Genomic DNA, 72,089 nt, shown 5'->3' on the forward strand with positions numbered 1-72,089 from the left:
TTCTAGCATCCCACTCAAACGACCACATAGGCCATTTTCACATGGCTTAAAGTTTACAACCCAAAATTTAACAAAACAAAATAGCCCATACATGCCAAATGTTCTCCTAAGTTGACTAAGAAGACAATACCAAAAATTGCTCATGGTGTGATGGCTTCGTTGTGATTCTGAACACCCAAAAGGAGACGAGTCCAAGAAACCTAAAATGGGTGACAAGAAAACACCGAGTGAGTTTATAACTCAGTAAGTCATAAGCATTCCACAACCATCCATTAATACAATTATCATAAAATGAAATAATGAAACAAGGCCAAGTGTTCCAGCCATACCGAACGATACCATAGTTCCTTAGATCTTTCGGATCAATCTCATACCAAGTCATACATTTACATTTCATATACTGTTCAATAGGATATTTGAAGCAATTTCCATACATCATTTCATTTCCGCAACAATCATGCAATCAAATGAACTTTCATCTATTCCACGATACCTTATTTACGGGAATGCAATTGAAATCATCACATAGATTTAAATCTTACCAACTCCACCCCGAGCATGAACATAGCATCTATTAGCCATGAACTCAAGGTACTTACTCTTTCCGCTGTCCATACTCATCTCGATGAAGTCACGCCTCCATATAAATGTTCAATCGGAGATATGTGTAGAGTTCGCACACATAGTGCTTAATACTCAATCACGCACACTTAGTGCCATGTGATTCAAGCCCGCACACATAGTGCCATATAGTCCAAACTCGCACACTTAGTGCCATACATTACAAGCTCGCACACTCAGTGCCAATCTTGTCCCCGTACACATCTATTTCTCGCACACTTAGTGTCGAAGCAAACTTCCTACACATTTCACTATCTCTTTTACGTTCAACAATATCATCTTTTCATACACATACATTTGTATATATTTCATCTCATTAAACACAATTGCATAGATATTACAATCATTTAAGCAATATCAAATATATGCTTAATGACTTACCTTGTGTTGGGTAAAATAGTCCAAGTCGGCTACTCGATGACCTTCGTCTTTCCCTTGCTTGATTCTCCTTCTTTAACTCCTTGAGCTTAATCAATAAATCAACTAGTTTAACCCTCTTGCTAAACATTCATAATTCAATTACACATGCATATGTATGTTTGTATATTCGCAACCATCCTCACTTATTACCCATTTGGTCAACAATCTAAGCCAAGATAAGGCTTCAATATGGTTGCCTCTAACCGAATACATGCACACCAATCTACTTCCTTTGGCGAATATGCATGTCTATGTTGAGGCCAATTTTACACTAATACTACACAAAAAAACAGCATACATTTTCCTAATTAACGCATTACATATTGTAGCTCTATACACATCTCTCATTTATTTCATAACCAAACAACATCACAAGCAAATATACACCTTAAAATAGTATATATGTCATACCAATTCATCATGTGCAAACATATATTCATGTAGGTGCAATGGCGAATTCTCAAGTGGCTTATATCCAAATATATACACATATCCAAAGCTTAAATCTTACTTACCATGCAACATGCATGAATCATACTTATGGATATAACATGGCGAATACCACAACACCATACCGTTTCAATTTGGTCATGGTTAAACAAAGAACTTAGTATCTCATTCAAAAATGCTAAAAGAAAATCTAAGAATCCTCAATCCACCATCACATGTATCATTATCAAGCTTGATATTTAGCATGCAATGGCATTAACACCATATTCACTTTGGCGAATTTCATTCCCATGACATAACAAAGATTTGAACCATGGGCTAACAAGAACATCAAGCTAGCAACTAAAATATACATGAATCTCATGGCAAAACATCAAACTTACCTTAATCTAGGTACAAGTATGGCCAAACCTCCTCCTAAACCTCTTCCAAACCAACATGAAACAAGAATTCGTCCTTCTTCCTTAGAATTTTCAGCCCAAAGGAAATGAAAATGATGAACAAAAATTCTTCTTTCTTTCTCCACACTCATGGCAATGGGCATGCATGAGACCATTTTTTCTCTTTTTTTTTTGTTCCTTTCATTATTAAATTCCCATGCTCACTATTTTATTTTTTTTCTTACATACACCATTGTCCCAACATGTTTTATGACATGTTTTTACCCATAATCTCTTGTCATGGCGGCCACTAGCTATTAGGGGAAATTTGACATGCAAGTCCTCCCTTTGACTACATGCACTATTAGGTCCTTATAGATTAGCCTATCACTTTTCAAAAGTGTCACACAAGTCCTACTAACTGAATTCACATGCTATCGGCTAAATCGAAGCCTGAAATTTTCACACATTCATAATTACATATTCTAGACAATAAATATTACGTTCAAACATTTTGGTGACTCGGTTTAGCGGTCCCGAAACCACTTCCCGACTAGGGTCAATTTTGGGCTGTCACAGTAATTCAATTGGATCGAAACTCTTCCAAGCAGCAAATTGAGTCGGCCAAACGGTGGGAAAATGGTGGCTACTAATTGGTAGGAAGGATTTGGATGGAATACAAATTAGGTGGTGGCTAAAATTAAGGAGAAAAACATGGAATTTGAACTTGGGAAGGATTTTATGCCGAAATAGGACTCATGGTAGTACCAATTCGGCTATAGGCAATTAAATACCAAGAAAGCTCTTAAAATTTTGGCTTGTATGGGTTGTTTTTCTTCTTTGTTTAGTTTTGGGTATTTTTAAGTGTTAGTCGATTTAGGTTGGGGCCATTCACATCTATTATTATTTTTGAGACCGACCTTCATTCTTTTTGTTCATCTTTTCTTCACCAAGCTTAATCTTCTACTCCTACTCATAAGTCCTTTCTCTTTAATTCTCTTCTCATTATTGCCGAATATAGAGACTTTTCTCCGTGCCAAAAAGTCGAACCTCACAACTCTCTTATCCTTCTACTGACATCTCCCTTCTACTTCACAAACTTTTATTCTCCATCTCGTTTCTTCAAAAGCAGAATCACCTAGATCTATTCTCTATTCGTATTTTGGGTTAGATCTACAACAAATCGGGAATAGGAAGGTGCTTGGGAACATTTTTGGCAAGTAAATCTTTGGTAAGTGCTCGGAATCCCTTCTCTATCCATTATTTGGTGATTTAAAGAAAAGTCGAAAACCCCTATATGTAAAGGGTGCCTGTCGACTAAACTAAAAGGGTTTAGTGGTGTTATTTGATTTGTTTTGCTCTAGTGTGGATTAAAGGCTACTGATCGAGGGCTTGGATAATTGGAACGACTAGATTTAGATCTAGTCCATATTCTGGTAAAGGTAAGAAGTTTAGTGCCTAAGATGTTAATGGTCGATTATTGGTAAGGGGATTTGTATATAAGTTGTTATGGATTCATAGTTTAACGTGTTAGTAACTGATTGCAGGCAACTCGTGTGTGGAACTCGTCAGCATTTTTTCGTAAAATAGGTGTGTAAATGACACCCACTAGTAGACTAGATCGGCAAAAGTCGAAAAGCCAAAATGTAGAAAAGCTGGCATTTCGAGAACTTACGAGCGTGTGAGCGCTCGTGGGATTGTTTGTATTGATAATTTTGGTAACTTCAATGGTAAGATTGCAAAGTGCGTAATTTCGTGCACCTCGGTGAATTTGGGTTTGATGGGCCAAAATTGGGTAATGGGCTAACGAGCCCATTTCGATAAAAACATCCGGTAAGTATTCTGAAGACACGTTAATAATTGTAATGAGTATGAAACCTTAAAAAATTGATAAAATTACTGAAATACCTCTGTAAGGTAGAATTACCGTAATACCCCTAAAGGGGTAAGTTTACGATTACGTCCCTCGAAGGTAAATAACTATTCTTACGCTATAATTTGACTGTCTTTCTGAAGCATGCCTTGTTAATTATATATATTCTGCATACATGTCATACTGCATGGGGTTGGGTTTTGTTATGAAGGAAGAACCCGTTCTGGTGGCTGTGCCACATATTTTGATATAAGTAGCTTTGCTGTGGATTATAGTTAATGCCGCTACCGGTTCTAACACTGTAAGTGTAGGGATGGCGTGGGTGATTTATTGCCCACAAGAAGTGTAGGGATGGACGGAGGCAAGTGCAGGGTTGGATGGGGTTATCATGCATTAATCATATGAGTCTATTTTGTTATGGGCCAACTGTATTGAAATGGGCCCAACTGTGTTAATATGGGAAGGCCCAATATATCTCGACTTGTAATAGGGCTACGGCCCAGATTGATACTGATATGGGCTAGGCCCAGTATACTCTGATACTGTAAGGGGCTATGGCCCAGATTAATATTGATATGGGCTAAGGCCCAATTAACTCTGATTTCTGAATAGGGCTAAGGCCCAGTTAATACTATTTCTGGATAGGGCTTAGGCCCAGTAAAGCTTGAACCGATTTAGGCTCTAGTTGGGTTTATTTTACACATTGAGTTTTCCAAACTCACCCCATTTTTCCCATCTTTGCAGGTGAGCCTTAGATCGGTGGGCTTGGAGCTGAAGGGATTCAGAGTGCCCATGTGGACGGTTTAAAATAAGTGTTATACTTTCACTTTTATTTTAGATTATTTCATTTATGTTTTCGGGTTTTTAATTTGTAACAAGGCTGCTTTAATTATTTTTAGTATGTTTTGTTAGCTTAGATATGATATTGTTTTAATTGTTTAAAATTGAATAGCTCTAGGGCGTGTTTTAAAAAGGTTACTTAATAATTTCAAAATATCGCGATAACAAAGCAAAGCTTCCGCAACGAAAACGTTTTCAAAATTAATAACCTTTTCAAATGGTTTTAAACGAATTGGTTTTCCATGAACAATCACTCAGTTAAAGTGTGGCAATGGTTGTGTGCATGTCTAGGATTGGATCCGTGGAGAGCTGGGTACTTAAGCAGTCTAATTGACTCACCTCCTCTTTTCTGGCATCCTACCTGGTGCACAGCTTCCATTCACTTTAATCTATAATGAAGATATTCTTTAAACACTAAGAAAGACTTTAGATAAAACATAACTTTTCTAGTAACGCTTTAATGTGACACGCCAGATTCGATCGTAACGTCTGGGCCGAATTTGGGGTGTTACATTTAGTAGTATCAGAGCCAAGTTACAACAGCTCAGCTGTGGATCAGGTCTAAAAAGTTTTCTATGATTTTAAATAAAGGTCCAAAAAGGTGTTTTGAAGAAAACAGTTTTGAAGATTTCTCAAGAAAAACCCGTTCAAATTAATGTCTTTCAGATATTGGTAATTTTCCAAAAGTTAAGGTTTTCTTCTGGGAATAAAAAAAAATTGTTTTTGCGAAAATTTGGTTTTCTAAAATCTGGTCTCTGAAGTGTGGTACACCGAATCCCCAGCACCAAGTCTGTAAGTATTTTTATACTGTACTGTACTATACTAAAATACTGTTATACTACTGTAGATAGTACTGAGACCCTACTAGGATTCTGTATTTAGGGTAACACTGAAACTGTAGAAACTGAGACAGTAGGGAAAACTGAAAACTTCAAAAGACTGAGACTGTAGCTAGGATACGATACTGAGAAAATAAGAACTTTGAAATACTCTTTATGCATAGAAAATCTATATAAATACTGAAATTTTTGAATCGAGATCTTGGTAGTTATTGTTATGCATGCTGATAATGTAGAGTGTTGATATAGATTCTGAGGGTAAGCAAAGTCTACCAACTTCGGGTTGTGGTAACTCAGAGCTTGGGACTGAGGCACTGGCCGAGTTAGTAAGGAAAGTGGTAGAAGAAGTATTGGAGACCAAGGTTAAGGAAATTAGGGAAACGCTTCAAGCAGGGTGTTTGGAGTATAATAAGAGGAAGGATTCTAGTTCTCAGAAGACCGAGCCTCGTTCTGTGAAATATGTTAAGACACGACCAACCTTTCCAACCTCCAAGAACTACAACGGGCGTCATCTGGGTGAATGCCATAGGAAGACAGGAGCATACTTTAGATGTGGGTCCAAGGAGCATCAAGCTCAGGATTGCCAAGCTTATTCTATTTAAGTGTGTGTTACGAGTTGTATGCGTGCTTGATAAATGTTTCTTTACTTTGGTAATTAGATGTTCTGGGTCATACTAAGAATTATTTTTAATCAGAGTGCACAGCGGTAGCATAGTGCAATAGTCGGTATTAGACAACTGATAGCTGGATGGAAAATTTCTAGGACGAATTTTTTTTAAGGGGGTAGAGTTGTAAAGCCCCAAAAATTGGGTCTAGAAATATTGGGTTTGGAGTCCAAGCTCGGGTAGAAGATGGCCGAGATAGAATTATTGATTTTTTAACTTTTTACGAGAAATTATTACCAATATTGTTATTAATTATTTAGTGTAGGATCTAAGTGAATTACGATGGATTTATAGTGTGAGGAAAGGCTTGGGTTCGATTCCAGACTCTAGCAAATTTTTTTTTTTTAAATTTTATGCTACCTTAGGGAATCTGGGCAGTAGGCCTTATTAATAATTTGGGCTGAGTTTTAACACAAACAAGCACCTGGCCCAGTGGCTAAGCACGCTAAGAGGGCGTGGGAGGTACCTGGGTTCAAGGCACGGCGCGCGCAAATGGTTGTTTTTTTTAGTATTCAGGTTGCAGTTAAAATAGTGGTTAAGAGGAGTTACGAGCATAATCCAGCACAAGGAGTGCTCGTGGCGCAGTGGCAGTAGCGTGCTAGGCACGCGAAGAGGGCGTAGGTTCGAGTCCTTACGCGGGCGAATTCTGTTTTATTTTTTAAAGCGGGCCAGAATTGAAGCAGGTAAGGGTTATAAATTATTGTGGCAGTATTATATCGAAAACAATGTTGTGTCCCGATGGCGCCAGTGGGGTATGCTGAAGGGCGTGGGTTGGAGCTGTCATGCGCAAGAATGGGCTACTTTTTGGCTGCATGCGTGGGGGAGTAATTCAATTGGACCGAAACTCTTCCAAGCAGCAAATTGAGTAGGCCAAGCAGTGGGAAAATGGTGGCTGCTAATCGATAGGAAGGATTTGGATGGAATTCAAATTAGGTGGTGGCTAAAATTAAGGAGAAAAACATGGAATTTGAACTTGGGAAGGATTTTATACCGAAATAGGACTCATGGTAGTACCAATTCGGCTATAGGCAATTAAATGTCGAGAAAGCTCTTAAAATTTTGGCTTGTATGGGTTGTTTTTCTTCTTTGTTTAGTTTTGGGTATTTTTAAGTGTTAGTCGATTTAGGTTGGGGTCATTCACATCTATTATTATTTCTGAGATCGACCTTCATTCTTTTTGTTCATCTTTTCTTCACCAAGCTTAATCTTCTACTACTACTCATAAGTCATTTCTCTTTGATTCTCTTCTCATTATTGCTAAATATAGAGACTTTTCTCCGTGCCAAAAAGCTGAACCTCACAACTCTCTTATCCTTCTGCTGACATCTCCCCTCTACTTCACAAACTTCTATTCTCTATCTCGTTTCTTCAAAAGCTGAATCACCTAGATCTATTCTCTATTCGTATTTTGGGTTAGATCTACAACCAATCAGGAATAAGAAGGTGCTTGGGAACGTTTTTGACAAGTAAATCTTTGGTAAGTGCTCAGAATCCCTTCTCCATTCATTATTTGGTGATTTAAAGAAAAGCCGAAAACCCCTATATGCAAAGGGTGCCTGTCGACTAAACTAAAAGGGTTTAGTGGTGTTATTTGATTTGTTTTGCTCTAGTGTGGATTAAAGGCTACTGATCGAGGGCTTGGATAATTGGAACGACTAGATTTAGATCTAGTCCATATTCCGGCAAAGGTAAGAACTTTAGTTCCTAAGGTGTTAATGGTCGATTATTGGTAAGGGGATTTGTATATAAGTTGTTATGGATTCATAGTTTAACGTGTTAGTAATTGATTGTAGGCAACTCGTGTGTGGAACTCGTCATCGTTTTGTCGTAAAACAGGAGTGTAAACGACACCCACTAGTAGACTACATCGGTAAAAGTCGAAAAGCCAAAATGTCGAAAAGCCGGCATTTTAAGAACTTGCGAGCGTGCGAGCGCTCGTGGGATTATTTGTATTGATAATTTTGGTAACTTCAATGGTAAGATTGCAAAGTGTGCAATTTCGTGCACCTCGGTGAATTTGGGCTTCGATGGGCCGAAATTGGGTAATGGGCTAACGGGCCCATTTCGGTAACAACGTCCGGTAAGTATTCTGAAGACACGTTAATAACTATAATGAGTATGAAACCCTAAAAGACTGATAAAATTACTGAAATACCTCTGTAAGGTAGAATTACCGTAATACCCCTAAAGAGGTAAGTTTACGATTACACCCCTCGAGGGTAAGTAACTATTCTTACGCTATAATCTGACTGTCTTTCTGAAGCATGCCTTGTTAATTATATACATGTCATACTGCATGGGGTTGGGTTTTGTTATGGAAGAAGAACCCGTTCTGGTGGCTATGCCACATATTCTGATATAAAAAACTTTACTGTGGATTATAGTTAGTACCGCAACCGGTGCTAACACTGTAAGTGTAGAGATGGTGTGGGTGATTTATTGCCCACAGGAAGTGTAGGAATGGACGGAGGCAAGTGCAGGGTTGGATGGGGTTATCATGCATTAATCATATGAGTCTGTTTTGTTATGGGCCAACTGTATTGAAATGGGCCTAACTATGTTAATATGGGTAAGGCCCAATATATCTCGACTTGTAATAGGGCTACAACCCAGATTGATATTGATAAGGGCTAGGCCCAATATACTCTGATACTGTAAGGGGCTATGGCCCAGATTAATATTGATATGGGCTAAGGCCCAGTTAACTTTGATTTCTGAATAGGGCTAAGGCCCAGTTAATACTATGACTGGATACGGCTTAGGCCCAATAAAGCTTGAACCGATTTAGGCTCTAGTTGGGTTTATTTTACACACTGAGTTTTCCAAACTCACCTCCTTTTTCCCATCTTTGCAGGTGAGCCTTAGATCGGTGGGCTTGGAGCTGAAGGGATTCAGAGTGGCCATGTGGATGGTTTAAAATAAGTGTTATGCCTTCACTTTTATTTTAGATTATTTCCTTTATGTTTTCGGGTTTTTAATTTGTAACAAGGCTGCTTTAATTGTTTTTAGTATGTTTTGTTAGCTTAGATATGATATTGTTTTAATTATTTAAAATTGAATAGCTCTAGGGTGTGTTTTAAAAAGGTTACTTAATTTCAAAATATTGCGATAACAAAGCAAAGCTTCTACAATGAAAACATTTTGAAAATTAATAACCTTTTCAAATGGTTTTAAACGAATTGGTTTTCCATGAACAATCACTCAGTTAAAGTGTGGCAATGGTTGTGTGAATGTCTAGGATTGGATCCGTGGAGAGCTGGGTACTTAAGCAGTCTAATTGACTCACCTCCTCTTTTCTAGCATCCTACCTGGTGCACAGCTTCCATTCACTTTAATCTATAACGAAGATATTCTTTAAACACTAAGAAAGACTTTAGATAAAACATGACTTTTCTAGTAACGCTTCAATGTGACACGCCAGATTCGATCGTAACGTCTGGGCCGAGTTTGGAGTGTTACATAAAACATCAATTTCATGCCCATCTTGTCCACTAATAATAATAATGGTATAATTATCATATAAATCCCCTTACTTTAAAATTTCATAGCTAATTGATACCTTTAACTTATAGAATTCTACTTTTGCACCTTTTACGATTTAATCTTTTTCACTTAATTAAACATGCAAACGTCAAAATTTCTTAATGAGGTTTTAATACGACCTTACTAACATTCCATAGACATTAAAATAATAATAAAATAATAATTTTCTCTTCGAATTTATGGTCCCAGAACCACTGTTCTAATTTCATTGAAAGAGGGTTGTTACAACATTCATTTTTGATGTGACCTTTTTTTTTTTACAATAGCCACATTCCTTGTCGCGGTTCCTTGACTTAGATTTTGTTCTTAATCTTCTTTGACCCAAATCCTTAGATTGTTGCCTTTATCTAACAACCAAAATCGAGACCTGCCTATTTGACTTGTTCTTTGAGCCTAACTCATTGTCGAGTTTATCTTTACTCAAAAGATTTTCCTTCGTGTCATTCAACTAGAGTATCTCTCTACTATAAATCAGGGTTTCCTTGAAAATTTTGCATGAAAAGGGAAAAGAACAAAGCAATACGATAGTTTGATATTCGTCTTCTATGTTGGGCTCAACATTCTTTAGGTTAGTAAGTAGAGTGACAAATTCACTGATGTGAGCCCTAATAGACTGACCTTCTATCATTTGAAATGTGTATAATCATTGTTTTAGCACTAAGATATTTGCAAGAAACATTGTTGTAAAAGCACCTTTTGTAATACATTTTTAGTGAGGCACAACTGAATAATTGACAATGCCTTCTCATCAAGTTCCTCTCACTCTGTCTGATTCGCATCTGCGGGCTTTTTCCCTGTAATGACCTTTTTCAGACTGTTCTGAACTAGAATTGTTATCATCCGAACTTGCCACAAGTGCAAACAATGTTTGGACTTAGAAATTGGCAGACTCTTTATCATCAAGTCTACTGGATTGTTCTCTGTGGCAATTTTGTAAACATGAACATCTCATTGAGCAATCATGTCTCAAAAAAAGAAGTGTCGAATATCTATATGCTTTGTTATTTCATGATGCATTTAATCTTTCATGAGATGTATGGCACTTTGGCTAACGCAATAAAAGAAAAATGTCGTTTTTATCAACCAACTCCTTGAATAGACCTATTAACCAAATGGCCTCTTTCAATGACTCTATGATGGCCATATATTCAACCTTTGTGAAGGTTGGCTTTCCAACTGATAGTGTTATTTTCGAAGGTGAACATATAACCTGTGAGAGATCTTCTTTTGTTTAGGTATCTGACATAATCTGAATCTACATAGATGTCAAGACCTTCTAAACATCTTCTGATTTCCAAACAAGTACTGGAAGTCTCTATTAAATATCTTAGAATCCACTTCACAGCTTACTAGTGTAATTTACCAAGTATGATCATATATTTACTTATTACACTAACAACATGTGAAATATTGGGATGAGTACAAATCATTGCATACATTAGGCTTCCAACTGCACTAGAAAAGGGAACTGAGGACATGTACCTTTCTTCATCTTCAGTTTGTGGTGAATCTGAAGTTGAAAGTTTGAAGTAGGTAGCTAAGGGAGTACTAATTGGTTTAGAATCTTGCATTCCAAATCGTTCAAGAATCCTTTCGATTATTTTTGCTGTGATAGAAATAACTTTCTAGAGTGTCAATCTCTCAAAATTTTCATCCTTAAAAATTTTCTTAGTTGCACCAAGATCCTTCATCTCAACTTTGAGTTAAGTATGGTTTTAAGTCGTTCAATTTTAGATGGATCCCTAACTGTAATTAACATATAATCAACATAAAACAGCAAATAAATAAATGGTCCATCATCTAAATGTTGTAAATAAACACATCTATTATTTCTATTTTGAACGAAACCAATATCTAACATGAAGGAATCTAACTTCTTATACCACTACCAAGAAAACTACTTTAGGCCATGTAACGCCCTCAACTCGATCTGGAGTGTTACAAAACAATTACAGACTTAAGCTATAATCCCCTTACTTTACAATTTCATAGCTAATTGATACCTTTAACTTATAGAACTCTACTTTTGCACCTTTTACGATTTAGTTTTTTTTCACTCAATTAAACATGCAAACGTCAAAATTTCTTAATAATATTTTAATACGACCCTACTAACATTCCATAGACATTAAAATAATGATAAAATAATAATTTTCGTTTCATATTTGTGGTCCTAGAACCACTGTTTTGATTTTATCGAAAGAGGGCTGTTACGACATTTATTTTTAATGTGACCCTTTTTTTTTGCAATAGCCACATTCCTTGTCTCGGTTCCTTAACTTAGATCTTGCTCTTGATCTTCTTTGACCCAAATCCTTAGATTGTTGCCTTTATCTAACAACCAAAATCAAGACTTGCCCATCTAACTTGTTCTTTGAGTCTAACTCATTGTCGAGTTTATCTTTACTCAAAAGATTTTCATTTGCATCCTTAAACGAGAGTATCTCTCTATTATAAATCAGTGTTTCCTTAAAAAATTTGTATGAAAAGGGCAAGGAACAAAGTAATAGCATACTTTGATATTCGTCTTCTATGTTGGGCTCAACATTCTTTAGGTCATTAAGGAGAGTGACAAATTCACTGATGTGAACCCTAATAGACTCACCTTCTATCACTCGAAATGTGTATAATCATTGTTTTAACACTAAGATATTTGTGAGAGACTTTGTTATATAAAGGGCTTCCAATTTCCTCCACAGGGTTATCATCATCTTCTTTAAAAGTACCTCATACAATACATTTTTAGTGAGGCACAACTAAATAGTTGACAGTGCCTTCTCATCAAGTTCCTCTCATTCTGTCTGATTTGCATCCACGGGTTTTTTCCTTGTAATAATTTTTTTCGAACTGTTCTAAACTAGAATTGTTATCATCCTAACTTGCCAAAAGCTTATATTTTTAATCCCATCGAACTTCTCGGTATCGTACCTCATTGCAATATTTGAACGAGATGAATTCGGAAAATGAACCAAAATTTCATACCAGTTTGTTGGGTTGAAGCCGAAATATGCAACGAACACAAACAAAAATCGAGAAAATTAGATATAAATATTTATGTGAAAAAATCCCTTCAAAGAGGATTAAAAAACTAAGAGAAAAAAAACTTTACTAAAACTACAAAAACCGAAAAGGGGGAGTACAAGATGGAGAAACAAATAAACCTTAAACCCGAAATACAACGATTCCCTAAAATTCCCAAAAACTCTCTCTGAATTTTGTGTTGTTATTCTAAACTATCTAGGGTTGCTAAGAGGCTTATTTATAGGTTGAATTTTATGTACAAATATTATTAAAACATCCATTGAATAATTAGAACTAGATTGGGAAAATATAATTGAGTTTAACTAAAAGAAGAAATTCGATTGAGTGGGGAACATGTCGCCACGTCCTAACGCCGAGACATCCATCATTGCATCATTAGGACATGGCATTGCTTTTCGTCAGGACTTGGTGTTACTTCTCTTCGGGACGTTGTAGTTGTGTCGTCGAGACAACGGCTCTTCCTCGTCATGACGTCAACTTTATTTTGTCTAAAATGTGAGGCACACTCTACATCTAGGTTTTCCCTATAAAAACTCTATAATTCCTTATAAAACCCTAAGTTTTCCCCTTTTATTGGTAAACAAACTAAAATTAATTCTTAGAAAAAAGAAAAATAATAAAATAAATTAAAAAGACAAATAAGTGACCAAAAGGAAAACTTATTAAAATTGGGTGACTAAAATGAGTGTAAAATAACATTGTTGTTGGCCAAATTAATGACGAGTGACTAAAACATGAAAATAAACTAACGATGAGTGACTAAAACAAATAAAACTATCTAACGACGATGTTATAATTGAAAATTTTCACTTTTAATAACCAAAATGAAAATTTACGAAAATTAAGTGACTAATTGCATAGTTTACCTTAAAATATATTTATAAAAGATTTATTCGATAATTTAATCGTAAGTAGAGCGACAAAGTATTTATGTTTAGACATTCATCAAATTCGTGTTCAATCCTAAGCTTTTTTTTCTCGGTATGATCTAGTTTTCAGTCACATGTTCATACTGCTTTCTTGATGTGTAATTCTTTAGTTTTTATTTCCAATGTACTTGAGTGTTGTGCTCATGTAACCTCCCCAACCCAACCTAGGCGTTATGACCGAATTATAGAGGTCACACTAGCCATTGGAATGACCCAGTGAAACATTCAATTTTCGAAAAAAGTCAAAAACCCCTTTAATAAAAGAATTTGAGTTTTGTAAAGGGTATCAATACTAATTAGAAAAGTATTAATACTTATTTAAGTTAAGTATTAAAATAATTTAGGCATTTTTCCAATTTTGAAATTTATAAAATATTATGGCATTTTGTTTATTTTGGAAACCGTTTATTTGATCAAGTATTGATACTAATGTTAGGGTATCTATACTTTTCACTAGAGTTGGTAAAATTCACTTTTTTAAAAGCTTTTATTTCATGCTTAAACATAACGTCAAATGTCCCATTAGTTTGTTCAGTGTCAAAAACCCATATCTATTTAATCTTGTTTATGAAAACATCGATTTGTGTTAGTTATTCTTTTATTCAATTTTAAATCTAATGTTATTATAAAAATCTCATTTGCAAATATTTTAAAGTAATTTGACAATCTTGAAGTTCTAAGCCAAGTTCAGGTTTAATGTCCAAAAATGAGTAATGCAATATCCCAAAATTCTTATGAGTAACTGAGTCCATGCCACCATTCGTTTAACAAAAAAAACAACAACAATGTTTGTAAAATAGTTTAAAAATATGTTTATTCAAAACCGTTGACAGTGCTCCGAATGCCAAGTCTAAGTCCTAACCTCACGAGTTATCTAAAAAAGAGGGAAAATTAAGGGGTGAACTATGAAGTTTAGTGTGGTCTTAACATATGAATAACATTCATAATAAAATAAATAAATGATAGCATACAATAAGCAGTACATAATACAATTCAAAATCACATTGATCACAAATTCTTAGTATCTAATAACAAGTTCATGCACAATAGTGCAATCCACTACCTAATCCAGCCCTACACACCATAGTAAGAGCTCGTCAAAACTCGTCCATCCTTACTGTAACACCCCGAACCCGTGACCGTCGCCGGTGTCGGACACGAGGGGTTAATGGGCCAAATCTTCTCAAGGTACCAACCAATTTGGCATTTCCAGACAGGCTGGAAAACTGCGTCACTGTCGCCATAAAAATCATATCTCGAGTTTCGAAACTCGGAAACTGATTCCGTAAATTTTCCCTGAATTTATACTCATATATTTATCCATGGATTTATTTATAGAATTTTTGGTTGGGCCAATTGGTACAGTTTATTAGTTAAAGTCACCAATGTTACAGAAGTCGACTACACTGACCTTTGCGCGTTAAAACTTGAATATCTCTCTGTACAGGGCTTTAATACTGGTGCCGTTTGTTTCTAATGAAACTAGACTCAAAATGGAATCTGCACATATAAGGCATGACTTCTAATTATTTCTGGATAATTTATAGTAAATTTTCAAAGTCACGACAGGGGACCCAGAAACCGTTCTGGCCCTGTCTCACGATAACTTTAATATCTCTCAATATACTGCTCATATGGTCGTTTCGTTCCATCCATATTAAACTAGATTCATCAAGGTTCAATTGCATAATTTATTCACTATTTAATTATACTTCTACTATTTTTAGTGATTTTTCAATCTCACCTCACTGCTGCTGTCCGTAACAGTTACTGCAGTAGACTATGCCAATTTCATGAATCTTTCCTTGGCCTTAATCATCCATCAAACATGACACAAATTATGGCCACCTTATTAAAATTAAAGTTTCTAAGACTCGTGGCTATAGGTTCTAGCATCCCACTTGACGACCACATAGGCCATTTTCACATGGCTTAAAGTTTACAACCCACAGTTCAACAAAATATAATAGCCTATACATGCCAAATGTTCTTCAACAACGAAGACAATACCAAAATATTTCAGCCGGTGTGATGACTTCAATGACGGTTCCGAGCACGCAACAATACGAGTCCAAGAGACCTAAAATGGGTGACAAGAAAACACCGAGTGAGTTTATAACTCAGTAAGTCATAAGCACTTTACAATTATCCATTAGCTAAATTCATCACAAAGTGAAACAATGAAACAAGGCTAGGTACTTCATCCATATCGAACTATACCATAATTCCTCGGACCTTTCGGTTCAATCTCATACCAAGCCATACATCCACATTTCATATTTATACGATAAGATATTTGAGGCATTTTCACACACTAACTCATTTTCACCACAATCACACAATTGCAATCATCACATAGATTTAAATCTTACCAAGCTCAACCCCGAGCATGAACATATTGCCTATTCGTCATGAGCTCAAGGTACTTACCCGATTCGCTGTCCGGGATTAACTCGATAATGTCGCACACTCAGTGCCAATTGTAATACAAGAGCATATAGTGAATCCGCACACTTAGTGCTGTATATTTTCAGCTCGCACACTTAGTGCTATAGAATCAAACTCGCACACTTAGTGCTGTACAATTTTAAACCCGCACACTTAGTGCCAATCTTGTCACCGTGTCCATTTATACCCGCACACTTAGTGCCGTGACCAATACCTTATGCATTTTGCTGCCTTTATACATTCAACAATGGCATCATTCCATACACATACATTTTCATTTACACATCAATTCATTAAACACAATTGCATATATATTATGATCATTTAAATCAATACCAAATATATGCTTAATGACTTACCTCGGATGTTGTCGCACGTTTTCAATGGCTATTCAATTACTTTGTCTTTCCCTTGTCCAACTTTGATCCTTTGAGTTCTTGAGCTAGTTCACACAAATTTAACTTATTAAAACCTCATTATGCTAGCTTATGGCGAATATGACAAGGAGTTTAAATGGTCATATGGCCACCCTTTTGCTTGGATACACATTGGTCATGCACATTTTATATTACATCAAGCAATTCAATACAATTCATTCAAGCATCAAGGAAAAGCTAAGGCCCTCAATAGGCTACCTAAGGCCGAATATACACATCAACATATGTATTCGTTCATGTGGCCGAACATACACATTCATGTTAAGGCCGATTTCCACACTTGATACATTCAACAAGTAAGGTCGCTTGTATCGACTTAACACCAATTTGATTCAAGTTCACAACTAGGCTAGTATGCATATATACACTAGTAAATCAAACACTAACATTTGTACTTCACCTTACTAGCACTTCTCATTCAAATGACATGAACAACGAACATAGTTTCCTTTTATTTCCTACCATGGCCAAATGCCATACAACACCATACCATGCATCATTACAAGCTTTACCTTTAGCATGCAAATAACATCCACAAATCCACCTTAGTTGAACCTTAACTCATCTTCATGCCTCACCACCACAACATCAAACATCAAACATCAATGATACCAAGAAGACAACACCCATGGCGAATATCATCCCCATTTCATGGTAAAGGTTTAGACCATGGGTTAGGTGGAACTCAAACTATCAACTAAAACATGCATAAATCTCATGGATAACATCAACATACCTTAGTCTAGCAAACTCCCATGGCTGATTTTCTCAAGCTTCCCCCTTTCTTCTTAGTACATTCGGCCAAGCAAGGAGAAAATGAGAGAATGAACATTTTTTTTCTTTCTTTCTTTGTTTTGTTTCTCTCATGTACGGCAAGGGGGGAAAGCATCCACACTCTTTTTTTTTGTTATCATCATTTTCTTTTTCCATTTCTTTAATGCTAACTTTCTTAATTTATTGTTTCCTACATGCATCACTAGTCTAACATGTTGGAGACATGTTTCCACCCATAGTATGGCCGGCCATCATGCTTCATTTTGGCTAATTTGACATGCAAGGACAACACTTTCCCACATGTATTAATAGGCCACCTTACATTTGCCTAGCACATTTCTAAATTTTCTCACATAAGTCCTATTTGATAAAAATTCACTTACAATTAACAAAATCCAAACATGAAATTTTCACACATGCATATATACATATAATGAGCATCAATTATGATGGTTAATTATTATTATGACTCGGTTTAGTGGTCCCGAAACCACTTTTCGACTAGGGTCAATTTAGGGATGTCACACTTACACACTAAAACAATATTTGTGGATGAACCACAAGTAGATTGAGCAATGAACTGATCTGACATTATATGCCTGAACTTCCTCCTTCAATAACCCAACATTATGCAACTATATCATGCCATTAATGATCAGTGAAAATATAGCATACAGTGACAGCATCAACATGTTATCAACATGAAAATAGTGATAGTTTAACTTGTATGTAGTAAAAATGGGGCATGCGTTTATAGTATGTGCAGAACATTACTGAAACAACATCACACATACCCAACAATACAGTTTCAAAAATTGATAGCATAGTATTATAGATTGTAGTTGTAAACCAACTAAAAATTCGACAAAGGCAAGTGCACCTATCAATTAATAGTATAGCTACGGTAAGTAAAGATATCATTCCCACGAGGACTAAAAATACAAGTAATCATTGCCTTTCTATTATTTAATCGATAAATTGGAGTGATTGATATAAAACTAAAATTAACTAATTAAATTAACTATGAACACAACAAAGAACAACTCAAGAAAGCAAATGATTAACAACCAATAAGCGAAACAATACCCAAGAAAGAATCCACCTAGATTTCATCTGTCATTATCAATCTAAATTAAACAATTTCTTCACTTAGTATCTTGATCCGTAGAAATCCCTAAATTATGCTAATATCTCTTTCGAGAGTAAGAGCAACTAACTCTAGGTTGATTAATTGAAATTTCTTTCTAACAAAAACCCCTATTGTCGCATTAACGCGATCTATAGATCCCTCTATTAGATTTGACTCTAATTTGGTAGATTTATGTCGTCCTATTTCTACGATTGCATGCAACTCCACTCAATTATGCCAGATTTACTCTTAAACAGGGTTTATTTCTCCTCTAATTCAAGCACATCAAAGATGGATTAATAATCCAGAAATATTAAACCAAGAATTAAGCACACAATTGAGAACAATATCCAAGTATTTATTGCGTCAAAATAGAAATCAAATAACATAATCCATCATAGGGTTCATCTCTCTAGGTATTTAGAAAATTAGTTCATAATTACAAATAAAGACATATCAAAGACAGTATAACCACAAGAAATAAAGAAACTCATAATAAACTTTAAAGAAATCAAAAGGAGATCTTTAATCTTGATGGAAATCTGCTCCAGATTCGGCTTCAATGATATTTTCCAAGTTATTTTCTTGAGTATTCTATGACGACTTACTTCAATTCTCCTTATTTTTGTCATATATAGATCTTAAAATGCCAAAAATCCTCAAAATTGTGTTTTTCTGCATGTTTGGAGTGCAATTCACGAAATCCACACGATCTGGCACATGACCGTGTGTGTAGGCCGTGTGGAATGGTTTAGCCCGTGTGGCTCCTTGACCGCGATTTTCCTGACAGATAAGTTTTAAATATTTATAATTAATCGTTCTTGAAACTAACTATTATCGCGATGTAGGCAAGTTTACCTATCGAACAGTAGTATAGTTTTAGTAAGACCGGATTGTCGAACCCAAAGGAACTAAAAGTACTAGTAATGACTGACTTTTTATTATCTAGCCTAAAAATAATGGGGTTTGTTTTAACTAACTCATTAACTAAACTAAGAAATCACAGAAAATAGAATTGGGGAATGACTTTTAGAAAACTCGATTGATTGAGACAATACCTAAGGAAAAATCTACTTAGACTTCACTTGTTATTCTGACTCCGAATTGGACGATTTATTCATTTAACATGTTCCGTAGAGATCCCTAAGTTATGTTGTTATCCCTATTCAAGACTAATAACGTCTAATCCCTAAATTGAATAATTCAGACTTTTCTCTAATTAACACCCTAGGGTTACATTAACTCGATCTATGGATCCCCTTATTAAGTTTTACCCTAATTCGACAAAATCTTGTCACCCTATCTCTTGGCACGCAATCAACTCCGCTCAATTATGATAACTGTACTCTTAGACAGGGTCTATTCCTCCTCTGAATAAGAGCTTATCTTGAATCAGTATCCTGGGATATAAAAAAAAAGAATTAAGAACACATAATTAAGAACAAGTTAAATATTTATCATACAATTCAGAAATTAATAACAAGATTCGTCTTAGGTTTCATACCCTTAGGTATTTAGGGGATTTAGTTCATAACTAAAAAGGAAAACATCTCAGAAGAATAATGAGTACAAAACATAAAGAAAACCCAAAACTCCTGAAGGGAAATTGAAGGGAGATATTCAATCTTGATAATGAATCCAGCTTCTAAGATGGATCAATCGGCTTCCTGCAGGTAATTCCTTCCTTCCTTCCTCTGTTCCCCCTTACTTTCCTCCTCTAGGGTGTATTTATAGGCTTTAGAATGCCTAGAAGCCCTCAAAATTGGCCTTTTCCAAATTGGACTCAACTTGGGCTCGGCAGGGACAAGCCCGTGTGACACGTCCGTGTGAGTCGTGCTTCGAATCTGCCAAATTGACACGGCCGTGTGGTCTACCGTGTGAAGAGGTCTAGGCCGTGTTGAATTCATACTTTGGCCCATTTTTCTCTGTTTTTGGCCCGTTTCTCGTTCCTTTCGCTCTCCTAAGTATAAAACATGAAATTAAAGCATTAAGAGCATCAAATTCACCAATTCTAATGGAAAATCATCCATAAAATACGTTAAGCATGGGGTAAAAATATGTATAAATTACGGTTTATCAAATACCCCCACACTTAAGCATTTGCTTGTCCACAAGCAAAATTCTCAACTCATAATCAAAATATATTCTTCTCAACTTATAATTTCTATCGATAATATCTCAAAATAATCCATAGGTAATCATACATTGAGAATTCAACTAAAAGAACATCAAAGTTTCAATTATTCCAAGTTGAGTATTTTATTCTAAAAACATAGGTGTCTCCCCTCGTCTAAGTAATTACCTTGTATTAAAAATGTCACAGAGTTTTACACCCTCACTAAAGATTCACTCAAATCACTCGAGGTGTTTAAGGACAATAAATGAAGCACTTAATAGTCAATAATGAAAAGTCATTACCATAGGCTTGCACGAAAATCAAATTTCCACCACTATAATTTGAGATGATACATCAATCAAAAGGTCTTTAGAGGGTTGTAATGAGGCTTGGTTAGGGGGTGTGGTCACAAGCTGAAAGAAAAGGTTAGAATCGGGATTGACTTGAAAAATTGCCTAACTAGAAAAATAGCTAGTCATCAATTGCATACAACAGAGCTTTTCTCAGAATATGGAATTTAACTTCTTTAGCTCAGAAGATTACTACTATTAAGATGTATACATTTTTTTAAGAGAAATTTAAATACAAAGCAGGATAAAACTTAGCTAAGCAACTATTTCAATTCCAATCTTGATAAAAAATGGGGATCAATTTAATTTAGGGGATTTCAACAATAATGGGTAGGATTAAAATTAAGGGTAATACAAGAAATGGCTTGTTAGCTCAACGGGGTTCACTAAGTGTTAATCGTGGAGGTAGGCTTTTCATGGCATGAGTGTTTTAATCCTAAGTGTCTTTCTCATTTTGACATATCAAATCAAATATTGTGGTCTTGACATGCATAATCAAACAAGTTCTAGAATAACCATTCAATACTGATGCACTCAAAGCAATAATAAAAGTAAGCATGAAAGAATTAATAGATGCTCAAAAGGCTCAAAAATCTTACAAAAATTATGGCTTTTTGATGCTTAAAACTTGTGAATTCCAACTCAAAGTAATACCTAAACTTTGGGGAAACAACCTAAAATTTTAAGTTCTTAAAAATCAACTTATCATGCTTGATTCTCTAATGTCTTAAGGTTTAAACAATCAATGCATAAATGCCTATGTTTTAATTCAAGATATATCAATCAAAATCATAAATCAATCAAAATTTATCCTAAATACGATATGAGAGCTTTTCAAGAGAACAAGGCAGTCATTCAGGGATTTTTTTGATAATGAAATGAACACCCCCCAAACTTAAGACGTTCATTGACCTAAATGTACAAAGATATATATAAAAAGATAAATTTGTAATCATAAGATAGGGGGAGAAGTGAAACTTCCTGTATGATGAATTCCTCGAACTGTAGTTTTGGAGAGTAATCGGTGAGAGAGTGAAGGAGGATACTCCGGCGGTGGTAGAGGTTCATTAGTCCATAAGTCCTGCGCCAAAAGAATATTATATCTAGTGGTAGCTATGGTCGTGGTCGATCAGGACATGGTAGTCGTGGAGAACTATTCCCAGTGGAGTTTTTAGTTCCTATGCGATGATGATCTTAGGAGCTCTATATAACTGTGATAAAATAAGGAAATTTTTAGGGGATATTAGGAAGAATAATTACTCATAAAGAAATAACCGAAATTGATGATTAAAAAAAAATTTCTAAAGTCTAATAAAAAATAAATAGTAGTTTTAATAAAAATTAAAAACATAAAATAATAAATAAATGTTTTTAAACATCTTCATCGCTGAATGGTTTGCGAGGTGGGACTGGCGATGAGATGTAGAGGTGCTGACAAATCTGCTATAGAGTAGTATCAATGTTGTCAAATCATTGAAAACACTGCTGCTCGAATCGAGTGAGGTGCTCAGAGATGTCAGCATATGAAGCCGCCGCATGAACTGGACGAGAGGGTGGTGGTGGCTGAGTCGGTGGGTCCTCGTGCTGTGGAAGGACAACATTAGGAATGTCCTCGTAGGCCTCCTCATCGGTAGATTGGGCGAGACGATATTGAGGAGGGTAGGTTCCTCGGTGCTTTTCGATCATCCTTATGCTAAGCATGCTCGAGATGCCTTGTGGAGACATCTGACCAATGAGAGTTAAAGATGATTCTTGGTCTGCGGTGTTGAGGAGCCCGAAGTGTCGAGCCAACCGAGTAACATAAGGGCCAATAGAGATGACCCTCTTCCTATGCCGCTTCATCTGGTGCTGAATCGCGAGGGCGATGGAATAGGCAAGGTCGATGACGCTAGTGCTCTCTTGCCTTCCTATAATCGTGTAAGCCAAAATGGCGTGTAGGTACCTCAGAGATGGAGGGAGAGCCGATGCCTTGGAGCGGCTAGGATTGTAGGTGGCCTCACCTGGTACTAGTGCGTCCTAGCACCATGGAGGAGAACGATGGATGTGGTGGTTGAGAGCATGTAAGTCATTCTCCTCCTTGAATTCCTCTATATATAAACCCAGAGCAGTATTGAATTTTGGGACGCTGAGCTGGCGGATTAATCCGCCTAGGCGAAATTGCATCGTGTCGAGATCATCTTAGTTCGTCATCACGGTCTGAAGATGAAATGTGGAGCATAATTCCATCGTAAGCTCGAGATACGTCGGCTCGATGATCCCAAAGAAAATCTCCTAAAGGTCGGTGGTTAGGAGGGCCCGAATCACATCAGCCAATTGAACTTGTTCTATTACAGCCCGGTCGATGCAACAGCCCGCAATTAAAGGTCAGGCCCGGAGTATTTGGAAGAGTTCTTCTTGGGGCCCGATGGGGAACATCAGGAAAAGGTGACGAACTTCCGCAGTGGGACCCGAGGAAGATGACGCTCCCTTCCTTTACTTTGAAGCAAGGACAACGGGCTTTTTACCACTTGAAGACGACATTGTATATGCTAAAGGAAAGAGATTGGGCGTCGAGAATGAAGTTGGAAGTGGGGCACGGGCGTGGCAGGGAGGGCGTGTGGACTTGCAGCGGCTAGGGTTAGGGTTTTTTGGGTGAAGAAGACAATGAATAGTATAGCCTATTTATAGATTTTAGGGCACACGGCCAAGGAACACGCCCGTGTTCCCCAATTTTAGCCCGTGTGATTCGTGAATTTTGAATTTGGGCGCGTCTGACAATTTCCCCATGCCCGTGTACCTTGGGCTTGGGCTTGTTGGTTCACATGGTCGTGTCGCACGGTCGTGTCTGGCATTGTTCGCTTCTCTCACGCCCGTGTATGTAGGCCCATGCTCGTGTTAATTTAATAGGCTTGACCACGGGTGCTAGACACCGGCATGCCGAACGCCTGTGTTAATTTGATAGGTTCGGCCACAGTTTCAAGGCACGGGCGTGCCGCACGCCAATGTTATTTTGGCAAGTTCTCCCACGGCCATGTCACACAGCCGTGGCGATTTATCGTAGCCCGTGTTGGGGAAATCTTTGCTCTGTTTTCACACGACCCTTAGCACGCCCGTGTACTTTGCCGTGTCTATGTGGTAAACCTGTATTCAAGAGCTCCGTTAGTAAGTTAGGTGTTAAACACTAAAATTTAAAGAAGTTAATATAGTTAGTGCTCGGGTTGCCTCCCAAGAAGTGCTTATTTTTAGTCTAAGCTCGACTTACCTCTTCATTGAGTGGTTATAGGGGTTCGAGGAGTTTATACTCCTCATTTCTGCTATCATTCTCATCAAAATAAGGTTTTAGAATGGTATTGTTTACCTTAAAAGTGCCGAACTTGAGATGACTTACCTTGACTATACCGAATGGGAAAATGCTAAGTACCGTAAGAGGAATTTCTTCATTCAGTGTGGTAGTGACAATGTGAGGATCTGCGGCATCTAATAAGACTTTATCTCCAACCTAAGTTTATGTGGGAAGGTGTTGAGCTCATTTTGGTGTAGTTCTTGTTTATCGTGTGTTCTTGGTTTATGCGTCCGCCATTCATCTAGCTCCTCGATTTGTAGCCTTCGATCTCCATGAACAAGTCCTCTGCTACTGCTTGAGAATGACTCATGTGCTTCCTTCAGACTCATTTCCTGTAAAGTAGGTTGTACCATATTGTCAGTTTTAGTAGAATGGGTTAAACGATCACCTTCAATTTTCGATGTGTTGCCAGAATTGCGAGCTTGAAGGGTCATTGTTTTGTCTCCCACGCGGAGTGTGAGTTCACCTGTGCCAACATCAATAATCGTTTTAGCAGTTGCTAAAAAAGGCCTTCCTAAAATCAAAGGAGTGTTGCTATCTTCTTCTATGTATAAAACAATGAAGTCAACAGGAAATATAAATTTATCGATTTTAACTAGCATGTCTTCAATAATACCCCTAGGAAATCTTATAGTTTTGTCTGCTAATTGAATGCTCATCCTAGTCTGTTTGGGTTTCCTGAGACCTAATTGTTTGAACATTTTGTAGGGCATGGCTTTAATACTAGGCTCCAAATTAGCTAATGCATTATTAACATCTAAACTAATCGTAAAACTCCCTGGATCTTTTAGTTTGTTGGGTAGTTTATTTTAGAGAATAGTTAAGCAAACTACGTTTAGCTCCACATGCAACACCTCATCTAACTTTCGCTTATTTGCTAAAAGCTCCTTTAAAAAATTCATTGCGTTTGGCATCTGGGATAGAGCTTCAATAAACGGTAAGTTAATATGTAAATTTTTAAGAGTTTAAGAAATTTAGCAAATTGGTCATCTGAGCGGTCTTCCCTTGTCGCGTTGGGGTACGGCACACGAGGTTTATATTCGACATTCACTTATTTGTTTTTATTATGACCTACCTCACCTTGACCTCTGCTTACCACAGTTTCTTGCCTCAGTTTTGGCTTAGGCTCAACGAATCCTTCTTCATCTTGAACATTAATCGTGTTGAGCTATTCCCTTAGGTTGGGTTCAATATTACTTGGCAAGCTACCTTGTGGTCGTTTGGAGATTAGTCTAGAAAGCTAGCCTATCTGAGTTTCGAGCCCTTGGATTGGCGCTTGTTGATTTTTAAGTGTTGTTTCGGTGTTCTAAAAATGGGTTTCTGACACTGAGATAAACTTTGTGAGCATCTCTTCAAGGTTTGGTTTCTTTTCCTGTTGATAGGGTGGCTGTTGAAAACCTAAAGGATGTTGTGGTCTTTGATTTCCTTGACCGCCCCACCAGAAATTTGGGTGGCCATAAGGTTGTTTTATGATCGAGGATTATTACCCATGTAATTTAACTGTTCGTTATCCATGTTGTGGCCATAAGGTTGGTATTCCAAATGGTTTGTTCCACCTCCACCTGCTTTGCACTGCATTACTGGGTGAACCTGTGAAGAACTAAGAAAACCATCAATCTTTTTATTTAGAAGTTCTACCTGGTTTGACAGCATAGTAACCGAATCAACGTTATAAACACCTGCTGTTTTAGTTGGCTTAGTCCTCATGACTTGCCACTGGTAGTTATTCGGTGACATCTTCTCTATAAACTCATAAGCCTCTTCAGGTGTTTTATTATTGATGGTTCTGCCAGCAGCTGCGTCAACCATTTGTCAATTTGAAGGATTCAGGCCATTATGGAATGTTTGAACCTAAAGCCAAAGCGGTAACCCATGCTGAGGGCACCTTCTCAAAAGGTCCTTGTATCTCTTCCATACATCGTAGAGTGTTTCTAAGTTTATCTGCACAAATGAAGAGATATCATTACGTAATTTCACCGTTTTAGCCGGCGGAAAATATTTTAATAGAAATTTTTCGGTCATTCGCTCCCAAGTAGTAATTGACCCTCGTGGTAACGAGTTCAACCACTGTTTAGCTTTGTTCCTCAATGAAAAAGGGAATAACCAAAGTCGAATGGCATCATCAGAAACACCATTAATTTTAAATGTATCGCATAGTTCCAAAAAGTTTGCTAAGTGAGCGTTGGATCAATCCAACTTCTGAGATGGATCAATCAGCTTCCTTCAAGTAATTCCTTCCTTCCTCCCTCTGTGCCCCCTTACTTTCCTCCTCTAGGGTGTATTTATAGGTTTTAGAATGCCTAGAAGCCCTAAAAATTGGCATTTTCTGAATTGGACTCAAGTTGGGCTCGGCAGGGACACGCCCGTGTGAGTTGTGCTTCGAATCTGCCAAATTGACATGGCCATGTGGTCTGCCAGTGTGAGGAGGTCCAAGCCATGTTGAATTCGTACTTTGGCCCATTTTTATCTGTTTTTGGCCCATTTCTCGTTTCTTTCGCTCTCCTATGCTCTTCTAAGTATAAAACATGAAATTGAAGCATTAGGAGCATTGAATTCACCAATTCTAATGGAAAATCTTCCATAAAATACGTTAAGCATGGGTAAAAATATGTATAAATTACGATTTATCACTCCTGAAACTTGCTCCGATTTTCTTTCATTTTTTGCTCATTTTGCTTTCAAAGGCTCTCATGAGTATAGAAACATGAATTAAAGGATTAGGAGCAAAAAATTCACCATTTTAAATCGAATAATAATCCAAAAACGCATTAAGAATGAGGCTAAAACATGTTACTTTTGGCATTTATCAATTATCATACTTAAAACGCACGGTTGAGTTTTTAACCAAACAATACTCACAATTTTTTAGCGACTTAATAGAGGATGTAACATTTTCAGATATGATGCTACTTGTCACAACTGAAACCATTAGGATATTGTACTAACATTAATAGATAAAATTAACAACCAATATGCACAAATAAACCCCTATATATTTGGCCTAACCCATGCACACACGGTTATACATTGTTAAGACATATACACGGAACAAAAAGTCAAGATACACACCTTCAGCTACACGCTCGTGCGACACCCTCACTTCTCTGGTGTACTTATATAGTTCATATTCGATCCGTTCTCGTCTAGATCAGATCATTTTTTTGACACACAAAACATTACACATTAGGAATCAACATAAAGGTTTCAACAAGGTCTAGTAGAAATCGATTGAACAAAATGAAAGAGGGTTAACCACAACCTGAGTCCAATCAATATAGGGAGTTTCACTTACCAACCTACTACAATTGGGAACGGGAAATGATTATTGATAGTTCTAAACACTAACGAGGTTTGCACGAACAAAAGGTGATATGACAAGAGGAGTGAAATTAGCGATTCAAAGGTGGTGGGGGTGCGATGATAACTAGGGTATGATCACCAGGAAAAAGAGAGGAGAAGAAAATGCTAGTGTTAAGGGCAGCAATAGAAACAAAAGAAAGTGAAAAAAATGGACTGACCAATGAGAAAATGTGTTTAAATGTAACGCCCTAATCTTTTTATTTATGTTTTTGTAAGTACTTGACACAAAGATCTGTCTCCTTCAGTGATTAAGTGTTCTGGGCGTGTGTGTGAGGTCCCAAGTTTAAGCCTTAGTTTTAGTAAATTTTGGTCATTTTTGGAATTTAGCCCTATCTCTATTCAGTGGGCTTTTATTAGATTGCCTGTAGATTCATATCAAAATGAGCTTGCTGGTTTGAGTGGTAAGGGTGTGGATATGTTGGAGGTCCTGTGTTTGACTCCCTACGCCAGCGAGAGAGATTATTTTTGCTCGTTTGACTGAAAGAGTTTCGATTGTATTAAAAGACTAAGAGTGGGGGTCAGTGGAAGAAAAATATGGGATTTGAGGGTTATCAAAAAGGGGTATCTTTTCTTTTTGCAAAAAATTTCTCCCTTCTCCTAAGGAAATTGACGCTGGTACCCTATTCCTTTGTCGTTTCCCTCTTCTTTTTCTCCCTTTTGGTTTCGATTCCTGTTTTTCGATTGTCACACTTCTGTCTTCGTTATTACTATTTTTGTTGCACGTTCCGGTAAGTGGAGTTTTGCTTTTTGGTAACTTGTGTTTTTCTAATGATTAATTGGGGTTATTGTTGTTTTGGGCGACAACGAATCAAGAAGTTCGTGATTCTACTCCTGTAGGTTAGTAGCTAATCGACCGGAGTGTTGGGCTAAGCGGTAATGCTTGATTTGAGTTATAATTGGTTTTGGGTTTCGATTTAACCATGTATTAAGACTGATTCTGAGTGTCAGTATACCGATTTTTAGGTTCTAGAGTGTTTGTGTTTGCAGTAGCATCAAAACCGTACCAAGTGTGTACCTGAAAAATAGAAATCAAAGTTTCAGCAAAAGCCATAAAATAGTTCTGTGGAAGCCACACGGGCGTGTGGTCACCTGTGTGGTAGGTCGTGTGGGAGGACAAGGGTGTGTGAGCCCACACTGGCATGACTCACAAGCATGTAAATTCTTGGGCTAGTTTGTGTAGGCCATACGGGTAAGGCCAATCTGGGCGTGTCAGCCCATACGGACAATCCACACCGGTATGTGGGTCTATGTTTCTAAAATTTCTCCTAGGGTCGCACGGGTCGTCTCAATCGACTGTGGGCCTACTGTATGGTTGGTAAGGGCTAACTAAACCCTAAAATTATGTGACCTGATAGCCTGAAACACTGTTTTGAGTATGAATATACATGTTCGATTACTATGTTAATTGTATAATTGATATCTGTATATATAAGCATGTTTTAATCTGTCAATTATGTATATGTATTCTGTATCTATTCTGTTTATGATTGTGGGTGGGTTTTGTATTGATGGAGGAAGTGTTCTGTACGGCGATCATCGCCTAGTATCTGACAGCTTGGTTGCACTATATCTGATACGTGTCGTATTGGCACAACATGGTGCGTAGGGATGGGTGGGTGTTTTCAGCCCCACATGGTGTGTTGGGATGGTCGGAGATGGTGTGTAGAGGATGGGGTTAGGATTCTGATTATCTAATTCTGTTTATTATATCTATATCTATCTGTGTCTATATCAGACTGAGTATTTGATTCTGTTTGCATTGCATGTCTATTTCTGTTGAGTTACACACTGAGTTTACGTAAAGTCACATCTGTTTGTCTGTACTGTCAGGTAATCCACAGTTTTAGGCAGATCGATGCAGTAGGGACTCGGCAGTGACCACTCTTTCGAAAAATTGTTTAGATTTATTAATTTATGGTTTATTTAAAGATTTGGGATATAATTCAGAAAGTTTGTAATTTTTTTTAAACTCTTTGGACTGTTTTGGTTTTTGACTTGATTTGGTTTGATATGTTCGATTTGTTGCATGCTTGATAAAATATTTTATGGAAACAGATTTTACGCCAAAAAAGAAGTTTTCTAAAAATACGCAACTTCTTTCAAAATGTTTTGGTTCGGTTTAATTTTCACTGTAATAAGAGTTTTGGCAAATGAACTGTTAGAATAATGTCTTCTGTAATAAATGTGAAGGAATGTAAGTTTTATTAGTGATTAGTTTATGGAATCAACTTGTTTTCAAAACCAATTCTTTGTGACATCTTCAGATTCGACCATAACGTCTAGGCCGGGTTTGGGGTATTACATTTAGTAGTATCAAAGCCAGGATGTAAAACTTGTCTATGAATTTTGGGTTCCGAAATTTTGTTTATGAAAGTATGGGATTTAAAATGATTTGAATAATTGAGAAAGTATGTGGTTGTAACAGCCCAGTTTTAGCTAAATCAGAACAATAGTTTTGGGACCACAAATTTGAAGTCAAAAAATTATTTTAATATTATTTTGATATTTATGGCATGAAATGAGATGTGTGTGAAAATTTTGTGAGCTAATTTTATCGTTTAATAGCTCAATTTAAAAAAAGGATTAAATCGCGTAAAGTGCAAAAGTTGCGTTCTATATGATAAAGATGTCTAATTGCTATGGCTTATTAAATGAAATGTCCTTATTATGTAATTAGACCATTGATAGTGGGAATGGTCATAAATGGACATATATTATGGTGATTTTAAATGGTTTACTAAAGGATAAAAAGGTAAATTGTGAATTAATTAGTAAATAAACAAAATAAAGCCAACTATCATCTTTTTCTCTTCATTTTTCAACCGAATACTTAAAGGAGGAAATCATTTTTATGCATTTAGGGTTAGGCACTTACAAGGCTTGATTGATCAAGAAAGAAAGAATTTGAATTTAGATCAGGGAAAATCGAAGGTTATTGAGTAGTCGATCCAATTCGTCAATTCTGAGTACGAGGTAAGTTTGTACATGATAAACATTGTTACAATTATGTTTTTAATGCTTTAATATTGCATAAATTGTATATATGCGACTACGGTTGCCTACGACGATAAATCGACTATGTTTGACACTTAGTGTGGGTTTCGAGATAGCTTCAGCTATATATATAGCACTTAGTCTGCGAATTGGAATAGCTTCAGCTATATGTGACACTAAGTGTGCGATACTGAGATAGCTTTGGTTTAATGTGATGGGACTAAGTGTGCGATATCATTATAACTTCGACTAATCATTTGTGCACTAAATGTGAAGTTCCTTAAGTATTGAAAGAATTCCAGATGGAGTAACATATTGAACAAAGAGGTGAAAATGTAATAAATAAATACGGGAGAGTACAGGTATGTACGATACCTATGTGGTAGTGATACTATGTGTATGAAGCTTGATGGATTTGTATATATATGAAAAATGGTCATGGGTTAGAATTGAGTGATAATATGAGACTTATTAAGTGTTTATTAATTGATGATTTGAATATTATGAACTTTCGATTTTATTTAGTACGCACTTACTAAGCTATTAAGCTTACTGTGTGTCATTTGTCTATATTTTATGGAGAATCAAAGCTAGCTTGGACTCGGGGATCGTGGGGAACATCATCGCACTATCAAACACCTAAGTTGGTGCTTTTGAGATATGTATATATGATATATGGCATGTATAGGCTAGTTATGGTACTTTGGTTGTGAATATGTCATAAGATTTGGCTTAATATGTATATGTTTTGATTTTTATAGATAGCCATGCATGATGGTTTGGTTTGGTATGTTTTGGTATAAATGTGGCTAAGGTTTCATAGTTGTTCAAATGGTAATGTTTTAAGTTTAGTAAAGGACTTATTGGTATGATTGAAGTTAATGAATTGAAAGGATATATGCTTGTGAATAAATGTTAGATGATATAAGTTTTTGAATAGGTATTTGGTTTGAATTGATGATGGAATTTGATTGAAATGGACATAGTATAAATTGTGCATTTGGTTAATGATTTTGTGATGCCTATTGTATGATGAATTGGTACCTTTTTGGTTGTTTAAGTGAGCATGCGAAAGGGTGGAAAATTGGCTTTGCAAATGACCTATTTTTGTCCACATGGGCAGAGATACGGGCGTGTGTCTCAGCTGTGTGCGACACATGGTCATGATACACGACCGTGTGTCCCCTGGGTTACCTTTTCGATTTAAGTCAGTATACCCTATAGTTTTGACACGGCCTAGACATAAGAGCATGACTACTAGCCGTGTGTGGCACATGGGCGTCTGGTCGGCCATGTGACCCAAGTCAGCAACCTCCCAAGTTTTCCCACAGCCATGGCACACGGGCGTGTGGTGCAAGTCAGTATGTATGCCCTATTTTTACACGGCCTAAGGCACGGTCGTGTCTCGTAGCCGTGTGAGGCACACGACCTGTTCACAAGGGCGTGTGACCCTTAAATGTTGAAAATTTTTCTAAGATACCCAAAGTTTGCAAATATTATCGGTTTAGTACTGAACCACTTCTTAGCATGTTTTAAGGTCCCGTAAGACCTTATAAGGAACAATGTGAATGAGTTGAATAGATTCTGATTATGAATGTATAAATGTATGTGATTAATGTGTATTATCCAGTAATGCCTCGTAACCCTATTCCGGTGGCGGATACGGGTTAGTGGTGTTACAGTGGTACACCAAGTTTCCGGCGCCAATCTTGTAAGTACTTCTGAAACTTAGTTAGAAGAGTTCTAAAACACTGTAGTTAGTACTTTCTGAAACTGAACTGAATAGTTAGAGACTAAAACCTCTGAATATAATACCGAACTTCTGATAATTTATGCATAAAACATATATTAATAAATAACTGGAACTGATGCATAAAACTTTGTAATGTAGACAAAACTCGAATTACACTATGTACTTGTGGAACTCGCTGACGTGGTACTTGTGTTCGTGGAAGGGGTCGTAAGGGACCCGAGCTGAGTCTTCTTTATTGGGTAGTATGCCAAATCTGGATATGAGTGAGACATCAGTTTCGCCTCCTACTAAGACTGGGTCTCAGAGTCGCTCGGCTGGGGACGACGCACTATCCCAAGCCATGTTGAGGATTCTTGAGAGGGTTGCTGGACCCCATTCTGGAGCTGCAGGCCGATGGTTGGTAACTAAACGACTTCATTCCAATGGTGCTGAGTTGTTTAGGGGTGTCACTGGAGTCGCCTCTAGTGTGGCCGAATACTGGTTGGAGGCCATAGAGAGGATTATGAATGCCTTAGATTCCACTCTCGAGTAGAAACTTAAGGGTGCAGTCTCCCTGCTGCACAACGAGGCATATCAGTAGTGGTTAATGGTTGAGGAGGGTACTCAGCCTAATCGTTTGACTTGGGATTTCTTTAAGACCACATTTCAGAGTAAGTATATGGGAGCAAGCTATATGGATGCTCGTAGGCATAAGTTCATGAATCTCACGTAAGGGGATAGATCTATGGCCAAGTATGAGGCCAAATTTCTGAGGTTGAGTCGCTACGCTTGAGGCATGATGGCGTCTGAGTATAAGAGGTGTGTTCGATTTAAGGATGGATTGAGGGATAATCTGAGGGTATTGATTGCTGCACAGAAGGAGCGTGAGTTTGCAGTTCTAGATGGAAGGCAAAGATCGCCGATAAAGTTAAGTACATGAAGTGATAGAATGGAGATCGTAAGAGGGGCAAGAATAACAGGGATTCAGAGCCCTCTAGTTCTATTCCAAGGCCTAAGAAAAGGGCCAGATCTGATAGGCCAGTTAGGGTGGGGGCTCTTGTTGCTCATATTGAGTTGCAGCCATGCAGCGATTGTGGTATGCGCCATTCAGACGAGTGTTGAAGGATGATTGTGGCTTGTTTGAGGTGTGGATCTTTAGAGCATTGTATTAGAGACTGTCCATAATGAGTAGATCAGACGGAAACTCTAGGTTCTGTGCAGCCTCAAAGGGTAGTTTAGCCACCACTTAGGAGCCGTGGACAGAGAGTACCAGGCAGAGGTGCTCATCAGATAGAGGCGAGACAGCCTACAATTGTCTATGTTGCTCGATGCTGAGAGGACAGAGATGATCCAGTTGTTATCACTGATACGTTCTTAATTTCTGATGTGCCTTATACTGCTCTTATAGACATAGGTTCTACACACTCCTATGTAGCTAGCACTGTATCTGAAAACTTGAGGGTTACCGTTGAGAGTACTTCTAGTGAGATCACTGTATTGAGCCCGTTGGGGCAGTCTGTTTAGGTTAGTAAACTCTATAGGGATGTTCCGTTAGAGGAACAAGGGATTGTTTTTGTAGAAGATTGATGGAGCTTCCGTTTGGGGAGTTCAACTTAATTCTGGACAAGGATTGGTTGGTAAAGCACCGAGTTAGTTTGGACTACGCGACTAAGAGGGTCGTTCTGAGGACTGAGGATGATAGGGAAGTGGTCGTGATCGGTGAGCGTCGAGATTATCTGTCCAATGTGATCTCCGCTCTTATGGCTGAGAAACTGGTTCAGAAAAGGTGTGAAGTGTACTTGACTTACGTTAGTGTTTCTGATTCTAGGGACTCTTCTGTTGAGAATATCAAAACTATAAGAGATTTTTCAGATGTTTTCCTTGAGGAGTTACCGCATTTACTTCCGAATCGAGAGGTTGAGTTTGGGATTGAGATTCTTCCGGGTACGGCTCCGGTGTCCATCGCTCCTTACCATATGGCACCGAAAAAGCTTGCAGAGCATAAGGCTCAACTGCAAGAGCTTCTGGATCATGGTTTCATCTGTCCAAGTGTGTCTCTATGGGGAGCACTGGTTCTGTTTGTGAAAAAGAATGATGGGACCATGAAGATGTGTATTGATTATCGGTAGTTAAATAAGCTGACCATGAAGAATAAGTATCCGCTTCTGAGGATCGATGACTTGTTTGATTTGTAACATCCTTCATCCGTATCTATTGCCGGAATAGGGAACGAGGCATTACTGGAGTTTACTGAAAATTTTTAGATAATTCTGAGTCATTTATTATTCATATTTTAAAAATAATCATAACGTCTCTCTATTGGGCCCTCGAAGCCCAAAACATACATTAGAAACCAACTGGAATAAAATCGGAATCATAGAAAAATTGTTGCAAAATCTTATTATATTTTCATCTAAGCACTTATCATTTCAATGCTCCTTATAATTAAACATGTTACCATTCAATCAATAGCTTGGCACTTGTCTAAGCATCAACAATAACACTTGTTAGCATACTTGAACATATTCATATAAATTCAACATAGATAAACTTATTTTCTCATCATATCACACTGAGTTTAATAATAGTCTCATCTTACATAATTTTCTTATATCAATATATCAAAGATAATTATATATGTACATGTCACAAAATATATTATTCTCTTCTTGTTTCTTCATAAGCATATATCATTCATTTTATTATATCAATATTTCATGCACCATCATTTCCTTATATCTTATGTATATTAATTTCAAGTAATAGTTCGTATTAAGCTTAACATAAATTAAATTCCATGTACCTATACTTATTTCATTTATCTATCTTCTTAATTATTTCATATTACTATTTTGTACATATATTTCCATATGACCAATACCTGTAAACATTTCACACAATCATTTTGTATAATTAATTCATATAACCATTTGTCATCTGGTACATATTACTTGAATATTAGTTGTTCAACAGATATTTTGGAGTCTCTCTTCCACGATCTTATTTATCTTCGACATGATGCCATAGTGTCTTTCAACTATGGTCTTACTCATTTTCTGTCATGTTGCCATGGTATCTTTCAACCATGGTCTTATTCATTTTCTGTCATGTTGCCATGGTATCTTTCAACCATGGTCTTATTCATTTCCCCATCACGTTGCCATGGTATCTTTCAACCTTGGTCTTACACATTTCATGTCACGTTGCCATGGTATCTTTCAACCATGGTCTTACACATTTCATATTAGGTTGCCATGGTATCTTTCAACCATGGTCTTACACATTTCATATCAGAAAGCACGCTCCTGCGAACCTTATCCTTACAGTGGGATTACCAGTCCAGGCTAAATCCCCTGTAATATAAACTCATAGAGTATTGTCGGGATTACCACCAAAGCTAAATCCTCGCAACGATAATTACTCTAATGAGCTTGGATCTGAATTACCACCCAAAGCTAAATTCATACCGATTCGGATTACCCGTCCGGCTAAATCCATTTTACACATATTCTTCGGGAGGGCTATATCAGGATAGGATCACCCGTCCAGGCTAGATCCTTTTTACCGTTAATTCCTTTTCAGAGATCCATCGAATTTTTCCTTCATTCAACCAGGATTTCTTCTTCTTTTTATCAAATATATCAATGTTTCATCAATTTTTCTACAATGAACATTCAAATTATATTCACATCAATAACATAAATTTCAAGTATTTAAGAATATAATTCATTTCATGCAATTTGGTCATTTCTGACATTTTTACAAAATTGCCCCATAAAGTTTTACTTTTATTTGATTTAGTCCCTGAGCCTAAAACATGCAAATTAGCTATGCTAGCTGAATATTCATACATATTTTCCTCCTCCTCCTCTCCATTCCACATCCTTAATTTATATAAAATGCTACAAGTAACGTTATTAATAATTTCACTATTTACTTATATGTATATTCAAAGCTGTCCATTTGAGTCATAGTCACTAAATTATTTATATCTTGAGCTACAGAACTCCAAATAAAGATCCGATAATTTTCCCTGAAACTAGACTCATATATATTCTTACCACAAAATTTTTAGAATTTTTTGTTTAGCCAATAAGTACAGTTTATTCTTTAAAATCACCCCTGTTCTGCTGTCTAACAGTTCTGACCCTTCTTCACTAAAAATTAATTATCTCCTTGTACAGAATTCAAATGATATTCCCGTTTATTTCCCTTGAAAAAAAAGACTCATTCAGGATTCTAAACATATAAATTTAAGCCCCTAATTATTTTTATCCAATTTTTGATGATTTTCCAAAATCAGAACAGAGGAGCCCGAATTCATTCTGACCTTGTCTCACAAGATTCATTATATCTAATGATTTACAAATACATTGTTTACACTGTTTCCTCTATGAGAAACTAGACTCAATAAGATTTAATTACATATTTTTTTCACCTTCTAATTCGATTTCTATAATTTATGGTGATTTTTCAAATTTAGTTTACTGCTGCTGTCCAATATTGTTTCAGTGCAAGCTGTTTATTACCATTTTTCCCCTAAGCTTTAATAAATAACAATTTCATCCCTACTCAATTAGCCTCTCAATTGAGCTGATTTTTCTCAATTAACACCTTATTCTATCACTTTAAACTACCTTACAACTTTTGGAAATCATAATTTCAGCACTAGACTTTAATTTCAAACATTTTCACAATTAGGTCCTACAATCAATTTCCATTAATTTTACTTGATAAAATTATCATATATCAAAATTAAAGCTTCAATTCTATGTTTATTCATCATATTCTTCCAGCACTCAACCACAATTAAAAATTAGCCCTTCAACATAAAACTTATGAATTACTTTACAAGTCAATCCTTATTTCATTTCTAACTTGAATTTCTATCAATTTAACCCTTATTTCATCATTTTACTCAACATGAACATTATCTAGAAATCTAATATCTTTCAAAATATCAACTTAATTTTCATCAAAATCTTGTTCCAAAGCTTTTAAGACATCAAAATTAAGTAAAAAGAGCTAAATTGACTTACCTATTAAACTTTCAAGCTTCCCACCTTTGATTTTCCCTTTTCTCCTTTCTTTTCTCTTTTTCTTTCTTTCCTTCCCCTACTTTCTATTTCGTTTGCTTTGTTTCTTTTTCTTTTTTTTCTTTTTTTTCTTTCTTTTCGCTCCTTTTTTTCCTTTTATATATACACACATGTATTTATATTTGAATAATAAGTATTATTTATTTATTCATGTGTATATTATTAGTACATTCGTATCCATTTATAACCATACATTTGTCATTATTTAATATATTTATCATATAAAATCTTATAATATAATTATTTAATTAATAAATATCTTTTATAAAATAATAAATATCTATTTAATATCTAATACATGTATTACAAATGTATGTATTTTTATCCATACACTTGTATATTTTATTTATTGTACATTTGTCTTTATACTAATTTGTTTATCATATAAATATCTTATAATATAATTATAATAAATTAATTTAATATTATTTATTACTAATATATATATTTTATAATTAAAATCTAAGTAAAAATCTTAGATTTTTACTTTATATGTCACTCACTTATGCTAAATGGCATAATTGCCATTTTGGTCCTTTTATTTTCTTTTAATCTATAATTAAACTTTCACACTTTATTCAATTTAATCCTTTTATCCAATTATCATTAATTAAGCTAAATTCACTTTATTTAAACTCTAATTAACCATTCAATTAAATTTTTAAATATTTTTGATAAATATTTACGGATCCATTTTTTTAAGTAACGGAGACTCGAAAATACACTTTTCTGATAACCGTAAAATTAGGGTTTTTACATGATTAGTTCTGAGGGGCTTCAGTGTTCTCCAAGATTGATCTTCGATCTATGTGTCATCAGTTGAGGGTTAAGGAAGTTGATGTTCATAGCTAAGTTATCGGTATGGACATTACGAGTTCCTAGTTATGCCTTTTGTTCTGACGAATGCTCCGACCGCATTCATGAATCTGATGAACCGAATGTTTCAGCCTTATCTAGATTAGTTCATCATGGTTTTCATCGACGATGTTCTGGTTTACTCTAAGTCTGAGGATGAGAATGATGAGCACCTTAGGGTAGTGCTTCAAATTCTCTGAGAAAAGCAGCTCTATGCTAAGTTGAGTAAGTGCGAGTTCTGGTTGCGAGAGGTAACCTTCTTGGGGCATGTGGTGTTTGCTAAGGGGATTCGAGTGGATTCGAGGAAGATAGAGGCTGTGCTAGATTGGAAATAGCCCAGGAACATATCTGAGATCTGTAGCTTTCTAGGTTTGGCGGGATATTGTCGGTGATCTGTTGAAGGGTTCTTCCTGATTACGACTACTTTGACTAAGCTTCTGTGTAAGGGGGTTCTATTTGTCTAGACCTATGCGTAATAATCGAGCTTCGAGAAGCTCAAGTCTATTCTGACTCAGGCTCCTGTTTTGATATAGCCTGAACTTGGTAAGGAGTTTGTGGTGTATAGTGATGCATCACACGTTGGTTTATGATGTATGCTGATGCAAGATGGTAAGATGATGGCTTATACGTTTCAATAGCTTAAGACACATGAGGGAAACTATCCGACGCATGATCTCGAGTTGGCTATTGTAGTCTTTGCATTGAAAATCTGGAAGCACTATCTATATGGTAAGAGGTGTATTATCTACATCGATCACAAGAGCCTCAAGTATCTCATCACTTAGAAAGAGTTGAATTTTAGGCAATGTTGTTGGATTGAACTGCTCAAAGATTATGACTACACGATAAAGTATCATCTTGGTAAGGCCTATGTAGTGGTTGATGCTCTCAGTCGAAGAGGGGTGTTTGATTTGAGGGTGATGTTTGCTCACCTTAGTCTGTTTGATGATGGGAGTCTGTTAGCTGAGTTGCAGGTTATGCCGACTTAGATTGATCAGATTCGAGATAAACAGTTAGTGGATGAGACTCTAGGTATGCAGTTCCGTTAGGTTAAGAGTGCTACTACTTCTGATTTTAGGTTAAATAATGGTTGTGTTATGTTTTCAGAGCGGATTTATGTGCCAAATGATTCTGATTTGAGACTATTGATTCTGAGGGAGGTGCATAGTAGCCCTTCTACTATGCATCCCGGTGGTAATAAGATGTATCAGGATCTCCGTGAACTGTGTAATAACCCAAATTTGATCGGGCCTTGGAATCCAAAACCAAAATTAAAATAAATAAATGTTTGTTTGTTAAACAGTCCCTTTACAGCCCAAAAGTTAAAACCTACACTCGGTAGCCCAAACACCATTTAAACTATCTCTTAACCCATTTACACCCTTGACCCATTACAATTACAACCTTAGCTCAAATATACCCAAGGCCCAGACCTAAACCGGACGTGAATAACAGAGGCCCATAAAACCCAAAATCATCAGCTAGGGTTTTCAACCCTAGCTCTTTCTCGCTACAAGCAATCGTGATGACCCAAAATTGACCCTACTGAAGTGGTTTCGGACCGCTAAACCGAGTCACCAAATGTTTGAACGTAGTATTTATTGTCTAAAATATGTGATTATGAATGTGTGAAAGTTTTAAGTTTCGATTTAGTAAATTTCATGTGAATTTAGTCAATAGGACTTGTGTGACACTTTTGAAATGTGATAGGCTAATCTATAAGGATCTAATAGTGCATGTAATCAAAAGGAGGGCTTACATGTCAAATTTCCTAAATCCAAGCCTAGTGGCCGCCATGACAAAGAATATGGGCAAAACATGTCATAGACATGTTTTGTTGGTGCATCATGGGAGGAAAAAAATAAAATAAGAAAAAGATGAAAAAAAAAGGGATTATGATGAAAACAAAGAAAAAAAAATGTTCATCCTTTTTTCATCTCTTTTGGCCGAAATTCTCTAAGGAAGGAGGAAGGAGTTTTTGCTTCATGTTTGGTTTGGAAGAGGATTAGGAGGAGATTTGGCCATACTTGCATCTAGATTAAGGTATGTTTGAGGTTGTGCCATGAGATTCATGCATGTTCTTAGTTGCTAGCTTGAGTTCTAATTAGTCCATGGTTCAAAACTTTGCTATATCATGGGGATGATATTCGCCAAGGTAGATTTTGTGTTAATGCCATTGCATGCTAAATATGAAGCTTGTTAATGATACATGTGATGGTGGATTGATGACCTGTTGGATTTTCTTTTTAGCATTTTAAGTAAGACATTAAGTTTTGGAATTGATGGAATGGAGAGTATGCTTAAGTTGTGTTATGAACAACTATGTGTTAAATCGAGGGTTGCTAAGCTAGCTATTAAGGTGAAGTGCAATGTTAGTGATTGATTAATAGTGTATATACATGTATGCATATTAGGCCATCAAATTAAGAGCATAGGTGATGATGAGTCTATGCTTAGTACATTCGGCCATATATATATATATATATGCATGTGTGATTGGATTATTGATAGTAGGGCTATAGCATATGGTTATGAGCCGAATAGCTAAGAGCATGAGGTAGCAAGATAAAAATTTTACCATGCCGTTCCGTATGTCATAAAATCATTAAAATGTGAATATCAATATGTGTAGCAAAGCGGTTGAATGAGTTAATTTATTTGTTTAAGCTCAAGATCCTAAAGGAGAGGCGTCCAACAAGGGAAATCAAGGTCATCGAGTAGCCGACTTGGAATTATTTTACACCACACAAGGTAGGTCACTAAGCATATATTTTGTATTGATTTAAATAGATATAATGTCTATGTAATTATGCCGAAAGGAATGATAAATATATATACATGTATGTATGTGGTGATGAAAGTATTGAATGAAAAGAAAAGAGGTGAGATGCATCGAGTTGTTGATTTCGGCACTAAGTGTGCGGGTATAAACATTTGTGATCATGAGAATGGCACTAAGTGTGCGGGTTTAAAATTTGTACAGCACTAAGTGTGCGAGTTTGATCATATAGCACTAAGTGTGCGAGTTGATTATATAGCACTAAGTGTGCGGACTCACTATATGCTTTTGAATCACTATTGACACTGAGTGTGCGACATTATTGAGTTGATCACGCACAGCGGATCGGGTAAGTACCTTGAGTTCATGGCTAATAGGCACTATGTTTATATTTGGAGTTGAGCTTGGTAAGTTTTGAACCTATGTGACAATTCAAATTGAAGTCACGTACATAAGAATTATCGTGGAATAAGTGAAAGGTCATGTAGATGTATGATTGTAACGAAAACAAAATGGTGTATAAAAATGCCTCAAATATCCTATTGATTAGTATATGGAATGTGAATGTGTAACTTGGTATGAGATTGAATCGAAAGGTCTAAGGAACTATGGTATAGTTCGGTTTGAATGGAGTAATTAGCCTCGCTCCATTTTGTTTCCTCTTGTGATAATGTTATTAATGGTTGGTAGTGCATTGCTTATGACTTCTCGAGTTATATACTCATTCGGTGTTTGCTTGTCACCTATTTTAGGTTTCTTGGACTCGACTTTTTGCGTATTCGGGACCGCCATCAAGTCATCACACCGGCTAACAACTTTTGGTATTTTCTTCGTAGTTGGTCTAGGAGTACATTTCGGCATGTATAGGCTATTATGCTTTGTTGAAACTGGTATGTAAACTTTTAGCCATGTGAAAATGGCATAAATGTTAGGTTGGAATTGGTTTTGTGATGTTTGGACACAAGTCATGGTTATAATTTGGGACATGCATGATGAATTATTAGTTAAATCAAGGAAAAGTCATGAAATAGGCATAGTTTGTTTTAGTAATGAGATGCTGACAAGAAGCAGTGGTGTGGATGTGAAAAAAATCACTAAAAATAGCAGGAATGGAATTAAATAGTGAATAAATTATGTAAATGAGCCTTGACGAATCTACTTTCATATGGAAGAAACGAAACGGTCATATGAGTTGTATCCTAAGAGATATTTAGGTATTCGTGAAACAGGGCCAGAACAGTTTCTGTATTCCCTGTTCAGACTTTGGAAATTTATTATAAATTAACCAGAGATAATTAGGAGTCATACCATATATGTATAGATTCCTCTTTGAGTCTAGTTTCTATAGAAAAAAACAGAATCAGTATTGATGCCCTGCACAGGGAGATATTCAAGTTGTAACGCACGAAGGTCAGTGTAGTCGACCCCTGTAACATGGGAGACTTTAACTAATAAACTGTACTAATTAGCTCAACCAAAAATTCTAGAAAAAAATATGTAGATGGACATATGAGTCTAGTTTTTGGGAAAAATTACAAAACTGATTTTTGAGTTTTGAAACTCCAGATATGATTTTTAAGGCGACAGTGACACAGTAACCAGCTTGTCTGGAAATTTTTTTTATGGACTGTGAAAACAATTAAGTGAAGTCTGTGTGCATCTTGTATTCGACTCCGGTAACGGATTCGAGTACGGGGTGTTATACTTTTATTGGTATCAGAGCTATGGTTTAGTCTGTTCTAGGACTACCATAGCACGTATGAGTCTAGCTATGCATGCCTTAATGTTAATGTTTAAATGTGTGATGACTTCTGACGGTTAAAATTTTTGTTTTGATTAGTAAATGGATCCGGTGTAGAGAACCTTGGCGGATGACATTGAAAGTGTAGCGGCTGCTCTGCGCAAGGGACACCGCTGTTGAACCTCGGTCATCTGCGAATAATCAAGGTGAGGGGGCTAAACAAGCCTTCTTTACCATGATGAATGAGTGGGTCGCGCAATATGCCCGAACCAATCCGGCTGTCCAACAATTCCCGAATTTGAATAATCCACCCCAAGAGCCCGTAATGCCATCCATCGATCCCGTGAGGCTGAGTAAGCCACCAGTAGACTTGATTAGGAAGCGGGGGCTGAGGAGTTCAAGGCCATAGTTACCGATGATGCCGAAAGGGCCGAAGTTCGCTTGATAACACCATTCGGGTGTTTGATGAACTGCCATGCACACCCGATGAATGTCTAAAGTGTGCTATATCCTTGTTGCGAGACTCAGCTTACTATTGGTGGAGGACTTTGATTTCCATAGTCCCAAACGAACGAGTTACTTGGGATTTCTTTCAAATAGAATTTCGAAAGAAATATATTAGTCAACGGTTCATCGATCAAAAGTGTAAGGAATTCTTGGAACTCAAGCAAGGCCGTATGACAGTATTTGAATATGAACATGAGTTTGTAAGACTCAGTCGGTATGCCCGGGAGTGTGTGGCTGATGAGGTTGCTATGTGCAAGAGATTTGAAGAAGGAGTGAATGCAGATTTAAAGCTACTAGTAAGTATTTTGGAGATAAAAGAATTCGTAACACTAGTTGAACGAGCCTGCAAGGAGGAGGAACTTGGAAAGGAGAAGAAGAAGGCTGAATTTGAAGCTAGAGACTATCGCAAAAGATCGACGGGTAAAGCTCCGTTCTCAGCTGTAAAGAAGTTCAGGGAGGATACTAATAAATCGAGGACGACTGCGGGAATTTCCATTAGAGCACGACCATCGACGGACTCCCGAGCTACTTTGGTAGCTAGTGTGGGCAATAACCGTCAAGAGAAACCTGAATGCCCCCAATGTGGGAGAAGACACATAGGTGAATGTTGGGGTAAGTCTACCAACAGGGCCTGTTACGGATGCGGTTCGAAGGACCACTTCATTAGAGATTGCACGGAGCTTGATGAGAAGAATAGGATGCAAGGTGCAAGACCTAGTAGAATGACAACTAGAGGTAGACCACCGAGAATTTCAGGGGGTAGGGGTGGTAGTCAGAGAGGGGCCTCTGATACGACTGTTCGGTCCGAGACCCGTACTCCTGCTAGAGCATATGCCATTTGCGCACGAGAGGAGGCATCCTCCCCTGATGTTATCACTGGTACTTTCACTCTCTTTGATACTAGTGTGATTGCGTTGATTGACCCTTGAGTCTACTGAGTTCGTAATTCGAGTGTCAAATCCCTTGGGTCAATATGCGTTTGTTGACAAAGTGTGTAATAGATGCCCTCTAATGATCCGAGAATCCTGTTTTCCGGCCGATTTGATGCTTTTACCATTTGATGAATTTGATGTTATTCTTGGTATGGACCGTTGACCGTGATATGACGCAATGGTGAGTTGCAAAAGAAAAACCATTGATTTAAGGTGCGAAATAACGAGATAATCCGAGTTGAGTCTACTGGATTTAAAGGGGTTGCCACCGTAATATCATCAATGTTGGCTCGTAAATATGTAAGAAAGGGTGCGAAGCATACCTTGCGTATGTACTTGATGACAAAGAGTTAGAAACGAAACCCGAATCATGCGGTGGTTTGTGAATACCAGACGTTTTCCCAAGAATTACGGGTTTACCACCGCTCGGAGGTAGAGTTTGGTATTGAGCTTGTACAGGACTACGCCGATTTCGATAGCTCCATACCGTATGGCACCAACCGAGTTAAAAGAGTTGAAAGCTCGGTTGCAAGAATTGACGGATAGAGGTTTCGCCGACCAAGTTTCTCACCTTAGGGTGCACCAAGATTGTTCGTGAAAAGAAGGATGGAACCATGAGGTTGTGCATCGACTATCGTCAGCTGAATAAGGTGACAATAAAGAATAAATATCCGTTACCGCGTATTGATGATTTGTTTGATCAACTAAAGGGAGCCTCGGTGTTTTCAAAGATAGATCTGAGATCGGGTTATTATCAGTTGCAAATTTTACGGGATAAGTAGTTATATGCTAAGTTCAGTAAGTGCGAGTTCTGGTTAAGGGAGGTTAGCTTCTTGGGTCATGTGGTATCTGCATCGGGTATTCGAGTCGACCCGAGCAAAATTTTAGCCATACTCAACTGGAAGCCTTCGAGAAATATTACTGAGGTTCGGAGCTTTTTGGGACTTACCGGTTACTACCGACGGTTTGTGAAAGGTTTCTCGATGATAGCCACACCCATGATGAAGCTACTTCAAAAAGATGTTAAGTTCGAATGGACGGAAAAATGTCAGAAAAGTTTTGATCAACTGAAAACTTATTTGACGGAAGCTCCAATTTTAGTGCAGCCCGAATCAGGCAAAGAGTTTGTCATCTATAGTGACGCCTCCTACTTGGGTTGGGTTGCGTCGATGCAAGAAGGTCGAGTTGTGGCCTATGCATCGAGACAATTAAAGCCACATGAGAAAAATTATCCGACCCATGATCTCGAACTAGCCGCCATCGATTCGCTTTGAAAATATGGCGACACTACACTGCTTGGGGAGAAGTGCCATGTGTATTCGGATCACAAAAGTCTCAAATATTTGATGACTCAAAGAGACTTGAATTTGCGACAAAGACGTTGGCTCGAGTTGTTGAAAGATTATGAGCTTGTCATTGACTATCACCGGAAAGGCTAATGTGGTTGCGGATGCCTTAAGTCGTAAATCACTTTTTACCTTATGAAGCGATGAATGTACACTTGTCATTCTATCCGACAATGTACTAGTGGCGAATTAAAGGCCAAACCCTTGTTGATTCGTCAAATTCGTGAAGCTCGAAAAGTCGATGATGAATTGGTTGCAAAACGGCTGAATGTGTTCCGAATGTGGAATCAGAGTTTCAAGTTGATGATGACGATTGTTTGAGGTTCAGAAATCGTTTGTGTGTTCCAAGAAATTCAGAACTCATTTCGATGATTCTGAACGAAGCTCATTGTAGCCAAATGTCAATTCACCCGGGGAGTACGAAGATGTACAACGATTTGAAATGTCGGTTTTGGTGGCATGGTATGAAACGAGACATCTCCGACTTTGTTTCGAGATGTTTAATATGTCAACAAGTGAAAGCGGAACATCAAGTGCCTTTAGGGTTACTTCAGCCGATCATCCGAGTGGAAATGGGATTGAGTCACAATGGATTTTGTGTCTGGACTGCCATTGTCAGCAAGTAAGAAGGATGCGATTTGGGTTGTTGTTGATAGACTGACTAAGTCGGCTCACTTTATCCCCGTGCGTACGGATTTTCATTGGATAAACTAGCTGAATTGTATGTTTCTCAGATTGTGAGATTACATGGGGTACCGATTTCTATTGTGTCGGATAGAGATCCGAGATTCACCTCACGATTTTGGAAGAAATTGCAAGAAGCTTTGGGTACCAAGTTGCATTTTAGCACCGCTTTTCATCCACAAACCGACGGCCAATCCGAGCGGATAATTCAGATACTTGAGGATATGTTGAGATGTTGCATCCTCGAGTTTAGTGGTTCATGGAAGCAGTATTTACCTTTGATTGAATTCGCATACAACAATAGTTTTCAATCAAGTATTAAGATGACACCTTATAAGGCTTTGTACGGTCGAAAATGCCGTATGCCATTGTTTTGGACCGAACTCGGTGAAAGTAAAATTTTCGGAGTGGACTTGATTAAAGATGCTGAACAGAAAGTAAAAGTCATCCGTGAAAGTCTAAAGGCAGCCGCAGATCGTCAGAAATCGTACGCGGATCTGAAACGAAAAGACATTGAGTTTCAGGTGGAGGATAAAGTGTTTCTTAAAGTTTCGCCTTGGAAAAAGATACTCAGATTTGGCCGTAAAGGCAAATTGAGTCCGAGGTTCATCGGACTATATGAAGTATCCGAACGAGTCGGTCCAGTTGCGTATCGATTGATTTTGCCCCCTGAACTTGAAAAGATTCACGACGTCTTTCATGTTTCGATGCTTCGACGTTATAGATCTGATTCGTCGCATATAATTAGTCCATCAGAGGTTGAAATTCAAGTCGATATGAGTTATGAAGAAGAACCGATTCGTATCCTAGCCCGTGAAGTGAAGGAGTTGCGAAACAAAAGGGTTCCATTAGTAAAAGTGTTATGGCTCAAACACGGGATGGAAGAAGCTACTTGGGAACCCGAGAATTCTATAAAAGAGCGATACCCAAACCTATTTACCGGTAAGATTTTCGGGGACGAAAATTTCTTAAGTGGGGGAGAGTTGTGACAGCCCAAAATTGACCCTAGTCGGGAAGTGGTTTCGGGACCGCTAAACCGAGTCACCGAAATGTTTGAACATAGTATTTATTGTCTAAAATATGTGATTATGAATGTGTGAAAGTTTTAAGTTTCGATTTAGTAAATTTCATGTGAATTTAGTCAATAGGACTTGTGTGACACTTTTGAAATGTGATAGGCTAATCTATAAGGATCTAATAGTGCATGTAATCAAAAGGAGGGCTTGCATGTCAAATTTCCTAAATCCAAGCCTAGTGGCCGCCATGACAAAGAATATGGGCAAAACATGTCATAGACATGTTTTGTTGGTGCATCATGGGAGGAAAAAAAATAAAATAAGAAAAGATGAAAAAAAGGATTATGATGAAAACAAAGAAAAAAATGTTCATCCTTTTTTCATCTCTTTTGCCGAAATTATCTAAGGAAGGAGGAAGGAGTTTTGCTTCATGTTTGGTTTGGAAGAGGATTAGGAGGAGATTTGGCCATACTTGCATCTAGATTAAGGTATGTTTGAGGTTGTGCCATGAGATTCATGCATGTTCTTAGTTGCTAGCTTGAGTTCTAATTAGTCCATGGTTCAAAACTTTGCTATATCATGGGGATGATATTCGGCCAAGGTAGATTTTGTGTTAATGCCATTGCATGCTAAATATGAAGCTTGTTAATGATACATGTGATGGTGGATTGATGACTCTTGGATTTTCTTTTTAGCATTTTTGAGTAAGACATTAAGTTTAGCTATTAAGGTGAAGTGCAATGTTAGTGATTGATTAATAGTGTATATACATGTATGCATATTAGGCCATCAAATTAAGAGCATAGGTGATGATGAGTCTATGCTTAGTACATTCGGCCATATATATATATATATATATATGCATGTGTGATTGGATTATTGATAGTAGGGCTATAGCATATGGTTATGAGCCGAATAGCTAAGAGCATGAGGTAGCAAGATAAAAATTTTACCATGCCGTTCCGTATGTCATAAAATCATTAAAATGTGAATATCAATATGTGTAGCAAAGCGGTTGAATGAGTTAATTTATTTGTTTAAGCTCAAGATCCTAAAGGAGAGGCGTCCAACAAGGGAAATCGAAGGTCATCGAGTAGCCGATTTGGAATTATTTTACACCACACAAGGTAGGTCACTAAGCATATATTTTGTATTGATTTAAATAGATATAATGTCTATGTAATTATGCCGAAAGGAATGATAAATATATATACATGTATGTATGTGGTGATGAAAGTATTGAATGAAAAGAAAAGAGGTGAGATGCATCGAGTTGTTGATTTCGCACTAAGTGTGCGGGTATAAACATTTGTGATCATGAGAATGGCACTAAGTGTGCGGGTTTAAAATTTGTACAGCACTAAGTGTGCGAGTTTGATCATATAGCACTAAGTGTGCGAGTTGATTATATAGCACTAAGTGTGCGGACTCACTATATGCTTTTGAATCACTATTGACACTGAGTGTGCGACATTATTGAGTTGATCACGCATACGGATCGGGTAAGTACCTTGAGTTCATGGCTAATAGGCGCTATGTTTATATTTGGAGTTGAGCTTGGTAAGTTTTGAACCTATGTGACAATTCAAATTGAAGTCACGTACATAAGAATTATCGTGGAATAAGTGAAAGGTCATGTAGATGTATGATTGTAACGAAAACAAAATGGTGTATAAAAATGCCTCAAATATCCTATTGATTAGTATATGGAATGTGAATGTGTAACTTGGTATGAGATTGAATCGAAAGGTCTAAGGAACTATGGTATAGTTCGGTTTGAATGGAGTAATTAGCCTCGCTCCATTTTGTTTCCTCTTGTGATAATGTTATTAATGGTTGGTAGTGCATTGCTTATGACTTCTTCGAGTTATATACTCATTCGGTGTTTGCTTGTCACCTATTTTAGGTTTCTTGGACTCGACTTTTTGCGTATTCGGGACCGTCATCAAGTCATCACACCGCTAACAACTTTTGGTATTTTCTTCGTAGTTGGTCTAGGAGTACATTTCGGCATGTATAGGCTATTATGCTTTGTTGAAACTGGTATATAAACTTTTAGCCATGCGAAAATGGCGTAAATGTTCGGTTGGAATTGGTTTTGTGATGTTTGGACACAAGTCATGGTTATAATTTGGGACATGCATGATGAATTATTAGTTAAATCAAGGAAAAGTCATGAAATAGGCATAGTTTGTTTTAGTAACAGATGCTGACAGCAGCAGTGGTGTGGATGTGAAAAAAATCACTAAAAATAGCAGGAATGGAATTAAATAGTGAATAAATTATGTAAATGAGCCTTGACGAATCTACTTTCATATGGAAGAAACGAAATGGTCATATGAGTTGTATCCTAAGAGATATTTAGGTATTCGTGAAACAGGGCCAGAACGGTTTCTGGATTCCCTGTTCAGATTTTGGAAATTCATTATAAATTAACAAGAGATAATTAGGAGTCATACCATATATGTATAGATTCCTCTTTGAGTCTAGTTTCTATAGAAACAAACGGCATCAGTATTGATGCCCTGCACAGGGAGATATTCAAGTTGTAACGCACGAAGGTCAGTGTAGTCGACCCCTGTAACATGGGAGACTTTAACTAATAAACTGAACTAATTGGCTCGATCAAAAATTCTAGAAAAAAATATGTAGATGGACATATGAGTCTAGTTTCAGGAAAAAATTACGAAACTGATTTTCGAGTTTTGAAACTCCAGATATGATTTTTAAGGCGACAGTGATGCAGTAACCAGATTGTCTGGAAATTTTTTTTATGGACTGTGAAAACAATTAAGTTAAGTCTGTGTGCACCTTGTATTCGACTCCGGTAACGGATTCGGGTACGGGGTGTTATAGCAACAGTTTCTGGAAGCTTCGGGGGTGTCGGTACAACTCCCCAGATTGAGGCCATCAATGCATACTGACGCGCCATCAATGCGTCCGTCCCTCTCGTGACCGTCCAAGCACCGCGATCTCAGGCCTCCCTTCTAGCCTTGGCACCACCGTTAACGCCGAGATCGTTGGGATACCTGCAAGAAAAGGAAACACAGCAGATACGAAGAGCAAGAAAAGGAAACTAAAAGAATCTCAGCATATCAGTCAAAGATACCATAGACAAGAAATCAGAGATTTCTTTCCTTATGTAATAAATCAGTAGGCTATAAAAAGCCTTTGTAATTCTTGTAACGAGGACACACACATATACTCATACAGAAATAAAAAGAGAATACAAGCAGTTTCAAAGAAAAGGTGATTTAACCGTGTGTTTTTTTTAGAACGTATGCATGTATGTACATTATTTTTAACAAAAATAGTAGCTTTTAAAAAAGGGAGAAGAGATTACCTGTGGAAGGACGAGGATTTTAACCCTCAGACCACCGTACAGGGCGGCGTGTGAGCGCGTGAGGAGACCCCTGGACAGAGGCTCAGCAGCTCCGGGATCGGCCCCCAAATCCTCTTCCAGAGGATTTTTTTTTCTTTTTTAAAAAACGGATGTTAGAATGATTTTTAGGGGTGAAATTTGACTTATATAGTCTATTTAAAACGGTGTCGTTTTACAACTATAGGATCCGCGCGTCGACCCGATTACCCGGGGAGGGTCCGCGCATTTTTGAGAATTGGGCTAATTGCCCAATTGGTCCTCTTGCAATTTTTATACTTTTAATTTCGTTTCATTTATTTGTTTATTTGGTATTAATATTTTACTTCTGTTTCAATTTGACCCTCCCAATGATTTACAATCGTATTAGGGGAAACGGTGACGTTTTGGGAATAGGGCTATTTGCCCAATGACTCCCTTTGATTTCGCGAATGTTTCAAATTGGGTCTCAATTCAGTTTTAGCTTTGTGAATTTGCCCCATAATTTTGTTAAACATCAAATTTAGTCCTATATTTATTATATTATTATATATATATTATTATTTGTTTATTTTAATTTTAATTTTATATTATATATTATAAAATTGTTTTATTATGAGTATTATTTTTAATTATATATTATTATTACTTATTACATATATTATTTTCCTTAAATTATTATTTTACATCTTTTCGGATATATTATATTTATTACTTATATAAATATATTGTTTTATATGTTACTTTATATCTATTATTTTTCTTATATGTTTATATTACATTTCATTATATAATCCTTATTATGTTTTATTTTCACATTATTTATTTTTTATATATATATATATTATGTATATCATGTATCGCAAATTATATTATTTTATATATATTATTCTAAAAATGTAAAGCCTTATTATTAAATCATATTTTTAACCCACACTATATACATATTTTTATTAATTATTTATTTATTTACTATATATTATTTCTTTTTAAACTAATATTGTTATATTATGAAATCTCTTACATACTTCTAAACCAATATATTATCATATAATTATTATTCTTTTGTTATATTATCTATTAAATATTATTTTAAAATGGTTATGAAATGTCTTGTTTTTTAATTGTATGTATATTTTGTTAGCGATCAATTACTTTTTTATATATATTAGTTTCTTTTCATATGTCTTATATTGTATGTATCATGTATGTGTTAAGATTATTTTTATTATAATATGCAATTGTATTTCTTTTATTTGTATATCATACATTATTTGATTTATGTTTTTATCATGCATCATTTGAATATTATTTAGTGTGTTTATATACTTTGTTTATTCATTTTCAATACATGTTATACATATATCTTTGTTTGCATTTTTTGCCTCGTATGTATTATTCTTTATATCATAGTATTCATTTTTATCTACCTAGTGCAATAATATATTATTATGATTTATAATGTAATCGATTTTCCATGCATCATCTTTAAAAAAGGCAAGGCTCCAAAATTTTCAAAAAATTATAAAGGCAATACTTGGTGTTTGGAAATTTCGAAAAAGTAGTGCCCTAACTTATTGGGTTGCAACTTTTCTCGTTAAGTTCGAATAGTCAAGCACCCTTCTAAAGTTTTTAAAGGATTTCGATATATAAGTGATTGTCTTGGAATTGCAAAGTGATATGTCCTAACTTACTGGATGTAACATTTTGCTGTTTTGAGATAGAGATTTCTAAGGGCTAACTTATAGTCGATGCTTTGATACAAGTAAACCCAAATTTTCAAATACTTTAAAGAGGATTATATCTTAAAATTTTTAAGTTTCCGACATTAAAGACATTTGATAATCAATTAGGTACCAATTTTTGGGCGTTATGAGGGTGCTAACCCTTCCTCATACGTAACCGACTCCCGAACCCATTCTTTCATCTCGCGGACCAGAACTAATGATTTTAAAACAAAATGTTTTAAAGGTGATCCAATCACACCTAAAAAGATTGGTGGCGACTCCCGTTTTCGTTTTTTTCAAAATCGATTCCCATTTTCCATAACATGATTTTAAAAATGGTCTCGACAGCTTGGCGACTCCACTGGGGACGTTTAAGAGAGTCAAGCCGTGTAATTGATTATCTCTTGTCTTAATGTCGGAAGTTAAAAATTTTAAAATTTAATCCTCTTTGCATTACATGTGTTGCATTACATGTGTTTGTATTATTGCATGTGTTGCTATATTCTAATAAGCATTGCATTTGCATGACCGTTGTGATCACACCCTTAAGTGGGAGTGAGAAGCTACGCCTTCGTGAGGTTTTCGCCTCCATGCAGGATAGTGGATCACTTTCGGGATACATCCGTACCTATGGTTTCGTGAGATTTTCATCTTCGTGTAGCCATAGGGAAATGTATTCCCCTGAACTGAACTCAATTCAAATGAGCCTATAATGGGTGAGGATCGAGGAATCTATTGGTTCAGGTACCTCAAACTTTAGAACCAACCTCATATAAAAAAACCGTAAGAGCCCAACTTAGTTAGAGTTAAACTTTAGATGTTACCCTTATAAATTATTGTTGAGATTTATTGATATCATGTGATACTGACTATTTCTTTTCTTTTGTTTGCATGACATTTTGCATTTACAAAGGTATCAATTCACGGTCAGTGTCTAAATTAGAGAGTTTTATTATGGAGGACGGACTTCTTAATAGAGTGGAGGGCAACGCCAACGTCCATAGATGGTCTGAGCAAATTCAGTTAGAAAAGGGAGATAGTATAGCTGTGGGATATATATTGGAGCTGTCAAGATATACTCGCATCAGTGTTACGCAAAATAATCTCCAAGAGCTTAAGGAGATTTGGGATCAATGGGGCAGCGAGACTAAACAGTTATTCTATGGTAATTACGGAGACTTACCTTACTTGCTCGATGTTCAAATAGATGAGCATTTGTTCCGAGCCCTGGCTTAGTTTTGGAATCCAGTGTACAGTTGCTTTACTTTCGGGGAAGTAGACTTGGTGCCTACCGTAGAGGAGTACACTGCCTTGTTATGATGCCCCAGGTTCCAAGCGGATAGAATCTATTCTCGAGCTGTTAATGTCCCTACCTTTTGGAAGAAATTGATGGCTATTACAGGGATGAGTGAGCAGTGGATTACAGCTAGGATTAAAGAGAAAGGTGAGTGCAAGTGCATTTCATGGGACGTTTTGAAGGGCCTAATTTTGACGCATCCCGATGAAACAAAAAGGGTAGATGTATTTGCCTTAAGTTTGTACGGATTGATGGTGTTCCCTAGGGCTTTGGGATATGTGGATGAGGCAACCACAGATCTTTTCCATAGACATTCAGATCCTTAGGCACATGTAGAAAAGCTGGTGCAAGCAGGTTTGTTGGTTGTGCACAATTGCTTCTAGCTTGGTTCTATAGTCATTTTCGGTTGATAGATAAGGTTGTTTGTCAGGTTTTCTTCGAGGATTACTCACCGCTGAAGGATATAGTTGCTTCAACTAGGAAAATTGATGTGCCAGAGGAGAATTGGATGGCACTACTGCAAAATCTTCAGCCAAAAGATGTTGAGTGGAGAGCTCCGTGGATGATTCCTGGTGAGATTCTTTACCGTTGCGACAGTTTCGATTGGGTCCCTTTATTGGGAATTTGGGGAGCCATTGGTTATGCCCCCTTGCTCGTGTTAAGGCAATTCGGTTTGAGGCAGTTCGTGCCAGCAACTCATGGGCTAATTCAAAGTGAGTTCGCATATAGAGGAGCAGATTACAAGAAAAAGGTCGGTGAGATCTCTAGCGCTTGGAACAAGACGTGTCGGTTAAAAGGAGTAGTTATTGGCCCTGCTACTACTCCAGAATATGTTGAATGGAGAAGTATAAGGATTAATGATAATATTCTTGAGCCAAATATGGAAGGAGCTCGACCAATAGAAGAATATCTGCAAGTGATACCCTCGGAGTTAGAAATTATGAAGCAAGAATTCGAGAGGAAAAACCTGGAGCTCAAGAAAAGGATAGCAAAGCTTGAAGAAGAAAAGATGTACTTGAGTTTAGATATTGATGTCCAGAAGATGGAGGTTGAAAAAGAAAGAAAGGAAAAGAGGAAGATTGAAGAAGATAGAGATGACTTGAAGGAACACTACAAAAAGGCACAGGTATCCTTGAGAAGAGCGAAAATAGGAGGGACTTCAGATCAGTTGCAAAAAGAGGTCCAAGAAGGAAAGCCTAGAGTTGAGTACTGGGAAAAGAAGTTTCAAGAGATGCAATCACGGAATTTGGCATTGGAAGAAGAGAATAAGGGGTTGAAGTCTAAAGTAACTGAGCCTGGAAGATCCCTTCGTTGGAATCGCAACCAAGATTCTACGGTCAAAGAGCTAAAGATTAAAGTTGAAGATTTGGAAGCAGCATTACAGGAAGGTAAACTTCAGATCGAGCAACTCGAGATGCAAGGAAATTATCTGAAAGGAGAGCTTCATCAGTCTAGAGGGCAGATTAGAGAAAGGGATCATGTCATGGAAGAAGCCATAGCTCGATTCGAGATGTTCTTGAATATGTGCAAGACTTGGTGTCTGAGCCGATGTATTGAGTATGATGTGTGGACGTCGTCGGACATAGGAAGATAGCTAGCCCTTTTATTAAGTAGAGTTAAAACTTTGGGCATTAGGGCGAAAGCGTACTTGTAATCCATTTATATGTAAAGATATTCTTTTTCTAAATAAAGTTTTCTAAATGGGATTGAATCGAGATTGATGCCTTTGTTGCATTCATACATTTTGCATTACATCATATCATATGCATTCAAGGTTATAGAAAGACCCTAATTAGTTAAAGTTTCTTTATAAAGGTAGAAAAGAAAAACTGGAAATTACACATCCTTACGGTTTTCGCACTAAAACTAAGAACATGGATCAAAGGTTTGAGCAGCTTGCAAAAGGATATGCAAGACCGATTGCAAGAACAATTATTAAAATGCGAATGAGATGAGGGAGCAAATGATGGAAGCTCAGAGGAATATAATGGCCGAAATGGCTCAGTTACTGAGGGCCACTGAGAAAGGAAAGGCTCCTATGGCCATCACTGAAGAGGAAAATGAGGGTCCTCCTCTAGGTTTTACACCGCCGCATGTATCATTGCAAACTGAGGCACCCCCTAGAAGGCCATCTACTACTGTGAGGCCTCAGCATGGGCCGATTGATGCTGGTGTCCATGTGAATTTCCCAATTGGTTCAGGAGTTAATATGGGTGACAATCTTACTAATCCTCTTGTTCCCGATCTAGATATGGTGGAAAAAGAAGATTTGAAGGCCGAAGCTGCAAGGCAATTGGATGAACGCTGCAGATGGTTAGAAGAAAAGTTCAAGGCTTTGGAAGGCACTGGCAATAATCATGGGGTTGATGCCAAGGACTTAAGTCTGGTCCCAAACCTAGTGTTACCTCACAAATTCAAAATGCCAGAATTTGAAAAGTACAATGGCACTACTTGCCCAGAGGCTCACATCACAATGTTTTGCAGAAGGATGACGGGGTATGTAAATAATGACCAGCTGTTGGTCCATTGTTTTCAAGATAGTTTAATAGGTGCGGCAGCTAGATGGTACAATCAGTTGAGCCGGGCTAGAATAAGTTCATGGAGGGATCTTGCACAAGCCTTCATGCAACAGTACAATCATGTAACAGACATGACCCCTAACAGGATTACCCTGCAAAACATGGAGAAGAAGCCTAATGAAAATTTTAGGCAATATGCACAGAGGTGGAGAGAGGTAGCAATGCAGGTTCAACCACCACTGTTGGAGAAGGAGACCACTATGTTATTTATTAATACTCTGAAAGCCCCATTTATTACTCATATGATTGGAAGCACTACTAAAAGTTTTACGGACATAGTTATGGCGGAGAGATGATAGAGAATGCCATAAGAGGGGAAGAATTGAGGGAAGTAGCCAAAAGATCAGCCCCAAGAAGAAAAGACAACGAGGTAAACAATACAAGTGATTTTAATTCAAAAGCAGTCACAGTTAGCCAACCCAAAGTAGCCACAGTTGGGCAACAAGGCTCTCAAAAGCAGGAATCCAACACTAGGCATGAGAGGATGCAATTTACACCCATACCTGTGACATATAGAGAGCTCTATCAAAATCTATATGATGCACATGCTATAGACCATTTTCATTTAAAACCATTACAACCTCCGTATCCTAAATGGTATGATGCAAATGCCAGATGTGAGTATCATGCTGGAATATCGGGGCACTCAATCGAGAATTGTACTGGATTCAAGAAAGCCGTAGAGAGGTTGATCAAGAATGGGGTTCTAAAATTTGAGAATACCTCAAGTACGGAGAATCCTTTACCAAACCATGACAATCAGGGAATAAATGCCATTGGTAAAGTCGGTGAAATAAGGGAAAAGGAAAATGTTGAGGAGATAAGGATGCCTATGAGGGTAATCTGGGAGGAGATGATGAAGAGAGGTATGTTGACTTCTAAAAATGCGTGGGACTACGGTGAGTTCCGTGAAGATTGCAAGGAATTCAAGGCCTTGGTGCAAGGCTTTATGGTCAACAAGGAGCTACAGGTTTGTGAAGGTAGCCCTAGTGAAAAGCAAGTATGTGTGCTGGAAAATGAACAGCAAAGAACCAGCAGACCAAGGATCATTATCTCCCTGCCAGGGAATAATGAAATAGGGACACCAGTAGCGCCCAAGGTTATTATCCATACACCTACTCCTTTCCCTTACAAAGATAGCAAGAAAGTACCATGGAGTTATGACTGTAGCGTGACGGTGCCGGGAGAAGGAAACATAGCCAGTGCATCTAAAGATGTACAAGATGAAGGTTCCCATACGCGGAGTGGGAAGCGTTATGATATGGGGGACGTCAGAGTAGAGCCCACAAAACCCAAGAATGTTGAAATTAAGAAAAAAGGTGAAGTACCTGTTAACGAGCCAGTAGGGGAGGAGGAAGCTAAGGAATTTCTAAAGTTCCTTAAGCATAGTGAGTCTGATGTAGTCGGCGATTGCGTAAACAACCCAAGACGCATATCAGTTTTAGCCTTACTGCTAAGCTCTGAAGTGCATCGAGAAGCGTTGTTAAAGGTACTCAACGAGACATATGTCACTCATGATATATCTGTCAATAAGTTGGACCGATTGATAAATAACATTAATGCTGATAATTTCATCTACTTCAATGATGATGAAATTCCACCTGGGGGCATAGGGTCAACTAAGGCTTTGCACATCACCACTCGTTGCAAAGGATACACGCTTCCAAGTGTACTTGTTGATAATGGGTCCGCTTTGAACGTCCTTCCATTATCTACATTAAATAGATTACCCATTGACAGTTCGCACATGAAGATGTGTCATAATGTGGTAAGATCCTTTGATGGAACTAAAAGGAAAGTAATGGGGCGAATTGACATCCCTTTGGAAATTGGACCAAATACATACGAAGTTGACTTCCTGGTAATGGATATCAAGCCCTCCTATAATTGTTTGTTGGGAGGCCATGGATACACTCAGCAGAGCGGTGCCTTCTTCATCGCACCAAAAATTGAAGTTAGTGATGATTGACGCTTGATAACCGTCAATGCAGAGGAGGACATCATAGCAGCTGTCACTAGTAAAGACCCTTATGTGGAGACAAATGAGGAGGCTATCGAGTGTTCTTTTCATTCCTTAGAAATTGTTAACGCTACCTTCATTTCAGAGGGAGGTGAGGTGTCGCTTCCCAAAATATCTAGAGCAACAAAGATGGCCTTGCAAATAATGATGGGGAAAAGAGCATTGCCAGAAAAAGGACTAGAGTTACAAGGAAGGATTCAAGTCCCAAAATTGATAGAAAAGAAGGATTGTTTTGGTTTGGGTTTTAAGCCAGACTATAAACAAAGGAGACAGAAGATGGAAAAGCGTCAAGCGAGAAGGAAGGCACGTTTGAACGGAGGAGAAGTGGAGTGGGAACTGATGATATTCCCACCTATATCCAAAACCTTTAAGTCGGGAGGGTTCTTTGGTAGAAGAGAGCCATCGATCAATGTTGTACATAGTGAGTGGTTTGGACAGAAAACCTCGAGGGTATTCGCCTTTTAACCGAAGCTCTCTAAACAATTGGACTGCGGAAGATCTTCCTGTAGTCTTTAGAAATTTTTCAGAGTAATTCTCGAAACATGTTTACTACTCTAGAGCCTAGGAGTAGTAAGATTACATTTGTGAGAATAGGCTTATGTTCATCTATTATTATTCAAATAAAGCATAACTTTTACCAATTTAAAATAGTATTGTCTCATTTTTTATCAACCAATATTCCTTTAAATTCTAACAACTTGTATTCTTTTATTCATAGCACATAAACAATCATTCTCAAATTCATTCATTCTTTGTATGTTCTTTCATACCCCTCACAGGTCTCTAGATATCAATGATATGAGTGCTAATACTGCCGTTCCTGATTTCTCTTGTAAGCAAGACATGTGTTTAGAAGAGTCTCAGGATTTTAAAGATATTCAAGATTGTGGCGTATCTCTCGATCTACTAAGAATGGTAAAACAGGAGGAGAAACAAATCATGCCACATGAAAAAGAGGCAATAGAAAATATAGCCTTAGAGGAAAGGAATGAGGTGAAAATTGGAACACTGATTGCTAATAACACAAGGCGTAGCTTGATTGAGTTGCTTCAGGAATTCAAAGATATCTTTGCATGGTCTTATCAGGACATGCCCGGATTGAGTACTGACATTGTAGTACATCGTCTTTCGATAAGACAAGAATGTAGACCGATACAACAGAAGTTGCGAAGAATGCGGCCAGACATTGTCCTGAAAATAAAAGATGAGGTCAAGAAGTAGTTTGATGCAGGATTTCTGCAGGAAGTGAAGTACTCTGAATGGGTAGCTAATATTGTACCAGTCCCTAAGAAAGACGGGAAGGTACGAATGTGCATTGATTACAGAGATCTAAACAAAGCAAGCCCAAAGGATAATTTTCCTTTGCCACACATTGACACTTTAGTAGACAACACGGCGGGATATTCGTTGTTCTCCTTCATGGACGGCTTCTCAGGATACAATCAGGTAAAGATGCATCCAGAGGATATGGATAAAAATACTTTCATAACATTGTGGGGCACCTTTTGTTATAAAGTAATGCCATTTGGGTTGAAGAACATAGGGGCAACATACCAACGAGCCATGGTAAACTTATTTCACGACATGATGCATAAGGATATTGAGGTATACATTGATGATATGATTGCCAAGTCGCGAACAGAAAAAGAACACATTGAAGTTTTGAGAGGATTGTTCCTAAGATTAAGAAAATTTCAGTTGAAGCTCAATCCAGCAAAGTGCACCTTTGGAGCCAGATCAGGGAAGTTGTTAGGCTTCGTAGTCAGTGAAAAGGGAATTGAAGTTGACTCAGACAAGGTCAGAGCCATACGAGAGTTGCCTCCACCACGTACTCAAAAAGAAGTTTGAGGATTCCTGGGAAGGTTGAATTACATTGCTCGGTTCATTTCACAATTGATTGAGAAATGTGATCCTATCTTTCGTCTCCTCAGAAAGCACAATCAAGGTGTTTGGGATGAAGAATGTCAGAATGCTTTTGAGAAAGTCAAACAGTATTTGTTGAATACTCCAGTGTTATCTCCGCCTAGTCTAGATAAACCGTTAATACTATACTTGTCAGTATTCAGCAATTCTATGGGATGTGTGCTTGGTCAGCATGACGAATCAAGGAAAAAGGAAAAGGCAATTTATTATCTCAGCAAGAAATTCACTGACTGTGAAATGAGATATTCGTCAATCAAAAAGCTGTGCTGTGCATTGATTTGGACCACACGGAGATTGAGGCAGTACATGCTATACCATACAACTTGGCTCATCTCAAAATTATATCCATTAAAATACATGATAGAATCAACAGCTTTAAATGGAAGAATGGCTAGATGGCAAATTTTGCTTTCAGAGTTTGATATAGTCTATGTAAGTCAAAAGGCTATAAAAGGAAGTGCTGTGGCAGACTTCTTGGCCAGTAGAGCTTTGGAGGATTATGAGCCATTGAACTTTGATTTTCCAAATGAAGAGTTAATGTGTATAGCAGCAACTGAAGATTCCCCATGGAAGTTAAATTTTGATGGGGCTTCTAATGCAGTCGGAAATGGAATTGGGGCAGTCTTGGTATCCCCGAATGGTCACCATTACCCTTTCACATGCAAGTTGGATTTTGACTGTACAAATAATATGGCTGAATACGAAGCATGTATCATGGGGCTCCAAGCAGCCATAGAAAGAGGCATAAAAACCCTAGAAGTATATGGAGATTCTGCGTTGGTAATTTATCAGCTAAGAGGTGAATGGGAGACAAGAGACCCTAAGTTGATCAATTATCGAATGGTAGTTTTGGGGTTACTAAGAGAGTTCGATGATATCACCTTCAACTATCTCCCACGAGATGAAAATCAGATGGCAGATGCTTTAGCAACCCTGGCTTCAATGATTAAGGCGAACAAGGAGGAAGAGATGATACCAATTCAAATGAGTGTCTATGAATTTCCAGCTAGCTGTTGTAACCTTGAAGAGGAAGAAAAGGATGATAATCCTTGGTATCTGGACATATTGCGATATGTAAGAGATCGTAAATATCCAGCACAGGCATCCGAAAATGACAAACGAACCCTGAGAAGATTAGCTTGTGACTATGTTTTGGACGGGGATGTTCTGTATAAGAGAAGGAAAGACCAAGTACTTTTGAGATGTGTCGATGCTGTGGAGGCCAAGCTAATTCTAGAAGAGGTCCATGAAGGTGTATGTGGTACGCATGCAAATGGATTCACGATGGCAAGACAAATCATGAGGTTTGGCTATTACTGGGCCACTATGGAAAGAGACTGTATCAATTATGCCAAAAAATGCCATAAGTGTCAGATTTATGGGGACAAAATTCATGTACCACCCTCACCTTTACATGTCATGACGTCTCCATGGCCATTTTCCATGTGGGGCATGGATGTCATTGGACCAATATCGCCGAAAGCTTCAAATGGACATCGGTTTATTTTCGTAGTTATTGACTACTTTACAAAATGGGTAGAGGCTGCTTCGTACGCAAATGTTACTAAGACAGCTGTAAGTCGATTTTTGAAGAAGGAAATCATTTGTCGGTATGGAATGCCTGAGAGAATCATATCCGATAATGCATTGAATTTGAACAACAAAACGATAGCAGAGGTTTGCGACCAGTTCAAAATCAAGCATCACAACTCTTCACCCTATCGTCCAAAGATGAATGGGGCAGTGGAGGCTGCCAATAAGAACATTAAGAAGGTCGTGGGAAAGATGACTGAGACTTATAGGGACTGGCATGAAAAGCTACCGTTTGCACTCTTGGCATATCGGACATCTGTTAGAACTTCTACCGGGGCAACTCCGTTCTCGTTAGTTTACGGGATGGAAGCAGTCTTACCTATTGAAGTGGAAATACCTTCTCTCCGAATTTTAACAGAGATAAGGTTGGATGAAGCTGAATGGGTTCAGTCTCGATATGACCAGCTAAACTTGATTGAGGAAAAGAGGCTGAAGGCTATCCGACATGGTCAGATGTACCAAAAGCGTATGATGCGAGCTTATGATAAAAAGGTTCGTCCAAGGGAATTCCATGAGGGGGACCTTGTGCTAAAGAAAATCCTTCCCATTCAGAAGGACTTTAGAGGAAAATGGATGCCAAATTGGGAGGGCCATACGTCGTGAAGAAGGCTTTTTCGGTGGTGCATTGATTTTGTGAAATGGATGGAAAGAGCCTACCCAATCCGGTGAACTCGGACTCGACCAAAAGTACTTTGTCTAAAAGAAAAAAGAATCCAAGGTGAAAACCCAAAAAGGGCACCTTGAATTTAAAAAAAAAAACGGAGAGGCCAGGGTGAAAACCCACAAAGGGCACCTTGAGACCAAAGGGATTTTGAGTTGAAAACCCGAAAGGGCAGCTCAAGTTTTGAAGGTCACACAGCAACCTTATTTGACTTAACAGAGTGAGACACAGTGTGCATTGGAGCATCAACAAAGTACTGTGGATCTTTTAAACACATGTCGAACTCAAGAAAGGCTTCGGGGAACTAATGTGTGGAGGCTCATGCGGCGATATTTAGAGCATCTGATTTTTTATCCTGTTTGCTATCTTTAGATTCTATTTCTTCTTAAAGATATGCTATCAGACTTATTTCCTCTATACTATTAACAATTCGGATCCAATTATTCTCAAAGATTTACTCATCTCCCGATATTTTTAAAGTATGTTGCATTGAAATAATGATAGATGAACTAAAATATTTTCACAAACGAAGTTTTGCACATTACTTTGGAATTTCTAGATAATGCAAGAAACTAAAACAGGACAATTGTTCGAGAAATTCACATAAGTAAGGGATGAAGGAACTCGAGGGATTTCTTTTTCTTCCAATCCAAAAAAAATGGATGATTCAATTTTTACAGACATCCTCAGTAGATCATAGCTTTGGATGAAGGCCTACAGGATAAAATTTTAAGAAAGAAAAAAATGAAAGAATGAATGATAACGCCTGAGATAGGGGTCATACTCCCAGCACTTTGCATCATAACATGTTAAGGACATTCGACTCATTTTAATCATAGCATACTTAGGCATAGGCACATACTCATCTTACAGGTCATGTCCTCTAGGGTACAATGAAGATCAAATATTTCAACATAGCATCCCTGTGCTTATGGGGAACAAATTGAAGACAGCAGATCTAGACTTCAGATGTTTATACTGAAGCAGATCCAAGATGATTTGGTATTCTTGTGTTTACAAGAAATAAATCGAGAACGTTGCAGATATTACTCTCAGATGTTCTCAAAACAGACTCAAGATGATTTGGCATCCTTGTGCTTACAAGGAACAAATCGAGGACATAGCAGATTTGACTCTCAGACGTTCTCAAAGACAGCAGATCTAGACTTCAGATGTTTATACTGAAGCAGATCCAAGATGATTTGGCATCCTTGTGCTTACAAGGAACAAATCGAGGACATAGTAGATTTGACTCTCAGATGTTCTCAAATATAGCAGATCTAACCTTCAGATGTTTATGCTGAAGCGGATCCAAGATGATTTGGTATCCTTGTGTTTACAAGAAACAAATCGAGGACGTTGCAGATATGACTCTCAAATGTTCTCAAATAGACTCAAGATGGTTTGGTATCCTTGTGCTTAAAAGGAACAAATTGAGGACATTGCAGATATGACTCTCAGATGTTCTCAAAATAGACTCAAGATGATTTGGCATCCTTGTGCTTACAAGGAACAAATCGAGGACATAACAGATTTGACTCTCAGACGTTCTCAAAGATAGCAGATCTAGACTTCAGATGTTTATACTGAAGCAGATCCAAGATGATTTGGCATCCTTGTGCTTACAAGGAACAAATCAAGGACATAGTAGATTTGACTCTCAGATGTTCTCAAATATAGCAGATCTAACCTTCAGATGTTTATCCTGAAGCAGATCCAAGATGATTTGGTATCCTTGTGTTTACAAGAAACAAATCGAGGACGTTGCAGATATGACTCTCAAATGTTCTCAAATAGACTCAAGATGGTTTGGTATCCTTGTGCTTACAAGGAACAAATCGAGGACATTGCAGATATGACTCTCAAATGTTCTCAAACAGACTCATTGGTTTGGCATCCTTATGCTTACAAGGAACAAATCGAGAACATTGCAGATATGACTCTCAAATGTTCTCAAGCAGACTCAAGATGATTTGACATTCTTACAAATCGAAAAAGTAGACTCAGTATCTCTGTGTTCGGCAGAAAACAGATCAAAAATATCAGCATAGCATTCTTGAGGTCGTAGGGAGAAGGTAGAAGACCATTCGAGGAAAAGATCGCAAAGATTGGGCTAGGCCGGGCAAATTTGGTCCTTTATGGTCTTTGCTCAATTCCTATTACATAGCAATAAGCAAAGAGGGGCAGCTGTAATAACCCAAATTTGACCGGGCCTTGGAATCCAAAACCAAAATTAAAATAAATAAATGTTTATTTGTTAAACAGTCCCTTTACAGCCCAAAAGTTAAAACCTACACTCGATAGCCCAAACACCATTTAAACTATCCCTTAACCCGATTACACCCTTGACCCATTACAATTACAACCTTAGCTCAAATATACCCAAGGCCCAGACCTAAACCGGACCTGAATAACAGAGGCCCATAAAACCCAAAATCATCACGCCTAGGGTTTTCAACCTAGCTCTTTCCCTCAGCGCCACAACAGTTTACGGAAGCTTGGGTGTCGGTACAACTCCCCAGATTGAGGCCATCAATGCATACTGACGCGCCATCAATGCGTCCGTCCCTCTCGTGACCGTCCAAGCACCGCGATCTCAGCCTCCTTCTAGCCTTGGCACCACCGTTAACGCCGAGATCGTTGGGATACATGCAAGAAAAGGAAACACAAGAATCTGAAGAGCAAGAAAAGGAAACTAAAAGAATCTCAGCATATCAGTCAAAGATACCATAGACAAGAAATCAGAGATTTCTTTCCTTATGTAATAAATCAGTAGGCTATAAAAAGCCTTTGTAATTCTTGTAACGAGGACACACACATATACTCATACAGAAATAAAAAGAGAATACAAGCAGTTTCAAAGAAAAGGTGATTTAACCGTGTGTTTTTTTTAGAACGTATGCATGTATGTACATTATTTTTAACAAAAATAGTACCTTTTAAAAAGGGGAAGAGATTACTGTGGAAGGACGAGGATTTTAACCTCGGACCACCGTGACAGGCGGCGTGGCGCGTGAGGAGACCCCAGACGAGGCTCAGCAGACTCGGGATCGGCCCCAAATCCTCTTCCGGAGGATTTTTTTCTTTTTAAAAAGCGGATGTTAGAATGATTTTTAGGGGTGAAATTTGACTTATATAGTCTATTTAAAACGGTGTCGTTTTACAACTATAGGATCCGCGCGTTGACCCGATTACCCGGAGAGGGTCCACGCATTTTTGAGAATTGGGCTAATTGCCCAATTGGTCCTCTTGCAATTTTTATACTTTTAATTTCGTTTCATTTATTTGTTTATTTGGTATTAATATTTTACTTCTGTTTCAATTTGACCCTCCCAATGATTTATCAATCGTATTAGGGGAAACGGTGACGTTTTGGGAATAGGGCTATTTGCCCAATGACTCCCTTTGATTTCGCGAATGTTTCAAATTGGGTCTCAATTCAGTTTTAGCTTTGTGAATTTGCCCCATAATTTTGTTAAACATCAAATTTAGTCCTATATTTATTATATATATATATATATATATATATTGTATTATTTGTTTATTTTAATTTTAATTTTATATTATATATTATAAAATTGTTTTATTATAAGTATTATTTTAATTATATATTATTATTACTTATTACATATATTATTTTCCTTAAATTATTATTTTACATCTTTTCACATATATTATATTTATTACTTATATATATTGTTTTATATGTTACTTTATATCTATTATTTTTCTTATATGTTTATATTACATTTCATTATATAATCCTTGTTATGTTTTATTTTCACATTATTTATTTTTTATATATATATTATGTATATCATGTATCGTAAATTATATTATTTTATATATATTATTCTAAAATGTAAAGCCTTATTATTAAATCATATTTTTAACCCACACTATATACATATTTTATTAATTAATTATTTATTTACTATATATTATTTCTTTTTAAACTAATATTGTTATATTATGAAATCTCTTACATACTTCTAAACCAATATATTATCATATAATTATTATTCTTTTGTTATATTATCTATTAAATATTATTTTAAAATGGTTATGAAATGTCTTGTTTTTTAATTGTATGTATATTTTGTTAGCGATCAATTACTTTTTATATATATTAGTTTCTTTTCATATGTCTTATATTGTATGTATCATGTATGTGTTAAGATTATTTTTATTATAATATGCACTTTGTATTTCTTTTATTTGTATATCATACATTATTTGATTTATGTTTTTATCATGCATCATTTGAATATTATTTCTTGTGTTTATATACTTTGTTTATTCATTTTCAATACATGTTATACATATATCTTTGTTTGCATTTTTTGCCTCGTATGTATTATTCTTTATATCATAGTATTCATTTTTATCTACCTAGTGCAATAATATATTATTATGATTTATAATGTAATGCGATTTTCCATGCATCATCTTTAAAAAAGACAAGGCTCCAAAATTTTCAAAAAATTATAAAGGCAATACTTGGTGTTTGGAAATTTCGAAAAAGTAGTGCCCTAACTTATTGGATTGCAACTTTTCTCGTTAAGTTCGAATAGTCAAGCACCCTTCTAAAGTTTTTAAAGGATTTCGATATATAAGTGATTGTCTTGGAATTGCAAAGTGATATGTCCTAACTTACTGGATGTAACATTTTGCTGTTTTGAGATAGAGATTTCTAAGGGCTAACTTATAGTCGATACTTTGATACAAGTAAACCCAAATTTTCAAATACTTTAAAGAGGATTATATCTTAAAATTTTTAAGTTTCCGACATTAAAGACATTTGATAATCAATTAGGTACCAATTTTTGGGCGTTATGAGGGTGCTAACCCTTCCTCATACGTAACCGACTCCCGAACCCATTCTTTCATCTCGCGGGCCAGAACTAATGATTTTAAAACAAAATGTTTTAAAGGTGATCCAATCACACCTAAAAAGATTGGTGGCGACTCCCGTTTTCGTTTTTTTCAAAATCGATTCCCATTTTCCAAAACATGATTTTAAAAATGGTCTCGACAAACTGTACTGGTGGTCGAGTTTAAAGTGAGGTTACTGATTTTATTGCTCAATGTTTGACGTGTCAGCAAGTTAACACTAAGCATCAGTTTCCTTTGGTTTGTTGCAGCCAATTAAGATTTTCTTATGGAAATGGGAACGTTTGACGACGAACTTCGTTAGTGGGTTGCCCTTGACATCCACTAAGAAGGATTCTGTTTGGGTCATCATGGATTGATTGACCAAGTCTACTCATTTCATTCTGGTTTGGACGAACTATCCTCTGCAGAAGCTAGTTAAGCTCTACATTTTAGAGATTGTGAGACTGCATTGGGTACCTGTTTCGATCATTTCTAATAGGGATCTCCGCTTCATATCTCAGTTCTAAAAAATGTTGCATGAGGCTTTGGGTTTGAGGTTGCACTTCAATTCTACGTTCTACCCTCAGGCCGATGGTCAATCTGAGAGAGTGATTCAGATATTGGAGGATATGCTTTGGAGCTGTGTGATCAAGTTTCGAGGTAGTTGGGAGGATTATCTGCTGTTAGCAGAGTTTGCCTACAATAATAGTTTCCAGTCTAGCATTCAGATGGCACCATACAAGGCTCTGTATGGTCGTAAGTGTCGTACTCTGCTATGTTGGACGGGGTTGGGTGAACTTCAGGTTTTGGGTCCTGAGTTGGTGTCTAAGACCGAGGATAAGGTTAGACTGATTCAGAATCGTCTGAAGGCAGCTTCTAACAGACAGAAGTCTTATGCAGATCTGAAAAAGTGAGATATTGAGTACTCTATGGGGGACTTTGTCTTTCTTAAGGTTTCTCCATAGAAGAAGGTTCTGATATTCGATCATAAGGGCAAGCTAAGCCCTAGGTTTATTGGGCCGTATCGGATCTGAAGCATGTTAGACCAGTTGCTTATCAGTTGAAGCTACCTCTAGGGTTGGACCGGATCCATGATATCTTCAATGTTTCGATGTTGATGCAGTATCGGTTTGACCTTTCTCATGTTGTTTTTATTGAGGAAATCGAGATTAGGCCAGATTTGACATTTGAAGAGGAGCCGGTTCAGATTCTAAATCATGACATCTAGGTTCTTAGGAGGAAGTCCAGTCATTTAGTGAAGGTTCTGTGGCGGAATCATGGCTCTAAGGAGGCCATGTGGGAACTTGAGGATTCGATGCGTCAGCAGTATCCTCATATGTTTTGATCAGGTAAATTTCGAGGTCGAAATTTCTTTTAGGGGGTAGAGTTGTAACGCACTGATCTTTTTATTTATGTTTTCGTAAATACTTGACATAAATATCTGTTTGCTTTAGTGGTTAAGTGTCTTAGGTGTGTGTGTGTGAGGTCCCAAGTTCAAGCCTTAGCTTTAGCAAATTTTGGTCATTTTTGGAATTAAGCCATATCTCTATGCAGTGGGCTTATATTAGATTGCCTGTAAATTCATATTAAAATGAGCCTACTAGATTAAGTGGTAAGGGTGTGGATATGTTGGAGGTCCTGTGTTCGAATCCCTGTGTAAGCAAGGGAGTTTATTTTTACTTGTTTGACTAAAAGAGTTCCGATTGTATTGAAAGACTGAGAGTGGGGGTTAGTGGGAGAAAAATATTGGATTTGAGGGTTATCAAAAAGGGGTATCTTTTTTTTTGAAAATATTTTCTCCCTCTTCTTAAGAAAACTAACGTTGGTACCCTATTCCTCTACCGTTTCCCTCTTCATTTTCTCCTTTTTGTTTTCAATTCCTATTTGTTGGCTGTCACACCTTTGTCTTCGTTATTCCTGTTTGCACGTTCTGGTAATTGAAGTTTTACTTTTCGGTAACTTGTGTTTTTCCAATGATTGATTAGGGTTACTGTTGTTTTGGGCAGCAGCGAATCAAGAAGTTTGTGATTCTACTTCTGCGGGTTAGTAGCTAATCGACTGGAGTGTTGGGGTAAGCAGTAGTGCTTGATTTGAGTTATAGTTGGTTTTGGGTTTTAGTTTAACCGTGTATTAGGATTGACTCTGAACATCGATATGGCGATTTTTATGTTTTGGAGTATTCGTGTTTGCAGTAGCATCAAAATTGTACCAGGTGTGTAACCGAAACGCAGAAATTGAGGTTTTAGAAAAAGCCAAAAAATAGTTCTGTCAATGCTACACGAGCGTGTGGTCACCCATGTGGTAGGTCGTGTGCGAGGATACAACCGTGTGGTCGACGAAGGCATGGCCATGAGTAGGACACAGCTGTGTGGTGGCTTGAGTGTGGCCGTGTGGGCTACACGGGTTAGGCTAATTTGGGCGTGTGGATTTTTGGGCTAGGCCGTGTGGGCCACATTGACAAGGCCAATTTGGGCGTGTGGGCCCACACAGACATGTGGGCCCAAATTTTTGAAATTTCTCCAAGGGTCGTACGGGTTGTCTCAATCGACTGTAGGCCTACTGTAGGGTCACTAAGGGCTAATTAGACCTTAAAGCTATGTGATCTAATAGTCTAAGACACTGTTTTGAGTATGAATATGCATGTTCGATTACTATGTTAATTACATAATTGATATCTGTATATATTAGCATGTTTTAATCTGTTAATTCTGTATATGTATTCTGTATCGTTTTGTTTATGATTGTGGGGTGGGCTTTGTATTGATGGAAGAAGTGTTCTGTACGGCGATCATCGCCTAATATCTAGCAGTTTGGCTATACTATATCTGATACGTGTCGTACTGGCACAACATGGTGTGTAGGGATGGGTGGGTGTTTTCAACCCCACATGTTGTGTTGGGATGGTCGGAGATGGTGTGTAGAGGATAGGGGTAGGATTTTGATTATCTGATTCTGTTTACTGTATCTATATCTGAAATGGGTCTAAGCCCGAATCTGTATCTGTATCTGACTGAGTATTTGATTTTGTTTTTATTGCATGTCTATTTATGTTGGGTTACATACTGAGTTTACGTAAACTCACATCTGTATTTCTATACTGTCAGGTAATCCACAGTCTTAGCCGGATCGGTGCAGCAGGGACTCGGCAGTGACCACTCTTTCGAAAAACTATTTAGATTTATTAATTTATAGTTTATTTAACAATTTGGGATATAATTCAGAGAGTTTGTAATTTTTTTGGGACTCTTTGGATTGTTTTGGTTTTTAACTTGATTTGGTTTGATATGCTCGCTTTGTTGCATGCTTGATAAAATATCTTACGAAAATAGATTTTACGCCAAAAAAAGAGATTTTCTAAAAATATGCAACTTCTTTTAAAATGTTCTAGTTTGGTTTAATTTCTGCTGTAATAAGAGTTTTGGCAAATGAACTGTTAGAATAATGTCTTTTGTAATAAACGTGAAGGAATTTGAGTTTTATTAGTGATTAGTTAATAGAATCGACTTGTTTTCAAAACCCATTCTTTGTAACATCTCCAGATTCGACCATAACGTCTAGGCCGAGTTTGGGGTGTTACATTAAATAGCTAGGGTTTCGACACACTATGGTTTCCTACACTAGAAAATCTGAAGGATACAATTTTCGACATTCTGACAAATCTTGCCCAATCAGAAGCCGAATTGCATGCTCAAATAGAAAATTAAAATAAATTCAACAGTTACAGATTTAACCTGAATATTTAATCCACATTTTGGGACGTGACAGTTCCTTTTTTTTATTGCAAGAATTTTACATATAAATGGATTGTTTTTCTTAGATTTTAATAGATTTTTTTCTTTAAATGTAAATGACCTTTTAAATGTAAATGAAAAATTATAAAATTATCTTTAAAAAGAAAAGAAAAACTATAGAAATTATGCTTTTGTATCTTGTTATTATATATATAATAAGGCTGTATACAAATATTCATATTCACATTATAATTTTTTTAAAATTCCATTTGTAAACGTCAAAATTTAAATAAATTAGTTCCATTTACAACCAAGTATCTAATATAAATATAAACATTATTATTAATAACAAAACTATCTCGGAACAATTCTGTTATGTTTGAGATACTTTTTTATTTGTGAGAATGATGTCATCATGTTAAGAAACGACTAGAAGATGACAAAGAAGACAATTTTCTTTTCACCTGCTAAAAAGAAATATATTTTAATGTAAGTATATAGTTTAATAAAATGCTTATGCTTTCTTTTTCTTTTTCATGGAATATAATGAAGATCTTGAAGGAAATTAGGATGCTTAAACAATTATTTTTTAAATTTTAAAATTAAATTTACCTGCAACATTTATAATTAATGTTAAAATCATTTTTTTATTTTGAAAAAATGGGGATCGACTTTAAAACGAAGTATGGAGTCGCCACCAATCCTTTTTATTTAGGTGTGATCAGATCACCTAATAAAGCATTTTATTTTATTAAAATATCAATTTTGGCCTACGAAATTCAAGAAAACAGGTTTGGGAGTCGGTTATGTACGAGGAAGGATCAGCACCCTCGTTACGCTCAGAATTGGTACCTAATTGATTAAATAATATCCTTATGTCTAAAATTTAAAAAGATTTTGAAATACGGTTTCTTTTAAAACATTTGAATAACTCGAATTGGATGTTAAGATTCTCTTGTTCCGAAGGAATACAATATCAGATCCAGCACGTTAGGACATGACCTTTTAAACTCTCGAAACCACGATTGATTCTTAATTTCCAAAAGCTCATACATTTGAAAATTGCAAAAGGATATTCGATTATTTGGTCCAACGAAAAACCAAA

The 72,089-nt window shown here is 37.0% G+C and overlaps 1 non-coding gene across 1 annotated transcript; it reads left to right on the forward strand.

Annotated features, from left to right (window-relative positions):
- The first annotated feature begins 26,045 nt into the window (after positions 1–26,045).
- LOC128295728 (small nucleolar RNA R71) lies at positions 26,046–26,152 on the forward strand. Its single transcript, XR_008286287.1, has one exon. It is a non-coding gene; the product is annotated as a small nucleolar RNA R71 (small nucleolar RNA).
- Positions 26,153–72,089: the final 45,937 nt, after the last annotated feature.

Source organism: Gossypium arboreum, chromosome 7, assembly GCF_025698485.1.
Source record: "Gossypium arboreum isolate Shixiya-1 chromosome 7, ASM2569848v2, whole genome shotgun sequence".
In the NCBI taxonomy this organism is placed as follows: Eukaryota; Viridiplantae; Streptophyta; class Magnoliopsida; order Malvales; family Malvaceae; genus Gossypium; species Gossypium arboreum.